The 72,089-nt window shown below is 42.9% G+C and overlaps 1 protein-coding gene across 3 annotated transcripts; it reads right to left on the reverse strand.

The window, feature by feature from the left end:
- Positions 1–4,831: 4,831 nt before the first annotated feature.
- On the reverse strand, positions 4,832–42,926 carry LOC138834720 (zinc finger protein 724-like). Of its 3 annotated transcripts, XM_070033370.1 has the most exons (7): positions 42,824–42,926; positions 41,115–41,261; positions 34,548–34,674; positions 34,039–34,134; positions 30,081–31,094; positions 29,882–29,924; positions 28,997–29,808 (listed from the first exon to the last, which is right to left on the reverse strand). In XM_070033370.1, the coding sequence occupies exons 2-7, from the start codon at positions 41,133–41,135 to the stop codon at positions 29,655–29,657; spliced, it is 1,455 nt and encodes a 484-aa protein (XP_069889471.1). In that variant the 5' UTR covers positions 41,136–41,261; positions 42,824–42,926; the 3' UTR covers positions 28,997–29,654. The 3 variants fall into 3 exon arrangements, 2 of the variants coding, with proteins under 2 accessions (XP_069889471.1, XP_069889470.1); XR_011374243.1 differs by lacking the exons at positions 28,997–29,808; positions 29,882–29,924; positions 30,081–31,094; positions 34,039–34,134; positions 34,548–34,674 and adding exons at positions 4,832–7,264; positions 8,422–8,542; XM_070033369.1 differs by lacking the exon at positions 34,039–34,134 and having other exon boundaries at positions 29,695–31,577.
- Positions 42,927–72,089: the final 29,163 nt, after the last annotated feature.

A 72,089-nucleotide genomic window follows, 5' to 3' on the forward strand; every position in this document is an offset into this window, starting at 1 on the left:
TGTCTGAGGTACTGGCTCGCATGACCCCATCTGAGCGCCTGTGTGCCATGAGGGTGCATGTGGGCATGCATTCCCTCTGGGGGACGAGGGGGACGTCCCCTCCTCCAAGTCAGGGCAAAGCCCAACGCCTGGCACATTGCAGGAAGTGCCATTCATGCTCCTCCCAGTAACTATGTAGAACAATGCCTCAAGATTCCTCTTGAGCTTTTTAATGGAGCCTCACCTGCACCTTGCTTCCTCTTTTATTATCTTGAACAACTCTTCCCGCTCACTGATTAAAAGTTGCTAATTGTCCACATTCCCTCCAAATTATTTAAGGTCAACTTTCTGTCCCATGACTGTCCCGTGACTACAGACTTACCTTTGATGCCCCTATGCTGTATACAAGTATATAATGTTTTAATAAACTTTGTTTATACCTGCATGGTATGGTCCCTTTCTGCCTACCAGACATTGCATTCCTGGGTCTTACTGTGTGAACAGCAACAGTCATCTATCCAAAATAAATGAAATCAGCAAGTTGAAAATACAACAATGTAACTATGTTTACTATAGTGCCTTCACAATAGCTACATAAATTATCAAAGTGACTAAACAAAAAATGGTGAAAGCATAGAGAAAAATACTCATGCTATAACTACTAACTGTTCTTTAGCCAGGAGATAATATCTCACTCTTGCAATCCTAGGTACTCAGGAGTAGGACATGTGAGGATAAAGGTTCAAAGAAAGCCCAAGTAGAAAAGCCCATGCGACACTTCTCTATAAAAAGCCAGAAGTGTTCTCTGTCTCGAGTAGTTGAGCAATGGCTCAGGGACAGTGCCCAGGCCTTGAGTTCAAGCCCTAGAACTGGGAAAAGAAATAATTCCAAAATCTCAATAAGCAACTCAATTAAAATTATAAAAATATTTGGTCAAATAATTCAGACTACCTGGTAAATAATGATCTATCACCTAAAAATGTCAAGCAAATGTAGGATGTAGGAATTAGAGAACTGGCTTGAATAGTCAGCATTAAGATTGAGAAATTCAGTAAAGAATTTGAGATGAGAGTTGAAAAAGAAAAATCATATTCCCACATGAATTGTAGACAGTGTTTTACAACTTTTCCTAAACCTATCACTACAAAATGGAAGACAGGAAAACAGACTTCCATTAGGAGTTCATATGGTTCACAAATTCAAGAGAGGAATAAGAAAGTCGTTTCTTGCAAGAAGAAATATTTTTTCTAAGAAAACGTGAAGATATTTTACACTGAAAAATGAAGTATTGGATGTAATTAGTAAGTCCCTAAAATTTCAGAAATAAATGTATATTGTAAACACACAGCTTATTTTTAAACCTTTTACTACCTATCGTATTAGTACAATTTTCAATTCACAATACCTAGTTATGAGTACAATGCATACTGACCAATGTCACCACTTTTGTAATTTTTTATTTCTCTCCACTCAAAGTAGTCCTTCCAAATTCTACATTTTCATATAAAAAAGGGTCACAAAAGTATGCCTCATTTCACCCTCCCTTGCTTTATCTTTTCATCTACCCCCTCCCAGTGACTTCACCCATTATGAAGACACCACGTTCCATCTCCTTGGCATTAATTTTGTTAAACTGTACGTTCACTACACCATTGGAAACCTACTCTGCACATATCATACTTTAGTTAACATGCATGCATATATACAAAATGACCCTGTATAGGTTTACATATATATATATATATATATATATATATATATATATATATATTTACAATTAGTTCTAGCTTCCACAAATGAGGGAAAACATGCATCTTTTGCTCTCTGAGCATTACTTCACTTAATATAATTTTCTCACATACATACATTTCTCTACAATGATATATTATCATGTTTAGTAGTGGATGAGTACCTCTGGGTTACTTGCATAATTTTGCCATGGTGAATAGTACAGCAATGAGCTATGAAAGCAGCTTTAGTGTAATCTGATTTCTAGTCTTTGAGGAAAATTTCCAAGAGTTTTATTGCTAAACAATAGGAGAATTCTATGTTTGATTACTTGAGGACACTGCAACTGCCTTCTACAGTGGTTGGTACACATTACATGCCCATCAATTGTGTAACAGCATTTCTTTTCCCCACTTACGTTAATAAGAGGTGATTAAACAATTGAACATAGAAAGACATAAAATATTATCTTGTGTATTTGACAACTTGCCACAGAAACTTGAGTGTTCTTGTAGCGTACATCCATCTAATTCTTAATGATTTATGAGAGAGAATATGTGCATAAATAGACTGGGAAGGTTTGTAAGAGCTAATGTAGGGATAGAAAAGCACACCAAATAACATATATTGTATAAATATATAATGATCTATAATAGTAATTATGATTATAATTAACAAAGCACAGACTTTAAAAAATTTTTATTGTATAGGTGATGCACAGAGGGGTTATTGTTACATAGTCAGGTAATGAGTACATTTCTTTTTTTTTTTTTTTTTTTTGGGTCCGGTCGTGGGGCCTGAACTCTGTGCCTGGGCGCTGTCCCTCAGTTCTTCAGCTCAAGGCTAGCGCTCTACCACTTGAGCCACAGCGCTACTTCCAGCTTTTTTCTTTTTGCTTATGTGGTGCTGAGGAATCGAACCCAGGGTCTTGAGCATGCAAGGCAAGCGCTCTACCACTGAGCCACCTTCCCAGCCCCAGTACATTTCTTTTAACAGTGTCTTCCCACCCCTCATTTACTCTCAGATTTATGACACCTAGCTCCTGCCACAAGTTGTATAGTTAATTTTCAAAATAGTGTTTAGTGAATATCACTGCTGAATTTGTTCACTCTTTGTCCCACCATTTCTAACAGATATTTTAAAGAGGAAAAAAATACATAAGGATTATGTAGTTAAAGATTTGTGGTATATAAAATTCTGAATAAGGAGGTCAAATGTGTAGGACACGTAAAAGAAAGGTAAATGATAGACTCAAAAGTAAACAGGAAAAGATGATGTACAGACTAAGGTGGAAGGTCCAAATAAAACTCAGAATAAAATTTAATTTTGAATATGCAGTAAATATCCTAAAACTAGGAAAATGAGTAATAGACTATAAGAGTCAACTATTCTGTGAAGTATTTCCCCAAATATAAACTACTAAGTTCTGATGAGGAAAGTGATATCAATTTTCACTGGAGAGCCCATGAATTTCAAAAACACTTAAATTTAATATCAAGATGAGTTATTTCTCATAGGATGTGTTTTGACCCAGACTTAAGACAAAGACAATTTTTATGACCTTAGTACCATAATATAACATTCTAGAACAAAGATACTGCCTACAGGACCTAAACTGGAGGCCAAAATGGAGACGACTTCCCTGCCTAAAATCAAGTACCCACTAGTGGTTTGATAGACAGACACTACAGAACACCAGCAGGCTGAAAGAAGTTCAGAAACATGGCCTCATTGAATTTGTCAGGCAGTTCCCTGGCCAGGAAAGTCATAGTGAAGCTCTCTAGGACCAAGGAGACCAGTATCCCAAGACACAGTAGAAGGCAATGACTAAGCCTTTGTTGCACAGGATGATAATGTGGCCCTGTTCAAAGTGTGCATTCCTGTCAATGGGGGAGAAGTTACAAATAAATTCCATCGAGAATGAGTTGGAGCAGCAGACAGGAATGATGAAGTTAGGCATTCCTGACACCAGCAACTTCGGCCTTCTATTCCCTGAAGAAGTGTCAGAAAAATCCTGTAACACAGTAATCCTTTTTCCCAACCAGCCACAGTGACAATTCCATGTGGTCTGCTGGAGGATACACATGGATGTTAGGATGTCCAATGAAGAGTAAGAAGCAAAGAAAACATCAGTTGAGGGAGATGAGCAAGTTATAGCTGAGAGCTTAGTTGTTGGCCTAGACAATGGGAGTGTTGTTATGCTTTGTAAAATCCCAAGTGCAGAGAGGCTAAGCAGACTGGAGCAATCCCCAAAGGGTCTTTATACCCCAGAAAGCTCTCAGAGTTCAGCAGGCACTTTTCTCTGTGTTAGCATACTGATGATCTAGCCACCTCATACATACTCCAGATCTGGCCAGGAGTGGGAATTACCATCAGTTATGTAGTAGTTTCCTTTCTCTTCATCCTTGCCCCTAGAAGAGTTCACTTGTTCACTTCAGCCAATTGTTCCATCTTCTTGCTTTATATACCAAAGAAACAAATTCTTTTTTTTTTTTTTTTGGGGGGGGGTCTGGTCGTGGGGCCTGAACTCTGGGCCTGGGCGTTGTCCCTCGGCTCTTCAGTTCAAGGCTAGTGCTCTACCACTTGAGCCACAGTGCCACTTCTGGCTTTTTTTTTTCTTTTTGCTTATGTGGTGCTGAGGAATCGAACCCAGGGCCTCAGGCATGCAAGGCAAGCGCTCTACCACTGAGCCAACTTCCCAGCCCCAAAGAAACAACTTCTATGCTGCATACATTTCAAACAGTACTGCCCATGTTGTCCTTGTCATAATGCCTCCTTGTTTTCCATCATAGTCATGGTTGAATAAAACGCCATTTTGTCTTTATGAGATATTTCTCTTTCCCATGTGTATATTGATGGACATTGGTGCTGTTTCCAAAATTCAGCTTATGAATAATATAATAAGCTTAGGTGTAAAGGGATCTTAAAAATAAACTACATTTAATGCCTTTGGGAAAAATTTTGGTATCTGGAGTTGCTTTAATCAAGAGTTAGGGCATGCCTTTACTTTAGACTAACCCCACATTCATAAACAATATCAAGTTGGAATTATGTTTACTATTTATTTCATCTCATCATATAATGAAAATAAATGACAATAATAAAGCACTATAGCTGCATCAATTACAGAGAAGTGAACAATTATTTCTTCATTTTAAATATGCAACTGTTGTATTATACATTATGTTAAATTTTGTTGCATCTGTTATCTTTCTAAATATAAATGTCAGTCACCAAAGATCACATGAACCATTAAGTGCCTGACAATTTTCCTAGTATTAATATATTGGATTTATGTGGCAGAATTGTTACAATTATTACTACCATATATATTGTGTACATCACTGTGGGATAAAATGAATCAAGAGCTGAAAGACTTCACAAGAAAAACTACAAAGCCTTGAATAAAAATATAGGCTACATCAGAAGATGGACAATTTCCTGTGTTTGTGTTTGGACAGAAGGAAGGCATTAAAGGTCAACAATGAATTGATTTGAAGCTTTTATGAAATCACAACTTTGACACCTGTTTATCACAATGGAATTAAATCTATTAATAAAAGTCTCACAAAAATTTGTGAAAATGCAAACTCTGGGTTGGTGTAAATGCCATAGGTGTAAAGGCAAATTAGAGTTCCCCTATGGATAACCACAGGAAATGGTATACATTAAAAAGATTTTTTCCCTTCTATTTACATTGACACATAACTCAATTGAATAACATCAACACACTGAAAAGACAATGCAACCATGTTTATTAGAGCACATTAACGCTAGCTAAATTTATATATTTTGATAGCAAAAACAGGTGAAGCATAAAGCAAACTTTAGACTCTGTCTAAAGTTCATGTATCTCAACTGGGAGCTGTGGTTCACTTCTGTAATCCTAGCGACTCAAGAGGCTGAGATATGAGACACCAAGTTACAGCTCCTTAGCACTAATTTTGTTAAACTTTAAGTAGTTTTCATGGGAATTATACCACTAAAATTATCTCCTGTATATACCATGTTTTAATTAACATTTTTATATGTATATGCAAATTGGCTTGTGGAGATTTACATATGTATTTATAATTAGTATCTAATTTCCACATATCAGAGAAAACATGATCTTTGTAACCTCTGACAATGACTTACTTCTCTTAATGTAATTTTTCAACAGCCATTCATCTCTCTACAAATGACATAACATCTTTTTGCATGGATGTGTAAAACTCCAATATGTCCTTGTGGTCTATTTCCCATGATGTGTCTATGGGGACATAGTGCATTAATAAATATGGTTGTGCCTTACTGTATCTTACTGTGTACATTTTATAACAGTTCCCCAAATAATAAATAACAAGGGTGTTCTGGATTAATTTTGTTGTGGAATCTCCAAACAAGCTTCTATAGTGGTGCAACTATATATGGGGCTTGCACTCTGGGCCTGAGCGCTGTCCCTCAGCTCTTCAGTTCAAGGCTAGCACTCTACCACTTGAGCCACAACACCATTTCCAGGTTTCTGGTGGTTTATTGGAGATAAGAGTTTCTAGGCTTGTCCTGCTCAGGCTGGCTTTGAGATCTGATCCTCAGATCTCAGCCTCCTGAGTAGCTAAGATTACAGGCGTGAGCCACCAGCGCCTGGCAAGTCATTTAATATTAAGATGGTGTTTTTCTCCTAGAATGTCTTTTACCCTGTATATCATACAAAGAATTTCTATCTGGCCTCAACAAGATGATGTAGCTTAGGGACAAAGATGCAGCCTAGTAGGCCAGCACTGGAAGCCAAGATGGAGAAGACCTGCATGGCCACCATGGTCTTCCCCTTGGTGCTGTGGTAGACAGGCAGGAAGGTGACCCAAATACTACAGAACACCAACATACTGAAGGTCAGAAACTCGGCCTCATTGAAGGTGTCAGGCAAGTTCCTGGCCAAGATAGCCACAGCAAAGCTTGCCAGGGCCAGGGAGCCCAGGTATCCTAGGACACAATAGAAGATGGTGTCTGAGCCTTTCTTGCATAGGATGATAATATGGCCATGTTCTGAGTGTACATTGGTATCAACAAATGGAGGAGCAGTTCCCAACCAGATTCCAGAGAAAATGAGCTAGATCAATGTACAGATAGGAATGATGAAGTTAGGCATTCCTGACACCAGCAACTGCTGCATCCTATTCCCTACAGAAGTGACAGAGAAGGCCAGAACCACAGTAAGTTTTGGCCAAGACAGTGGAAACAGCCACAGTGAACACAACTCCAAACTTGGTCTACTGAAGGACATATGTGGTTGTGTTGGGATGTCCAATGAAGAGCAAGGAGCAAAGAAAGCAGCAGTTGAGGGAGATGAGCAAGATGTAGCTGAGAGCTCTGTTGCTGGCCTTGACAATGGGAGTGTTGTTGTGCTTTGTAAAAATCCTAATAACAGCAGTGGTAAGTGCAGAGAGGCAGAGAACTAAGCAGAAGAGTCATACCCAAAGGATCCCTAGAGTCCAGGAAGCTCTCAGATTTCAGCAGGCAGAGGCTTTCCTCTGTGTTGGCATACTGATGATCTGGGCACCCACACATTGCTCCATGTCTGCAAGGAGTGGGAGTTACCATCAGTTGTGCACTAGCTAGCTTGCTTCCCAGCCCTTCCCCCAAAGAGGTTAATTTGTCGAGCATAACCAATTGCTCTTTGTTGTTTCTGTTTAAACCAAAGGTACAAATTCTATGAAGTGTTCAGTATTTTCTTTTCTCATGTTTTCAGTATTTTCAGGAAAGCATTATCCATTTTCAAATTGCCTAAAGATAAATCTTCCCCTAATTAGCACACCCCATGTAATAATCTGTGCAATTCCTTCAGAAACCACATAGTTCATAAGAAATGCACACATTTTATTTTGGACATGAATGTGTAAATTCCAGAGAAATCAGGAACAATCAATAACCCTTATTATCTTCTCTGGATTTCCCCAGCTCAATCACACATTGACCTTTTCAAAGCAAACATGGTGGAGTTTGATGGATATTTCATTGACTCACTTCCCCAATTTTGGTAACAGTGACCTTTTAAACTGTGAGCCTTCTCATTCAATACAGGCTTCATATTTACCCTTATTTCCAGCCTCTTAATTTTTTTACCTCATTTTCTAAAATATCTAAAGTCTATCACTACAATAATTTTTCTCTTAATATTTCATAGTTTTTCAGGTATTAAATGACATTTCTCAAAAATATACTTAATGACTTAGGATTTTGAAGTACAAATAAATAATTTCTGACCCTTACACTCTTCAGTTTCTAGAAATTGAAGTATATATTCAAATATGTCTAGAATGTTCTAATAACAATAAAAATTATTGGCATACACCTTCCTTTCAAATTAATGTGCCCTTTCAATATGCTTTGTCCAAAATACTGCATTTTCCAGGATTGTAGCATAAAGTTGAGTTAAAGTGGTGCTCCTGAGTTTATTATTTTTGCTATGCAATATATTGTACCATATTACAGATAAAGTTTCAACATGTTATTTTTTGGAATGGATATCGTGTATATGGAAACTGGTCCACAAAACTTCACCAAAGCTTTTATCCCTCCTCATGTATTATGACCTTCCTGCCAGCATTATTATCATTTGACATGTAAACTCCTACCTAATAAAAATTAGGCATGCTATCTATTGTGGTTTGTTCCTATTATATACCATTGACTGAGAAATACAAAGAAGGTATGCAGAGAGTCTTCAATACTTACACACTTCCTGTCCTGTTAGAAATCTCATTCTCAGGGCAAGGATACAATCAAAGCTGCAAGCAGACTTTCCCTCCTGTGGGGATTTTCTGAATCCAGGACCACAACTCTCACTGCAGACAGACTGAGAAGTATAAGGAAAACAGATTAGTGTTAATGACAGATAGGTTAGTTATAATTTATACATTCAAATTCTAGTGTTGTAGGCATTTTGATCATTCAAAATCAAAATTTCTGTATAGATACATATATAAATATATATATATATTATTATTTCAGGTGATGTTATTTCAGGTATATCATACTCAAAGAAGTGTCTTAAATCCTTCCTCTGCACTTCTTAATGGAAAAAGTAGTCATTCTTCTTTTTTGGTTTTTTTTATGGGGGGGGGGCCCGGTCGTGGGGCCTGAATTCTGGGCCTGGGCGCTGTCCCTCAGCTCTTCAGCTCAAGGCTAGCGCTCTACCACTTGAGTCACAGCGCCACTTCCGGCTTTTTTCTTTTTGCTTATGTGGTGCTGAGGAATCGAACCCAGGACCTCAGGCATGCAAGGCAAGTGCTCTACCATTGAGCCACCTTCCCAGCCCCAAGTAGTCATTCTTGAGGTGGGAAATCAGCAAAAAAAAAAAAACAAAAAAAAAAAAACCATGCTGGGCGCTGGTGGCTCACGCCTGTAATCCTAGCTACTCAGGAGGCTGAGATCTGAGGATCGCGGTTCAAAGTCAGCCCGGGCAGGAGAGACCGTGAGACTCCTATCTCCAATAAACCACCAGAAAACCGGAAGTGGCGCTGTAGCTCAAGTGGTAGAGCGCTCGCCTTGAGCTGAAGACCTGAGGGACAGCACCCAGGCCCAGAGTTCAAGCCCCACTACCAACAACAACAAAAAAAAAACACAACTGGCCAATTGACTATTGATTGAAACATAAAACAATGAATAAATTAAATGTTCTACCTTATAAATTGACTTTGAAAGGTACTGTGTTACATGGATACAGAGCTTTGTAGCACAAATGATCTTTATATTTGGAATACTTTTTTTTGGTCAGTCGTGGGGCTTGAACTCTGGGCCTGGGTGCTGTCCCTCAGCTCTTCAGCTCAAGGCGAGCGCTCTACCATTTGAGCTACAGCGCCACTTCCGGTTTTCTGGTGGTTTATTGGAGATAGGAGTCTCACGGTCTCTCCTGCCCGGGTTGGCTTTGAACCGCGATCCTCAGATCTCAGCCTCCTGAGTAACTAGGATTACAGGCGTGAGCCACCAGCGCCCGGCTTATATCTGGAATACTTAATCAACAAATATTTGGAAACAACAACAAATAAATTACTTAATAAAAATGTTCTAAATTGGAAGTTGGTAACTTACTGCACAATTAATGAATACAATAGCAATAAATTCTAGCAAGACATTTCATTCATTTATTCATACTTCAGATCATCATTGTTTGATTCAATGAACCTCTGTGAATGATATGGGCCATTCTATCATATCTTCAGATAGAGATATTGATGACCATGTGGTTCACATGAAGTAAATTTTCCCACTTTCACCACTTGCCTAAGACCTTGTGGAAAATTCCAAAGGTTTACAATGTCATATTCTGCCACCAATTTCTTTGTCTTATCTAAAATTGGTCACCAGTAGGATTGTTGAAATGGATGTTTTTCAGAAAGGGAGCTAAAAGATATGCATCAACTCATGGCGAAGTTAGTCAAGAGTTCACACAGAAAACTGGAAGAAAGCATACATACCTCATTGACATTCATTTCTGCTTCAGAATTCATCAATAATAGTAACACAGCAGAACAACTGAAAGTCTGTGGAGAGCTAATATAAAATAATGCTGATAACTCCCAAAACTCAAGTCTATCTAAGGTAACATTTCAAGATTAAAAATCTAGTAGGTTCACCCAAATAATCACAAATCATACACATTCCATTGACTGATACTCAGGCAGAGAAAATTATGAGTAACTCCTCTGAGTAATTCAGTGAAAAAGATAGGAAAACTACCTGAATTAGAATTAAATTATTTCATTTATTAAAAGTATGAACTATTGTACACAAAATATTTTTAATTATCTTTGCCTATTACAATTTCAAATAGAAAATCAGTACATACAAAATTGAAAGCTTTAGCCCTGAGGGTGTTGCAGATAGCTGTAATGAAAAGAATCAGTAGAGAACTAATTAAAAATTCATTCTTGTCAGGCACCAGGCTGAGATCTGAGGATCATGGTTCAAAGCCAGCCCAGGCAGGAAAGTCGGTGAGACTCTTATCTCCAAATAAACCACCAGAAAACTGGAAGTGGCGCTGTGGCTCAAGTGGTAGAGCACTAGCCTTGAGCTGAAGAGCTGAGGGACAGCGCCCAGGCCCAGAGTTCAAGACCCACAACTGACAAAAAAAAAAAAAAAATCATTCGTGCCACTGGGCTTTTCAAGTAAAATTCTACTGGGTTTTAACACTATCTCACAAATTGGGTGGTGGTGGCTCACAACTGTAATCCAAACTACTTAAGAGGCAGAGATCTGAGGATCACAGAATGAAGCCAGCCCAGACAAGAAAACCATGAGACACTTATCTCCAATTACTTACCAGAACAATTCAGAAGTAGAGTTTGTGATTAAGTGGTAGACTACTCACATGGAGCAAAAGAAGCCTAGGAACTGAGTTCAAGCCTAAGGTCTGGCACTAAAAAATAAAAAATCATTGCAGATAACTAAGCTTAGTACACTTTCTCACTTTATCTTTTAAAAAAAAGTTTATTTACTACCTAGTTTGATTTGAATGAATCCCATTTACAATGTCAGTTTGCTCATAGTATTTGCTTGCCAGTGCAAATCCTTTACCTGAAAAGGGGAAAACACATGTTTTCTTCCATTTCCCACTGGCTGTGCTTCTGCTTGATCAATAACCATCTCATGAAGGGCCTGAGCCATAGCATACACAGCATTATATATATTGTAACTCTCTTCCATGTCAAAAAGGTACCTAGGCAACCATTCCAAGGAGGCATTGGCTAAACAGTTCTTCTAAGTTACATAGCTAGACTCAGAAAATGTGCAATTAAAAGATTAAATCCACACCAAAGCAAGGTAATAGTCTTCTGGGTATTTGGATGGGTTAGCTGTTCTGATAAAATTGTTGAAACCAGAAATTTCTACATGGTAGTGTGAGAAAATGAGAGATGGATGGAGTGAATGTAACAAAAAATATTTCATCACATAGATAAATGTATCATGGCAGTTTATGACCCAGATGTTCCTAGAGTTAAATAGTCTGTTAAAAAAATGTTTAACAAATTGAACAAGAATTCATAGTTACTGTAAATAAGAACCACATTTGTGAATGAATTTCTAATTTTCTCATGAAAGGATACAAGTTCAAATATTTTGTCAAAGAAAGAATATAGTAATATGTGTTCAAAAGCTACACAGACTTTGTGTCTGTTCATCTCTTCTCTCAATTTTGGCAGCATCCCCAAACCATTCTCATCTTCTGAGATCAACAGACCCACCCAGTTCCAGCTGAAATGAACCATCAAGGAAACCATGACAAAAGCTAGAGATGTGTCCTTGGGAGCCATCTGGTAGACAGAAGGAAATGGGCAATGGTCACTCAGGACAGGAACAAGATGCCCAAAGTTACACTAGAAGGAAAAGAAAATGAGAAAATGGGTTGACTTAAACCACATCCTCATTCCTGACGTGTATTAAAGAACACCTGAAATGGTAGAAAAGGCTTGTTTATGCCCCTTTTAGTGGCATCTATGGTTCTTCGGGTCCGTGTAGAAAATGAATGAACCAGGTCAGGGAAAAGGTATTCTTGCAGTCTGCTATAGCCTGTCCTTCTTCCATATATGAAACTAAGCTCGTATGGACATTTCACCAAAGGTAGTTCATTTTGAGTTTTTCTAATTCCACATTCTTATTTCATATTCACTAAAAACCTGAGACTTGCCAGGCACCAGTGGTTCTCACCTGTAATTGTAGCTACTTAGAAGGCTGAGATCTGAAGATCATGGTTCAAAGTCAGCCCAGGTAGGAAAGGTGTGAGACCCTTATCTCCAATTAACCTCCTGAAAAACAAAAGTGATGCTATAGCTCAAGTAGTAGAGCTCTTACCTTGAGCTGAGGAGCACAGGGACAGTGCCAAGGCCCAGAGTTCAAGCTCCACGACAGAAAAAAATCAATCAAACAAAAAACACCTGAGAATGGTATCAAATAGTCATGATTTCATATTTCAGCCACACTCCTGATCCTATCTGTAAAGGTCCAACAATGTTGTATACTGGGAAGAGATCTTGCCTGATGGTCCAGACAGTGCTACTGCAGTCAGACTTTCTCTCTCACATGCATAATTAAGGATAAAGTCTTTCCCAGAGAGGTTAGAGACAAGATTCCTATATAGCAGATTGCCCTTTTTTTCAATTGAATAGATAGAAAATCCCAGCATCCTGTTGGGCAAAAGATGAGGATTTTTGTTGAGAAGAAGGCGGTGGCGGCACAAGTAATAACTTCCAGGCTAAGATTCCAACAACATGGGAACAATATAGAACTGACACTTTTAGAAAGAGGGATGCAGACTCTTGAGGAATGTTACATATTCATTTGCAATGCCCTGGATTAATACAAATAAAAATACACTTTATTCAGTAATAACAAACAACAAGAACATATATACATTTCTAGAAAATGGTTTTGTATGCTCATTGCAAACATTTGACAGTTTGTGGAAACATGCCAATTTTAGGAAAATAATTCAGAATGATAAGGGAAAAATATAACTTGTGCAAACTACTTGGATGGGATAAAATGACAGCAGAATTGATAAATACAAAAAAAGCATAATAAAAAAACAACCTTGGTTTGTACCTGAAACTTTTATCCATGAGATGGTTACTTTTGAAAATGGCATAAAAATAATGAATTATTCAATTTTCAAATTACAATGAAGAATATAATCTATTTTACAATATACAGTCCTATTTTCTTTATTTGGAATAGAAAATGCAAACCAAATCATTTCTGAAAAGAAATAAAGTTAAGGTTAGTACATCTATTTCTGATACTGTAGAAAGCCTGAAAAAAATCAAGCTGTTGTTAAAGCTAAGCAATACACTAAAAGATAAAGCCAGTTAGAGTAAATATTTTATGTTTGCAAACAAAATATATTTAGAAAAATAGGATCAAATAATTTATCTTAAAAGGCATTTCTACTTTTAATTGACAAAGTAGCATCCGGGATAGGAACACTGACATAAATATGTGGCCTGAGGTGTCTATGAAGTCACGCTCAATAGAACATTAAAATGGGAAAAGTTTTAAAAGGTTTTCGAGAGAAAGAAATATCCTAAGTATGCAGGGGGCACATTTCTAAGTCCTGAAGTTGTGTGTTGCAGCTGCTGATTTGATTAGTGAACTGAAACATTTGGATGAGATTCTAACATTGTTTGTCTAATGGATGAATCAGCAAAGAGGAGAAAATCTCAGGTAACAATGACTGTATTCTGTCAGGTAAAAGTAGGATTTCCAGAGTCGGGATATGTACAGAACCACTTCGAGCCAATGTTCTCCCTAAATAGAGCAGTTCACAAAGTCAGTGCCAGCAGCCTCACCTTGCTTTTTCAGAGCCCTCAGAATACAAGATTTCATAGGCTACCAGCACATGAGTGGAAGCTACGTCCTTGTCTAGGAAAGAATGCTGTCACTGCTAGCCTGATTCCCCTGGAAGATCACTGTCAATTCTGCATCTCTCAGCTGGTCTATTCCAAGACCATTTCTGGGTCATGATAAATTTAATAAATGTTAATGTTTGATATCCTGCACTCTTCATTCTGTACTGATGTAGAGTGAAATTAGATGACAGTATTTGCTTTGAATATGAACTCTATTAAATATTTCAGCCAATATCTGAGAGGCATCATCTTCTTCCAGTAATTGTCCATCCATTGATTTGTATCCTGAACTCTTAATACAAGTTCCTTTTGGCCAGTCTGTGCTAAAGATTTAACACCATGTCTTTCATTCAATGCTAAGTGCCTCATCACACTGGTCCTAGTAATTAAGGGAACGCCTTCATGGAAAAAAGGTAATCGATAATTTTTAGCTACTATCAGACAAAAGTTTTTCTTGCAGGATGCCTGAATGTCAGAACAGACTCCAGTGACATCTGCACACAGAGCTTACATATCTGAAAGTAGCTATGAAATATCTATCCACAGAAAACACAACATCAATGACATTACACAAATATATGTGAAACATGCAAATAAATATTTACTATTCATACATGGGAACATGTATTAATGTTGGCCCAAAGAATTATAAGCAAAAAGTTACATATAACACATGAGAAAAATTCAGACTTGCTCTACAGTAGATAAGAAGCCATCTCTGGGCCGGGCGCCGGTCATCCTAGTAATCCTAGCTACTCAGGAGCCTGAGATCTGAGGAACATGGTGCAAAGCCAGACCAGGCAGGAAAGTCCGTGAGACTCTTATCTCCAATAAACCACTAGAAAACTAGAAGTGGTGCTGTGGCTCAAGCAGTAGAGTGCTTGCCTTGAGCTGGAGCAGGGACAGTGTCCAAGCTCAGAGTTCAAGCCCCATGACCGACAAAAAAGAAGAAGAAACCATCTCTGTTCCTGAGTATGATCAGATACCACAGGGAAAGTTGATTTACCACACTTGCAAGAGAATGCAAGTGATCAATGTTCCAAATAACATTTTACATTCTAATAAGACTGAAATTAGACTGCTAATTTCTGCTAAATTCTGCCTTGTGGACTTGTAAATGTAATCTCCAGCGGTAGAACTCGTGTGGATATATAAGTACTGAGGATGTGTGTGTATAACTGAACCAGAATCAGAGGCGGGCATAAAATCTCTGTAATGCCTCTCGTCTTCAGGGTTAACAGAACATTCTCTGATACATGAAGCAACAGTGACATGAAGTTCTGACCCCATCCGTACTTGAAAGAGTACCTGTATCATGCCAATAACAATTATTTCTCATACAGATGGGCATCAGTATGCTGACTGACAGATATTAGAAATCATATTTATTTAAGCAAGTATCTGCCTCTTGATTATGGGGAAATATATGTTCCTCCAACTTGCTAGTTCAAAACTAATGCCAGTAGATTTTTCAAATAGCAATGCTTGATTCCTGCATAACACAATGATGGGTAATGTAGAGGTGTTACAGTAAGAGTTTTCAACCCTGGCAAGGAAAGTTAAATAAAAAGTAGAGGTAACACTGTTCAAAAATAAATGTACTGGGGGGAGGCTGGGAAGGGATGTGAAGGGTAAACACAGGAGGAGGCTGCAATGCTTGGTAAGAAATGTACGCATTATCCTGCCCATGTAATAGTAACTCCTCTGTACAGTATGTTCACAAATAAAATAAAATAAAATTAAAAAAAAAAATAAATGTACTCATTACCTAACTTAGGAAATGGTAACCCCTCTGTACATCACCTTTACAATAACACTTTTAGAAAAAGAAACTAGAATTGTATCCTCCCCTTTGAAAACAGAAAGTACTCGCCTGAGAGACACAAACAAATATAGGGCTACTTCTGGTGAAAAGTTGCATAGCAAATGGTACAGAATAGAGCACTGATTAACAAAAGATCTGTTCAGAATGAAAATCAAATGGAGAATAACATGAAATTCTGAAGTCACTTACTTCATCTGCACAGCATCCCTTTTCAGAGACTACGTGGGGGTATTACTTTGTATTTCTATGTAGTGGAGTGGGAAAAAACCAGCAATTGACACATCTCCACTGATATGTGGAGTTGTCTTTCTTGTTGAGCAAACATTCCTTTTCCCAGAGGGAACTGACAAGAAATGGAAGTAGTAGTACAACTGGTATAAAAATCAAAGAAAACATCATAGGATGGTATGTAAGCCCTATTTGTGAGCATATGTAGAGCTTGTGGTATCCCACAAATAAGTAAATATGAATATAAGAATTAGAGGATGATATTATTGCCTAGGATTTCCTCTCTGCCCCTTACTTCTTTCACCATAACCTGCTCCATTTCCCTAGACAAATGCTGGGTTCTTTCATCCCTGGGACTCTGCATCTGAGGTCCTATCTCCAAGTCAAAAATGTGAGATGCAAACATTTTGATGGTTCCCTTCTCCACTCCCAGTTGCGATGATTTTATCAAAGACCAAAGGGTGTAAAGCTCCAGAGATGAACCCAACCCAGTTAGAACTGGCCTAAGGTAGTATCCAGAATAGTTGCAAATAAAGCCTCGTAGAATCATATAAAAGTTCTGAATCAAAGTTGGAATGTGAGGTGCAAGGGAAAATTCCAGGCTCATGCCTATAATCCTAACTACTCAGAAGGCTGAGATCTGAGGATTGTGGTTCAAAGTCAGCCCAGGCAGGAAAGTCTGTGAGACTCTTATCTCCAATAAACCACCAGAAAACCATAAGTAGCACTGTAGCTCAAGTGGTAGAGTGTTCGCCTTGAGCTAAAGAGCTCAGGGGCAGCACCCAGGACCAGGATCAGAGTTCAAGCCCCACCACCACCACCAAAAAAAAAAAAAAAAAAAAAAAAAAGCCCTATCAAAATCATTGACAATCACTCTCCACGAAGATGGGGGAGAACCTCTCACACCCATGGCTAAAGCCAGTGAGAGAACATTGCTGGAATGAGGCATACAGGTATCCATTTGAACTGAGAATATGGGGCTGTGTAATTCTCTATGACCCAAAACAAAGCTAATAATATAAAAGAAACTCTAGCTCCTACCAATCTAAATAGTTTGCACACATCAGAAGACTTCATGCACATGGAACATAGATACTTTTCAAAGCAGTGAAGCAATTTTGTGTAATGTTCTTTTGGGAACTCGCGGTTGTATGGTTGCCCATCTTCGTACCATATGCAAGTGAAAATGGGAATCATAATGTAAGTAAGGCACTTTCTTGCACAATGAGGTACTGAGGCTGGCTTCTGTATTATGTCATATACCCAAAACTCCAAGGTTTTACCAATACAAGAAACTGGTCGGGTTTTAAGTGTGTGTTTTCCAAGTGAATTGTGCATTTTTGCTCATGTTTTCTCTAATATTAACTGCACTTTAGGAAGAGAAATTCCTCGTATTGTGATAAACATTAATTCTGTCTGGCAATCTCTGCCCTTATAACATTGTTGAGTATTTCAAAGGTAGAGAGGGAGAGGAAAGAGAGAATTGAGAGGTAAAGATTAAGTGAGAGGAGAGAGACAGAGAAAAGTCATAAAGTAGACACAGACTCCATATGAATTTCTTGGTACAAAGCACAGGGGCTTTAGAACTGTCCTCTTCAGATTGAGAAATCCTACGTTGTGACTTTATTCACCTTGCTCTACTGGCCTGCTCTGAAACTTTTCATGCTCATGCACATGCCAGTGTATTACTGGGCTCATCCCCTATCTGATTAACTTTTAAGCTTAGTTCAGTATTATTTCCTGTATATCTAACACAACAAATCAAAGAAAGGTTGGATAAACAGGGTTGCATTAAACTGCAGAGCTTCTGCATGGCAAAAGACATAGCTAGCAAAATAAATAGAAAGCCCACAGACTGGGAGAAGATCTTCACTAGCCATGCAACAGATAAGGGCCCTATATCTAAAATATACTTACAGCACAAAACATTACATTCCCTTCCCCAAAAAATCCTCACAGAAATAAACACCTCAGTAACAAGTGAGCTAAATAGTTAGAGAGACTTCTCTGAAGAGGAAATACGAATGGGCAATAGAAACTTGAAAGAATTCTTTTTTGGGGGGGGGGCCCTCCGGTCGTGGGGCCTGAACTCTGGGCCTGGGCACTGTCCCTCAGCTCTTTAGCTCAAGGCTAGCACTCTACCACCTGAGCCACAGCGCCACTTCTGGCTTTTTTCTTTTATGGCCATAAAAGAAATGCAAATCAAAACACCATTGAGATTCTACCTACCCCACTTAGAATGGCCATTATGAAGAAAACTACTAACAACAGATGCTAGCAGGGATGTGGCCAAAAGGGAATGCAACTACACTATTGGTGGAAGTGTAAAATTGTTCAACCACTGTACAAAATAGTATGGAGGCTCCTCAAAAGACTAAACATAGAGCTCAGCTATGACCAAGCAATCCCACTCCTGGGCATTTACCCAAATGACCACAAACAAGGCCACACTAAAGCTACCAGCACAACCAACTTCACTGCAGCATTATTTACATATCTAAGATATGGAACCAACCTAGATGCCCCTCAGTAAATAAATGGATCAAGAGGATGTGGAATAAATACACAATACAGTTCTATGTTTCCATTAGATATGTTTTGTGTCTGATCCTATGCAGAGAATTTCTATCTGGCCTTTAGGGACAAAGATGCACCCTAGGAGCCACGCACAGGTCAAGATGACAAACACTTCCACGGCTACCATAAGCTTCCCCCTTGGTACTGTGAGATACAGGCAGGACGGTTACCAAGACATTACAAAATACCAACAACCAAGAACTCAGCTTCACTCTGTCCAGACAAACCACAGTGAAGCTTACCAGGACCAGGGAGCCCATGTATCCTATGACCCAAAAGAAAGAAGTGACTGACGGCTGAGATATAGCTCAGTGGCAAAGCGCTTGCCTAGCAAGTGCAACATCCTGGGTTCGATCCCCAGTACCAAAAAAGACAAAAAAAAAAAAAAAAAAAAAAAAAAAGAAGAAGTGACTTGAGTCTGTGATGCACTGGATGATGATGTGGCTATCTTCAGAGTGTGCATGTGTGTCAATAATTGGGGGGTGAAATTCCCAGACAGATTCAACCGAGGGACAGTTGGATCTGGGTACAAATGGGAATGATGAAGTTAGGTGGCCCTGATACCAGCACTGCCACATTCTTCTCACTGCTCATTGTGAAGGCCAGAAACACAGTAATACCTTTGGCCAAGACAGTGGGAGCAGTGGCAGTTAACACAACTCCAAATGTGATCTGCTGGAGGATACACATGGCTCTGTTGGGATGTCCAATGAACAGCAAGGAGCAGAGAAAACAACAGGTAAACAAGATGAGCAACATGTAATTGACCAAGGTAACAGCTGTTAGTGCAGAGAAGCAGAGAGCCATGCCAGCTAGAGCCATCCCCAAGGCTCCTTATGAAGAACCAGAAAGCTCTCAGCTTTTTGCAGGCAGTGGTTGCTCCCTCCGTTGGCATACTGATGATCTGGACACCTCACACAGTGTTCTGTATCTGGTGAGGAGTGGAATTGCCCTTAGTTCTATTTCGAATTTTCCTTTCTCCTCAGCCTCCCCTGCCACTAACTCATTTTGCTTGATTTGCCAGATTACTCTGCTTTACAAAATACACAAAAGAAATCTATGCAGCCTTCAAGCCCAAGTGAACTCTGCCCATGTTGTCCTGGTCACTTAGCGCCTCATTCATCTGATCTAGTCAAAGAGCATTTCCATTATAAATATCTGAAAGATAAACTAACCTTAGTAATTTAAAACTCCACATGTGATAGTCTGTGTTATTCATTGAATAAAACAAAGTTTCTGAGAATTACAAACATTTTACCTGGGAAATAACTTGATAAGATCAGGGAAATTAAAATGAATAACAAGATTTCTCATTTCCTCCGTTCCTCCTGCTCTCTCTCACATTTTACTTTTCACCACAAATGTATCTAAGTTTTCCAACTTGAATCTTTCCAGTCAGAAGTGAACTTAGATCATTCTTATAAACATAGCCAAGTTTATCTGTTCTTATGAAATGAATTAGACTGTTATATTATTCAGTTCTTTCAAGGGGTTGGTAAAAATGAGTACTGACTGTATTCTGGAAACACTAATAAACTTAAAAAGCATGAGAAAACACCCACTGGAGAAAAACCAGATATGTGTCATCTTTGTGGGAAACACAATCCTAACCATCATCTCTAAAAAAATCATGAGAGAATACACATTGGAGAGAAACCATTTAAGTACTACCTATGTGGAAGAGCATTCAGTGAATCAAGTAACCTTAAGAAGCACGAAAGAATGCACACACTGAAGAGAATCCATTTAAGTGTCATTTTTGTGAGAAAGCCTTCACCCATTCATTTTGACTTGGCAATCATCAGAAAATACACATTAGAGAGAAACCATTTGAGCATCACCTATTTGGGAAAGCCTTCAGCAAAATCCTATAGCCTTAGGAGATGATAGTATACATACTGGAGAGAACCCATATGAGTGCCATCTGTGTGGAAAAGTCTTCAGCCAATACTTCCCAAGGCTATTTACAAATTCAATGCGATACCTATCAAAATTCCAACCTCATTCTTCAAGGAAATAAAAGAGGCAATCCAAAAATTCATATGGAACAATAAAAGACCCTGAATAGCAAAAACGATCCTTAACAGAAAGAACACTGCTGGCGGAATATCAATACCAAATTTCAAACTCTACTATAAAGCCATAGTAATCAAAACAGCTTGGTACTGGCACAAGAACAGACCTCAGGACCAATGGAATAGAATTGAAAACCCAGAAATGAACCTACAGACCTATAGCCATCTAATCTTCGATAAGGGAGCTAAAAAAATAGAATGGAAGAAAGACAGTCTCTTCAGTAAATGGTGCTGGCAAAATTGGTTAACTACTTGTAGAAAACTAAAGCTAGATTCTTATATATCATCCTGCACCAGAATCAACTCCAAATGGATCAAAGACCTCGGAGTCAAAGCAGACACTCTGAAAACATTACAAGATGGAATAGGAGAAACCCTAGGTCTTGTTGGCACAGGCCAAAATTTTCTTAATAGAGACCCAGAAACACAACAAATCAAAGAAAGGTTGGACAAATGGGATTGTATGAAATTGCAGAGCTTCTGCATGGCAAAGGACATAGCTAGCAAGATGAATAGAAAGCCCACGGATTGAGAGAAGATCTTTACTAGCCATACAACGGACAAGGGTCTCATATCTAAAATATACCTGGAACTCAAAAAATTAAATCCCCCAACAACAAATCTGCAAAGAAACAACTGCCCAATAAATAAGTGGGCTAAAGACTTAGAGAAACTTCTCTGAAGACGAAAGGATGGCCAATAGACACATGAAGAAATGCTCAACCTCCCTAGCCATAAAAGAAATGCAAATCAAAACAAAACTGAGAAACCACCTCACTCCAGTTAGAATGGCTAAAATCAAGAACTCTAATAACAACAGATGCTGGAGGGAATGTGGACAGAAGAGAACCTTACTGCATTCTTGGTGGGAGTGTAAACTTGTTCAACCACTTTGGAAAGCAGTATGGAGGTTCCTCAAAAGACTTCACATAGAACTCCCCTATGACCCAGCAATCCCACTGTTGGGCATTTACCCAAATATTCACAAACAAGACCACACTAAAGCTACCAGCACGACTATGTTTATTGCAGCATTATTTACTATAGCTAAGATACGGAACCAACCTAGATGCCCCTCAGTAGATGAATGGATCAAAATGTGGTATATATACACAATGGAAGTCTATACCTCCATCAGAAAGAATGACATTGCCCCATTTGTTAGGAAATGGAAAGGCGTGGAAAAAATTATATTAAGTGAAGTAAGCCAGGCCCAAAGAAACATAGGTCCCATGGTTTCCCTTATTTGCAATATCTAGTATATGTCTGAGTCAAGCAGAAAAGATCAGGTAAGTTGATGTTAGGGAAATGAACCCTAAGATATGTATACAAATTTTTTTTTCTTTCATGCGATTGTTTCTAACACATTTATAAGATTATTTCTTTGTTGCTTTGTATGTCCCTCCCCCACAGTATAACCCCTGCTTTCACTGTATTTGATGTCGGTATAATTTGTGGAGGGGAAGGGGAAAAACAAATCGTTTAAATAGGGATACAGGTGGACCCATTGCAACAATGAGATGTACAAGTCGTTATGTCGAAAACAAACTTTACAACTTTGGTGGGGGGGAGGACTAGGTAGGGGGGTAGAGGGAGGATGGGATGGGAAGGGGAAACTAAGGAGGAGGCTACAATGCTTGATAAGAAATGTACTCATTATCTTGCCCATGTAATTGTAACCCCTCTGTACAGTATTTTCACAATAAAAAAAAAAAAATAAAGTCTTCAGCCAAACATCAAACTTTAGGAGCCATGAACAGCACACAGAAAAGAAACTATATAAATGTCATCTCTGAGAAAATGCTTTCAGTAGATCTAATATTCTTAGAAAGCATGTGAGAAGCCATCTGTTAAAGACATCATAGGATCATTATTTATACGATAAACCTCTCCACCCATATTGTGCCTTTTAGTGTCAGTAGGGAATACACAAGAGAACATAAGTTCACACAGCTGAATTTGTGACTAGATTATACAAAATATGTACATAACTATGACAGTTTGAACATCTATGTAAATGTTAAGGCTGATAAACTGCACACTTAACAAATGGCTCTGACAACCAGTGTTGTCCTCCTCAGTCCATAAGCTCAAATTCCTTTAAGCCAAGTCATATGCATTGAAACTGTGGCAATCGCCCAGCCCCACAGTATGTCACTGCATGTCCTAAAAATGTCTACTTTGAACAAAATAAAGTAGAAAGCATCCAAACTGTTCAAGTCTTAATCAGAACAGACTTGAGATTACCTACATAAAACAGCTAGAGGCACACAGCCAAAATCAAAAGCACATTGCTGAAGACTTTCATTTTAATGCAAGTAATCATTGACAAATTTTCAATACTACATTAAAGTCACATGAACTCTCCAATAGAACACCTTCATAAAACTTGAACATATTTTTAATTTCACTGCTTACATCAAATCAGTTATTTGCTTTGAAATGTTTAAAAATAACATATTAAAAAAAACTGCCAAATCTGTAAAGAAATGAAAACAAAGGTATTGAAAAAACATGAGTGATCTCTAGCTTAACTGAATGGGGGGGGGGGGGGGCGGTGGTTGTGGGCGTGAATTCTGTCGCTGGGCACTGTCCCTGAACTCTTTAGCTCAAGGTGAGCGCTGTACCACGTAAGCCACAGCACCACTTCCGTTTTTCAGGTGGTTTATTGGAGGTAAGAGTCTCACGGACTTTCCTGCCTGGGCTGGCTTTGAACTGTGATCCTCAGATCTCAGCCTGAGTAGCTAGGATTACAGACCTGAGCCACCAGCACCCAGCTAACTGAATTTTTTATGAAGTAATTTTGGCAACAGCTTTGTCAAAAACTTCAAAGGTCTTCATCTGTTTTCCAGTTTTACTTGTAATATTCTTGTACTTGTTATTTGAAAATGAAATAATCCTTATAAACCATGCTTTAATTGCCTAGTCTCATTTGGTGGCATTATTTTGTGAGCATGTGGATCTTTGGTAAAGTACCTAGTTGGCAAAGGTAGCTAGGAATATGCCTTTAAACGTTGCACCTGTATCCTGAGCTACTTTTCTTGCCCACTAATTTCTCTCCCCTTCTCACAAATTCCTTACCTCCTTTCCTATTTTCTCTTTCCCTTTCTATATCACCTAGTTACATATCTCTAACACATGTAAAAATATTTTTCTTCCCCCTCCCTTCCCACTTCTTCCTAAGGGCATGGGAGGGGAACAGGTGGACATGGACTAAGCCTGTCATTATCAGTGAAACTAAGTACTTCCTCCCACATAAATTGTCTGTTAGACATTTCAATCAAAGGAATACAAAAATAATACCCAAATCAAAAGAAAACTTTTAGTGACTTGGAGAACAGAAATCAAATTCATGACCATACACACTCAATTGGTTATCAGAATCTTTTGATACACCAGAGCTTTTAAGACTATTTAGGGCAGCGTAATGCAGACTTAAGTCTATTTTCCTATCACAGTTATGAGCCTGGATTGTGATTTCCAGCAATAAATCATGTTTAGTTATTAGTCTGTAGGTGGTACTTGGTAGAGAATGACAAAATAAGAAAAACTATTGCAGAGTACTAAATATTGCTGTAGTGAGTTAAGTAGAGATCTTAATGTTATGTATTGATTAGCGTGTTTATTATCTAAAAAAAAAAGAGAACTAGAGACCAATCTTGGATGAACACAGATGCAAAACTCTTAATAACATACTTGCCAAATTTCAACTAATCAACAACAAAATCATACACTGCAATGAAGTGAGATTCATCCCAGCAATGCAAGACTGGTTTTATATTCATAAATCAATAAATGATTTACAACGCATGAACAGATCCAAAGGTAGGCGACACATGGTCATTTCAGAAGATATAGAAACAGCCTCTAACAAGATCTTACAACCTGGGTGCTGTCCCTGAGCTTCACTGTGCAAGGCTAGTGCCCAACCACGTGAGTCACAGTTCCACTTCTGGCCTTTAACTGGATTAATTACAGATAAAAGTCTCACAGACTTTCGTGCCCTGCCTGGCTTCAAAGCACAATCCTCAGATCTCAGCCTCTTGAGTAGCTAGGGTGGCAGGCATTAGCCACCAGCAACCAATCCAACATCCCTTTATGATTAAAGCTTTGGAGGAGCTATATACAGACAGAACATTCCTCGATATAAAAAAGAGCTGTTTGTTACAAATCTACAGCCAACATCACAGTAAATGATACAAAAACTAAAACCATTTTCCCATAAGTCAGGAACAAGACAAAGATGTTTTGTTCACTGTCTCCACTCCTTTTCAGTAGAGTACTAGAATTTTAGCCAGAGCAACAAGGCAAGAGAAAACAAAGAGGATCCAAGCAGGGAAGAAAGAAGTAAAATTATCTCTATTTGCAGATGACCATACTATAAAGGACCCTGGAGACTCTGCTCCCAAGCTTCTAAAGCTGATAAACATCTTTGGCAAAGTAGAAAGGTATAAAATCAATTCATAAAAATTAGTTAACTTTTCTGTGAAATCAGAAAAGCAATACCATTGTCAAGTCTCAGAAAAGAAAACAAAGAACTAGTTAGTAATGAACATAACTAAGGAAGTGAAGAACCTCTACAACAAAACCATAAAACTTTGAAATTAAAGAAGGCACTGTACTGACAGGATTATCATAAAAATGTCAATATAGCCTAAAGTTCAATACTTCAGGGCTGGGAAGGTGGCTCAGTGGTAGATCGCTTGCCTTGCATGCATGAGGCCCTGGGTTCGACTCCTCAGCACCACATAAGCAAAAAGAAAAAAACTGGAAGTGGTGCTGTGGCTCAAGTGGTAGAGCGCTAGCCTTGAGCCAAAGACCAAGGCCCAGCGTTCAGGCCCCACGACCGGACCCCCCCAAAAAAAGTTCAATACTTCAATGCAATACCATTGAAAATTTACCTTGGATCATGAAAAGCCCAAATCACAAACACATTCATGGCACCAAAAAAAAAAAAAAAAAGTGACAGATTTAACAATTCCAGACTTCAAACTCTACAAAGCTCTAGTAACAAAAACAGTTTGGTACTGGCACAAAACAGGCTCAAATACCAAAGGAACAAAAGATAAGGCCCAGAAATAAACACAGACATACAACCATCTAAAATTGACAGGGAAGCCAAAAACAGGATGGGGGGGAAAGGCAGCCTCTAAATAACTGCTGTTGAGAAAACTGGACATTTGTGGCAGGAAACAAAAGCTGGATCCCTGTCAGCCAGTACTAATATCAACTCAAGATGAATCAAAGACTTCTAGCAACAGATACATTTAAATTAATAGCTTATAGATGGTACCAGATAGTGAATTTTTATAAAATGGTGTATTAAATGAGAAATTTTACATTATTTTTAAGGAAAATACCAAAAAAAGTCATATATGTTACTTTTGGAAATCTAACCACAGAAACACCAATCCTTTGAGCAACGTTTATAGGAAGGGAAAGGGAGGGAAGGAGCTATTTGTGATCATTTACAAAACTACAATGGAGTTTGCTGGCAGTGTTACCATTCTTATAACACTCAGAATCACAAGATATCAATCACCTTACTTCATTGAGAATGGCCACTATCCAAAAGGAAAAACAGTGAGTGTTGAGGATTAGGAAAAGTGTCTTACACAGTGTTGGGATAAGGTAAATTAGAACTATTACAGAAAGCACTGTGGTGGTATCTTGACAAATACAAAATATAATATTATTCAACCACGCAAATAAGCATGATGAATATAGATGTGTGCAATTCTGTATGTGTAGAATAGACAGTTTATGAAATCAAACTAAGCATCCACTAACAGATGAATGGGCAAAGAAGATATGATATTGAATACACTGGGATACTTTCCACTGATGAAAATGAAATTCTGACATTTGCTGCAACATGGCTAACGTTGTAGAAATGTACATTAAGTGAAATAAACTGGACTTAGAAAATCAAGGCCTGTTTATTCTCATTTGTTAAATGTTAACAGTGGATCTCCTGAGTGTGGAGAGAAGAGAGATGGGGAGGCTGACAGACATATGCAGATAGGAAAAATGAGTTTTATGGTTGATGTATCACATAGTAGGGTGATCTGTGGCTAATTATCTATGATGTATTACAAAATAGCTACAAGATTGCTGAATATTCTTGGCAGGAGAAATGATAACTGTTTAAGGTAATAGGCTTAATACATTGAATTATATAACACATGTATGCACTGAAATTCAACACTGTACCCATATATCAATTACTGTGACTCAATTAGACAAATTTCAGTTGCAGAGCCACAACTCTGCTGCATCACCATTTACCACTGCATTAGAGAAACTAAAGTACTCATCACTGTGTAGCTGAAATGAAGAAAAACCAGAAGGCAACAAAAGAGAAAGATGTCTCTGCTCCAAGACGTTTCTTCCTTCAGAAGTCACGAAGTACACTAACTTACCTACACACCAAATACCATTTCTTCACTCTGGGTACTTCTTTCTCTTACATGAAAGAAACAACACATTGTAATGATAACTTTCTCCTCTAAATAAATGTTAGATATTACAATTGTTCTTTCTCAGTGCGCCTTTCCCAAAAATGTCTAAACACACTCATGGCTCATGAATCTCCAGGATTCACCTCAACTAATTTGACTCAGGAAATTCATTACATTGTATGCTATCTCTCATCAAACTGAAAGGAAGAACAAGAAAAGGGTGACTTACAAGTGTTCTATTGAGAAGGAAAGATAGATTATATTAATTGAAGAAATATGTTCTAATATGGTCAGTGTAATATAGATTCAAATGATTTCCTCAACACCATGAAATATCTTTTTTTTTTTGTCAGTTGTGGGGCTTGAAACCATGCAATATCATTAAGACATGTTTTATATGCATGAAGTTTATATAAATAACATTTTATTTGTTTGTTTGTTTGTTTGTTTGTTTGGGTCCGGTCGTGGGACCTGAACTCTGGGCCTCAGCTCTTCAGCTCAAGGCTAGCGCTCTACCACTTGAGCCACAGCGCCACTTCTGGCTTTTTTCTTTTTGCTTATGTGGTGCTGAGGAATCGAACCCAGGGCCTCATGCATGCAAGACAAGCGCTCTACCACTGAGCCATCTTCCCAGCCCCAATAACATTTTATAAAGTACAATGAAGTCCTGCAGTAGTCAAACGTATAGGATTAGCATGAGGAAATACTAACCAAAACTGTGATTCTGAAAATGAATTCAGAAATATATGGGTTTTCTAGTTTGCTGGTACATTACCAAGTTTTCAAAATTATCCCTTGTTTCATTATTTCCCTGTCTTCTCAATAAATATAAGTAAAACAAACACATATAATTAACATTTGTTCAATTCCCTTACTCTTGATGATTATATTTTGCTTATTACAGTTAATGTAAATGAATTCAAAGGCTTCTTGACAGGAGAAAAAAATAGTTAAATTTTACCAACAGTACTTCAAGATTTAATAGGCTTGCTTATAATAGCTTCCAACTATACATTAAATATATTTAAAATTGGTAAACAGAAGAACCATCCTGCAAATTATTGAAGTTTACTAATAACAGGAAAAGGATTGCCAGTCATTCCACTAATCCCCAATAGCATACTGTTATCTAAATCCTTAAGCAAGGGGAATGGTATGTTTATGACAAGGTAACGTGGCATTCAATACACAACAAAATTACACATTATCATCATTTTTATTTGCTAAAACAATAACCCAAATACAGTATATCAAAATCCACTGCAGACTAAAAAAATACAAACCCTCAAGAAGCAATCATATTCCTCCCTTACTATGATCTATGTCAGAGCTCTGCTTCATGCAGTTCATAAGAAACTGTTCAGAAACCTGGATTTATATCAAAGTTCCTTCTTTTCAGAGATGAGTTATCTGCACCATCCTGATACCTGTGATCCAAGTTTATGCCTTTCAACCGTATCAACTAATGAAATTATGACAAGGTTTTGTCAATTTCAACTGTAGTAGGATTTCCACTATAATAATTCCCTTATATACATTAAGATTTGAGTTTAACACCAGTAATATCAGCTACTCAGGAGGAAGGGATAAAGAGAGTAACCTGGTTTGAGGCTAGTGTGGGCAACAGTTTGCAAGCACTCCATCTTAACAGACCAATTTTTTAAAAAGGCTTGACATGAGTTAGGTAAATTAAATAGGTAGATTTAATTAGGTAGCCGATGAAGAGAACACCACGCAGTATTTAGGCAGGAAGAGAAATTTATTCTTTACTCAACTGCTGGCCCCCCGCTGTGCATGGTGGAGAAGCACATGGTCAAAGGAACAGGCCAATGTTCCACCTGAGTTTAAGTAAGGAAGGGGCAGGGAGAAGGGGGTGACCTGGTGAGGGAAGGTGTGGTCACACTGGATGCAGATGTGACCTCAAGGCCTGGGACCTCCCCAGTCCAACAGGAGGTGTGATGGGGGTGGCCCAGGATGTGACCTTGGGGGAGGGGGTGACTGCCTCCAGGTGTGCCAGTTACCTAGGTGACACAAGTACTAGGTGGAGACTTAGCCAAGAGGAGGGTGGAGTCTGCCCTGCCTCCCCAGGGCAGAACTTACAACATGGTAACACTCATCTGCATCCCAGCTATGTAGGAAGTGGAAATAGGCAGACTGAGATCCCAACTGGCAACATGTAAATGTGAGACCTTATATGAAAAATGACAAAAGCAAAAGGAACATGGAGCACTGCTAGTAGTGCACCCACCTAGCAGGAGCAAGGCCCAAAGTTCAAACCCCAGTTCCATACACAAAGATATGATCAAAAGCTTCGCCGTACTCTACACTTGGAATGTGTTTCCCAGTATGTATGACTATTTTCTTCTTCGGAGGTGCATATATATTGGACAAAGTTCCTTTAAGCCATCGCATGGATGACGTTTCCATCCAGTGTGAATTTTATGATGTTATTCTGAATAGGAATGAGATTTATTGAAGGGGAAAATGATTTGCTACATTCTTGGCATTTGAAGGTCTCTCCAATACAAATTCTTTGGTGTTGAACAAGAAAGGTCTAAGCAAATGTGAGAAGTTATGTCACATTCTACGTATCTATAACAGTGTTTCTCCAGTTTGAACCAGGATAAACACTTATTAAGGCTTTTGCCACAATCATTGTATTTGTAGGAAATCTTCCTAGTATGGATTATCTGATGTTGATTATGGTATGAAGAACAGTTAAAAGGTTTTGCAAATTATTTGTCCTTATTTCTCACCAGTATGAATCCTGTGAAGTTAAGGATTAAACTTTGAGTAAATGTTCTATTACCTTATTTACTTTTAGGTTTCTCTCCAGTGTGAATTCTCTGGTGCTGATTGAGATACGAAGAGCATTTAAAGGCTTTGCCACATTCTTTGCATTTGTAGGGCTTCTCTCTAGTGTGAATTCGTCGGTGTTGGTTAAGGTGGGAGGAACAATTAAAGGCTTTGCCACATTCTTTGCATTTGTACGGCTTCTCTCCAGTGTGAATTCTCTGATGTTGATTAAGGTGTGAGGAACAGATGAAAGCTTTGCCACATTCATTACATTTGTATGGCTTCTCTCCAGTATGGATTCGTTGATGTTGACTAAGGTGTGAAGAACAGTTAAAGGCTTTGCCACATTCTTTACATCGATAGGGTTTCTCTCCAGTGTGAATTCGCTGGTGTTGATTTCGGTATGAAGAATGGTTGAAGGATTTGCCACATTCCTTGCATTTGTAGGGTTTCTCACCAGTATGAATTTTCTGATGTTGAGTAAGGATTGAACTTTGATTGAATGCTTTGCCACATTCGTTACATATATAGGGCTTCTCTCCAGTGTGAATTCTCTGATGCTTATTAAGGTGAGAAGAACAGCTGAAGGCTTTGCCACATTCTCTACATATATAGGGCTTCTCTCCAGTGTGAATTCTGTGGTGTTGAGTGAGGTATGAAGAACAGTTAAAGGCCTTGCCACATTCTTTGCATTTGTAGGGTTTTTCAACACTATGAATTCTCTGATGTTGACTAAGGAAGGCCTTTTTACTAAATGTTTTGCCACACTCTTTACAATTATAGGGTTTTTCTCCAGTAGAACTATTCTGATGTTGATTAAAGTAGGAAGAACAGTTAAAAACTTTGCCACATACTTTGCATTTGCAGGGCTTCTCACCAGTATGAATTCTCTGATGTTGACAGAGGTATGAATAGTTACAAGTGTTACCACATTCTTTACACCTGCCAGGTTTCTCTCCAGTATGAATTCTCTGGTGTTGAATAAGGGCTGAGCAGCTGTTAAAGTCTTTGCCACATTCTTTGCATTTGTGGGGTCTATCTCCTGGAGGAGCTCTCTGAAGTTGATAAAAGGTTGAGTTGTCAATAAAAGCTTGTCCACATACATTACATGTATAAGGTTTGTCTTGACTGTGGATGCTTTGATAGATAGTAAGTTTTGAACATTGATGAAAGCCTTTTCCACATTTGATGCATTTGTAAAAGTTCTTTGGAAAAAGAGTATAATGATGTTTACTAGGATTTAAGGCATGTTTAAAATTTTTGTGAATTTCATTACAATGATTAGTTATTTTCTGAGAGGACAGATGTTCTTGGTCTCTGACAGCAATGGACGTTTTCTTGCTGTGGGCAGCTATCACACACTGGTTATGTCTATTGTGACAGACTTTCTGACTAGTACATTCAACCACATTGTCCAAAGCTTTCCTTAAATTTAAATTGCTAAGTCCGTGCTTTCCATGTCTTCCTTTTATTACTTTTTGGAATGAATGCTTTTTGCTTGGCTCTGTGCACTGAGAAGACACAGCTGAAAGAAACCAAAGTAAGAAATGGTCTCACTACACTCAAGTAAATACAACTTATAAATTTAATATTTAAAAGGCTATGACATTTACGAGATAGAGAAGTAGCTAGCGCAGTAAACAGAAGTCCCATATTTCCACATGGATATATACATTTAATGAAAGTATGGTGACCACATTGCCTCTGTGAGAACTTTCAAAGCTAGTTATGACTTCACAGCAGCCCAGGTAAGCACAAAAGTAAGGAGAACATAGACTAAAGTAGAGTTTAGTGAACCACACAGCTCTTCTTTCTAGCACTGTGCAGTTAGAGAAAAAATATGACAACAAAAGAAAAACCCTGTCAACTCCATTCCTCTCCCTCAGAAGACAAAAGATTAGAACAAATCAAGTATTTTTCACATTCTTGGGAACTATCTGAAGACTGGTTTTTGCATCCTCTGAAACAGTGTGGAAGGTAACAATTATAGTTACATCTAGGATGAGAGCTCAGGTCAGAGGAGACAGAAGTGTGTAATTACTACAGTACCAAGAAGATGGCAGAACCACCAAGTGTCTCCTACAAGGAGTCCATCCTTGTAGGATGTCTGGTAAGCATTAATAACTTTTAGACTTTTGGTTTTAAGGAAGAAAATTGAGGGGAAGATGCACATTGGTGGTATGGACGAGATAATTTTTATTACATTTCCTTTTGTGTCCTTTTTGAGGATATGTGCACTCTTATTTCTAAATGAGCTGGCCTGATGTATTGTGGCTTACATCCTAAAGTCCAGTGTCTCATCTCCAGTTTCCACCCAGCAGCAGCTGCAGACTGCATGTTTGTCTGTATTGAAAATTCTTCTCTACAGATATGGTACCATAACAATTTGAATATACTTAACTCTACTGAATAGTATACTAAAGATATTTTAAAAAGCAATTTTATGTTTCGTGGTTTTGATCACAATTAAAATGAAATGACAAAAACTCAAGATAACTCAATTATACATATATACATATATATATGTATTGTATACATATGTGTGTGTGTGTGTGTGTGTGTGTGTGTGTGTGTGTGTGTGTGTGTGTGTGTGTTTTGTTTTCTTTTTTTTTTCTGTCAGTCATGGAGCCTGAACTCTGGGCCTGGGCACTGTCCCTTAGCTCTTCGGCTCAAGGCCAGTGCTCTACCACTCTACCACTTGAGTCACAGCACCACTTCCGGCTTTTTCTGTTTATGTGGTGCTAAGGAATCAAACCCAGGGCCTCATGTATGCAAGGCAAGCACTCTACCACTAAGCCACCTTCCCAGCCCAATTATAAATATTTTAAGTTACATTTAAATCATGAAAGAATTTCAATGAAGCAACACATATATCAATAAATAGGGGAAATGAGGATAATTTCATTTAGAATGAATATTCTCTAAATATTCAGTCATTCATAAAACAATCACCCAGAGCCAACCAAGAGAGAAAGTACGGTCATTGCTGGGCACAAACAGTTTACACTTCTAATCCATTACTCAGGAGGCTGAGATCTGAGATTGTAGTTCAGAGCTAGCCCAGGCAGAAAAGTCTGTAAGACACTTTTCTCCAATTAATCAGCAAAAATGGCAGACTGGAGGCAAGGTTCAAGTGGTAGAGAACCAGCAGTGAAAGAGCCAAATGAGAGCAAGGAAGACACTAAGTTTAAGTCCCAGGGCTAGAAAGAAAAGAGAAAAAGATGAATGAAGAAAATACGGTCCAAAAAATTAGGGGAAATATTTATACAAGAAAACAATATGTTTAACTGTATTAGAAACAGGCATATGGCTCATAACTACTTTAGTTACACTATACACTGTCCTAAAGTGTACAATATTAAATGCCATTAAACTATAACACATAGGTAAAACTAAAACTATTGTCAACTGATAATTGAAGGAATCTACATTAAAAAGTGTGGAATTGCCAAACAATGACTACACACTTATGTGCTGTAAGAACCTTGTAGTTAAGTATTATGTTTAGCTGTAACTATAAACACATGAAAAAGCATGCATTTGAAACTACTGCCATTCAGTGTTGGCAGGAAACAATGACAATAATCTGTAAGTATTGATAAAGAATTCTGATGAAACCATTTTGAGATACTGCCTGGATTAACTAGGGAAAGGTCTCTATCACATTTTGATAGTGATTCCAGAGAGGTCATTAAGTGTGTATGCAGGTGTTTTGAAGTCCACTAAGCATTGAGCAATCTTCACATTCTGCAGCTCCTCACAGGCTGTTCCTGCTGCTGTGCTGGGAGACGGCTGTGGGGTGTCAGGAAGCTACAGGACTTAAAGCACTAACAGTACAGGGCAGGAGATGTCTTCCTCCCAAAGCATGAGACATAAGAGCAGCTTCTATCCAAGCTGAGCTCCTCCATTTACACTGTAAAGTCTGGCTTCCTCAGTGATCTTAAACCCTCTCACCCGTGTCCTCTGATTCATTTCCTCCTACCCACCTGGATATACTGCTCCTGCCTCTTGTCTCTTCAGATTCCAAGGCTCTTCCCACTCCTCCAGAAATGTGATAAGGTATGGCTGCGAGATAGCAAGACCTGCTTGTTGCAAAAGAGATGATGCTTGCCTGGCATTCTCCCAGTGGCATTCTGCCCCTTCTGCATCAGTTCTGTACTTTAGTGAGAGAAGCACTGCACAGGCTGGCAAATGAATTCACAAGCAGTCCCTGACAAGCGTGCAACCTGCAACTGCTGCCGGGTGGAAGCTGGAGATGAGACACTGGACTTCAGGATGCAGGCCAGCTCATTTAGAAGTAAGGGTGCACACATCCTCCAAAAGGACAGAAAAGCAAATGCAATAAAAATTACCTTGTCCATACCACCAATGTGCATCCTCCCCTCAATTTTCTTCCTTAAAACCAAAAATCTAGAAGTCACTGATGCTCACCAGACATCCTACAAAGGAGGAAGGTTGACAGGAATTAAGGACTTTGTAGAGAAGTTACACTCACCCAGGGAGACCAGGTTTCTGTAGTTCTCCAACATCACATCCCTATACAAAGTACACTGAGCAGGACTCAGGTATTCCCTCTCCTCTGGAGAGAAGTTAATGGACACATCCTTGAATGACAACAGTTTCTGAAATAAAAATAAAAATGAATCACTGTTTATTGTGGTCCAGGGGATTAGGCTCATGGCCTCTACCACCTGAGCTATGCCTGTGCTTTTACTTGGTCTGAAACAGTTTCACTTTTGCCAATGCCAGTGATGGACCATTGATTTCTCCTACCTCTTCCTCCAGAGTAGTTAGGATTACAGTCATGTACCACTACACCAAGCAGAGTTCTTCATTTGACTCAAGATGAAATAAGAACTTGTTCTGACCTTAACTATTCAGTAAAATACTTATTGACACTAAACCTTCTCTAACACTTTTTTTGACAAGCAGCAGCAGCATAGGGCAGGGGTTTGAATTTAGGGCCTGGGTGGTATCCCTGAGCTTTTTTGCTCAAGACAGTGCTCTACCACTTTGAGCCCACAGCTCCATTTCCAGTTTTTAGGTGATTAATTGGAGATAAGCCTGCCCGAGCTGGCTTCAAACCACAATCCTCAGATCTCAACCTCTTGAGCAGATAGAATTACAGGCATGAGCCACCAGTGTCCAGCTCTGTCATGCTTTTGATGAAATAGCATGACCTAAGATCCACTCACCAGTACCAGACACAGACTTACATGAAATAGGAAAAGTAAAAAGTGGCACCAACACAGGAATGCTCACTGTGCTGACAAGTCAACACAGCACTACATAAGTGCCAAATACAGTAAACCATAAACTCTCATGCCAATCTACTCCCCAGATGTTTTATATAAAGCTCAAGTTGTCTATATAGTCCAATGTTTATTATTTCATATCATGGATATAATCATTTTTAACATTCTGGAAATGCTTCTGTAGCTACTCTTCTCTAACATTTTGTTTGATTCTAGAAAATCAATGTACTCTTCTTCTGTAAATGCATATTTTATAAAGTCTTATTAACATAAAGCTAATGGAGCATGTATGCAGGAAATACCACAGTGTGTTCTAAGCAGCTTCCTGACAAGACACTTTGCACTAAAGTTGTGATGATCTGTCTTGTTTGTTACACTGACTGCATATTCTATTTAGAGCTATAAACAATTTCCAAACAATTCTCTTTAGTAATAAGAACAAAATCCCTGATAACCACACTTGGCTTCATTCGGTTTCTCTCTTTTCTCTAAGCCCTTCCTCCGAATGAGACTACAGCCATCATTTATGACTATCCCCAAGAGCAGGCTGGCTTTCCCGTGTTCTGGGATCTGGATTTTCTTTCATTTTGTTGGGGTTTTATTAGGTCTGAGACCAGGAATCAATATTGGTACCTGATGCTTGCTTTTACTCACTGGCTGGTGCTCTACCAACTGAGCCACACCTCCGACCTCTGGGATCCAGATTTTCTACCTTCCTCCACTCTTCCCTGTGCCCATCTCCTCTCTACTTTTCTTTGCTCCTCCCTACAAAAGCCAGTTTATTTTTTGTCTAAACTTTGACATGTTTATAGATCTATTATATGGTACTTTTTACCTACTGAAATACTTCCTTTGAAGATGTTCATGTCTCTTTGCATTGCTGTCTAACTCAAAATCATCCAAGACAACACCCAACATTAATGCAGGGAAAAAGAAATCCATTCCTAGAACATGCTGCTGCTGCTTGAAAGTCCTTTGAAATCAACATGTCATCAAATCCAGCACCCTTTTGAACCAGATGTATTTAATATTACATATTAATCCATAACTGAACTTACTGTTTTAGGGATGAGCCCCCATTAGGCTGGGCCTACTGCTAATTCTCTCTGCAGGACCTTGGAAGGGTCCTGTCTCTGACTGGGCAACTCTGCTTCTGGGGGAGACCTGGATGTTCACTGGAGCACTTTGGTTCTCTTCCCCATGGAATCATCCTCCAGCAAGGAGCAAGGGCTAATTCTTATGGAAAAGACAGACTTAGACTAGTCAGATGCATTCAAGGCCCACAACTGACACACTGGCATAGTCACACTTTCAATTGGACACACTAAACAAGGTCAGCCAGATCCAAGCCAGCCTCTGGTTTTTCCAAGGTGGCTGTTAGCCCATTTACAAGAGTAGACATACAAGGAATGCCTAGGAACTAATTTGTAATCAGTATTACCCTGTCTTTTCTTACAGACAAGTTGTCTCTGACTGTTCTAAACCAAGGAGATTATCTAAGGCCCTTAACCACTGAAAGGCCAGCCTCACACACCAAAGCTCAGAAACCTCTGGACAAGCCTGCACATCAGTTTCTGTAGAACTTCCAGACACTTAAGAATGACATTTGTGCCACAGAAGTTAGGTTCCCTTTAGGTTTGCCTCCCACTGCTACTCTTCACTGCATGGCTATTCTAACAAGAATGTTCCTCAAGTGCCTTCAAAACCTAGGGATAATATGGGAAAGCAACAGGGCTCAGGAATTGTGATACATGACACATTTGTGAACATGTACAATGCAAAGTTTAAATCCTTTTTGGTACTTATATGCTATTCATGATCGTTAGCCTAAAACAACCCCTTGCTTGGAAAGCAAGTGACCAGGGTAGATGAGCTGAGAAGACGTCTTTCCTGCTGCAACTTATCTAAATGGTTCCCTAAAAGCCCCACTTGGAACAAACCAAGGAATCAGAGCCCTGAGGGACCTGGGCTCTCATGGTTATTAAGAGCTCTCTGGAATTAGAGTCTAATTCCAGAACTAAAATTGCTGCTTTAACCCATTAAGCTATTAACTCACCGTTAACAGTTCCTAAAATGAATGTAAAGTATTTGCTCCTAACTGTGGCCTGCCAGATTTATCCACTGTGTTATCCAGATTTCCCTTCTCATCACAAAAAGCTGTACTTTGGGCCCACAATTTGGGAGGCTCCCATGCAACTGGATCTCTTACTCTGTAGTGAGGGAGCACATCATGCTAGGAAGGGATACTCCAAAAAAGGTGATTGCCTCATAGCAAGGAGGTCAAGAGACCAGGGATGAACAAACCCCTTCCAGAACATGCTTCCAGGTGACGGAACATCTCACTAGGTCTCAGCAGCATGGCTCTGGAGACATGGGCCACTGGGAACCGTCCATCCAATCACAACAAATATGTTATCTAATAACTAACCCACTCCAAAAACTCACCTGCAGTACTCATTTCACTTCTTAGTCAACTCAGTTCAACTACCGAGGGCACACTAAGCACAGGGAACACTGTACAGGGGAAGGATTAGGAGAGGAGGGCTGCACTACTGGAAATAGAAACCAGATATGACTTACAAATGAAGGCTAAAATGGAAAGACCTAAGGGGCGACCCAAAGGCTAGGATATAAAGCAATCCCTCTGAATACTAAAATCTCTCTGATGAGAAAACATATCTCACTTTAAAACAAAACCAAAATGTAGCTGTGATTGTGAGATGCTGAATTAGGATTTTTGCATAAATAGGTATTTTAAACTTTAAGGCATCAAAAACTATTAGAAAGTGTAACAAAAAATAAAACCAAACCTTCCTTAGGACCACCCTAACCATTCTTGCACCCTCATACCCAAAGGTAATCAAGAGCCTAAGAACTCTATCAACCAACTTGTCCTTTTATGCAAGTGCTGCACTACTTGAAATTTTAAACAAATAAAATGAATAGTAAACACATCTATAACTCAGATTCATCATTAAATAATCATGTAGGATATTTGAGGGGGGAAGGGGATAAAGTTTTGCTATGTTACCGAACCCTGGCCTTGAACTCCCAATCATCCTAAGTACTGGAATTACAGACATGAGCTACTATGCTTGACGTACTTTTATTTCCTCTCTGCTTCTACTGTAGAACTCCCCATCTCATTTTATTCATTTATACAATTACTTAGTTACTGAAGATGAACTTTATATTGTATATTATATGTTAAATAAAACATAATGAATGATAAATATATGCATATAAAATAGTAACTGTACAGTACTGACAAATAAGCCCATAAAAACATTCACTGCAATTTTGAATACTTTTATCATTCCAATAAAATTATGTTGTGTTTCTCCCTAAGCAACTCTCCTCCAGATGGAACTTCCTGTTGACATTTTTTTTTTTCTTTTGTGCCAGTACTAGAGCCTGAATATTACCCCTTAAGTTTTTTCACTCAAGGCTGATACTCTACCACTGGAGCCACAACACCACCTCCTATTTTTTGCTGGTTAATTGGGGGTAAGAGTCTCACATACATTTTTGCCCAGGCTGGCTTAAAACCACTATCCTGAGTTCTCAGCCTTCTAAGCAGCTAGGATTATAGGCATCAATCACCAGCACTTGGCTTAACCAACTCTTAAGAGTTTTAGAACATGGTATTAGATATGATACAGAAATCCGTTTTTCTATAGTTATTAGTGACTACCTGAAAGAAAAAAAAAAAATCAAAGCTGAGTGCCACCTGTAATCCTAGCTACTCAGGAGGCCAAGATGCAAAAATTGAGGTTTGAAACCAGCTTGGGCAGGAAAGCCCATGAGACTCCAATAAACTACTCAGAAAATGCTGGAAGTGATGCTGTGGCTCAAGTGGTAGATTACTAGCCTTGAGCAAAAAGAAGCTCAGGGACAGAGCCAGGCCCTGAGGTCAAGCCCCAGGACTGGTGGGGGGGGGGGGGGGGAAGGAATTACATATAAGAGTTTAAAAGTACACGTAGTCTTTATTGAGCTAGAATACAATTTTACCTTAGTACACATAGCAGAATCATTGACAAATGTGTGTATACACAAAAGATATACATTATAGAAATCAATGCTCTCAGTTTTCATTATTTCTGTCTGTTTCTCTTGACTTCTTAAGATTTATTCCAATAACTGGTGAATATTTCCTCCCACTGACTCCTAAGGCTGGTACAACACACCTGCTGGCAAGAAGCAAGGCTCAGATGGGATAAAACCTCACTACCTAAAGTTGTCCAAGGTGTAAAAGGGAAGTATTTGCTTTTGAGCAACAACAGGTTCTCCCATAACCACTTCACTTTTATAAAAACAAAGACACAAAGGCTAGGAATGATGTCACATGACATTAGACCTGAGAAAAGAGTCCAGGGGAAAAAAGCTCCTTTTGGCGGTTTCAGTCAGCGTTACATGAAAGAAATGAATGGAGGAGTTGGTTTTCATTTTGGCATTGTGGAGGCTGAGGTGTACTGGGGTACCTGAAAAGGAACCTCTCATCCAAAGGGTGAGGAATAAAGCTTAACTGCAGGGTAGGACAAATGTAGAATAAGATGCAAAATTTAGTAGAGAGAAAGGAGTAGCAAAGTTCATGAAAATATGAAGAACCCCTCAGCAAGGTAATGTTAGAAACATCAAGAATAATTTTGCAAATGTAGCAGAAAACTGAAAACCTAGAAAACAGTCCTTAGATTTTTATTACAGTTTAACTTTCTGATTCAATAAAATAAAAAAAAGTCTATCTAATTTTCAAAAAACGGACCCAAGGCCAATCACTGGATCACACCTATACTGCTAGCTACTCAGGAGGCTGAGATCTGGAAATCATAGTTCAAAGGCAGAAAAGTACATGAGACTCCATCCCCAAAATAACCAGGAAAAGATACGCCAGGAATAGTTGTGAGCAAGCTAAAGCAAGCATGAGACTCTGAATTCAAATCTCAGTACACACACACACACACACACACACACACACACACACAATCTGATCCAAGGTAACCATAAAAATAGGTTAAAAGTACAAATGAACAATAGAAATAGAACTTTAACCATCTATGTTACAAGCTACATACTGAAACAAGGTAAAAGAAACATGGAGTTAAGGATCCATAGCAGATGCTACCCAGGTTTCACCCATGCATCAGTGGAGACTTCCAAAAGTTGTGTTGAGACCGCACTATTTTAGCAACTCCAAGAAATCTTTTTAACTGACTGTGTTAACAGCACTAGGTGTGTGACACCACTGCAGTATGCTGTGCTTATTTCCAAGATGGCAGAGAAGCACTCTCCAATGCATCACTTATCTTCCCAGAGAAGACTGTTTTAGACTTTGCATCTGTGTGAATTTGGCAGGGTCAGCTCAAGTCATATATAACAAAAAAGATCAGAACAAAAGACACTCAACTTAGATGCTTACAAGGTACCATAACAATGTCAATGTATAGTCCCCTGATATCCAACTCCTTTTGGTTTTGGTTTTTGTCAGTCATAGAGCTTGAGCTCAGGGCCTGGGTACTGCCTCTGAGCTCTTCAGCTCAAGGCTGGAACTCTACCACTTTAAGCCACAGCAACCCTTCCAGTTTTCTAGTGGTTATCTGAAGAGTCTCACCGACTTTCCTGCATAGGCTGGCTTCAAACCATAATCCTCAGATCTCAAGTCTCCTGAGTCACTAGGATTACAAGTGTGAGCCACAGGCACCCAGCTGATATCAAACTTTTTTACTCTGATTTTTGTACCTTCTCATTTTGATTAATGAAAGCTTGTAAAACAGAATAAAAACAAGCTGAAGAAAAGTAAGCAAACTTACCACTGATGTTTTCATTTTCATTGTGCATAGAGACCTATGTGGAGGGCTGTGGAGTCACATATGGATGGATGATAAGGAGAATGAGGGCGTGATGGGAAGGGAAGCCTCACAGCCAGATTCCACTGTACAAAGACCTCTACATGGAAGCTACAGAGAAACAAAAACAAAAACATACAAAACTCGTCTCTCACCTGAGAAAAACTACAGGGTAGACCACGGTAAAAGGAGCATACACAATTCTATTAATTGGAAGAGATTAAACACAAAATTTACACTTTAGTTAAGCATGTATTTGCTACTAAGTAACAATGTTATGGTAAAGAAATCATTTAAAATTTTAAGGTTGGATGGTGGTTCACTCTAGACAGTAGGATCAATCATTGCCTATACTATTCAAAGCAAGAATCTTCCTCTTACTGGAATCTTCTGCTTCTGTTCCGAGATGCTATTGGGAGGTTTCAAGCCAGAAGGGTATTCAGGAGGGCTTTTTGTTCCAAGCAAGCTTCTTCTAAACACTGTAGCACTTATTTTATCCAAAAAAAAAAAAAAAAAGGGAGGGGACTATCAAAGAACTCACTGTTCCTGGTGTTAGCATTTTCCCTACCTCTCGTCCCCAGCTTCACCCAGCCCTGAGCTCTCCCTGCCCTAGAGTCCCACCATATAGCTCCCTCTCTGTGCCCAGATCTACTTACGCACCTGCTTTGCCGCTAGTCCCAGAGCTCTGGGACTGGATAAGGACAGAAGCCATATGGTCCCTCTCCCTGGGGAGATATGGCCCCTCTAATAAATCTTATCATAATCTTTCTCCTGTGTCTGCTTGCCTCCGTGTGGTACCCTGGGATGGTTGTGATGGATCCTAACACCTGGAAACTAAGTAATTTATAAACTTCTGTATTACACAAACTACTTTATAAACTTCTCAAACCAATAGTGCTCAGCAGGCTATCAAGTAGAGAGGTCCAGACTACCCAACTGCTTCAGAGACATTAAAAAAAAAAAAATCCTACAGGTACAACTACTATGTAAGAAGACAGTCTAAGCAGGACGCCAGTGTCTCATGCCTGTAATCTCATCTACTCAGGAAGCTAAGATCTTAGATTCCTGGTTTGAAGCCAGCCCGTACAGGAATGTAAGATTCTTATCTCCAATTAACCAGCAAAAAAAAGGTGGAACTGGAGCTGGGGCCCGCGAAGGAGCGCATTAGCCTTAGGCAGGGAAAAAAATAAAATAAAAGGCTGAGTGGCAGTTCCCAGGCCCGGAGTGCAAGCCCCAGGGCTCATGCACACGGACGCACACACGCATGCACAAAACCTCCAGTCTAGGCTAGTAACCAGATCCTTCTTTGACAGAGCTAGAACTCACCCCACAGACCTCCCAGGCTCCCGTGGTCAGCAGGCCCACCCTTGCCCTCGGGCCATCTTGGACTCGTCCATCCCATCTACCGAACCAGCTTTGGCACACACAGGCCTTCCGGAAGCACGCCATATTCTGATAAGACAATCAATGAAAGCCAGGCCCTCCGCCCCTCTTGGCCTGGCCCTGGCCCTGTGGGGCCTGGCACCACCGCGGCCCACCCCGGCCCGCCCAGCCCGGTGCCACCCAAGCCCATGAACCCACCCACACCTCTGCTCCCGTCAAGTCTGGGACACCCTTCCCAGAGACGCGCCCCACCCCTGCAGGGCTCGCTCTTTTCCCCGCCCAGCACCAACCTTCCGGCACAAAGAACCTCGCTCTCTCAGCAGGCACCACAGCTTCCAAACACCACCACCGCTTCCAGGCAACACAACTACCACACGGGTTTCCTGGCAAAGATGGCGAGGGTGGGCGGGGAGACGCAAGCGCAGAAGCAGCCTGAAAGAGACGAGGGGAGTGGGGGGGGGGGCAGTGTGTGACGCCATGGGGCTCTGGAGACTACATTTCCCATAAATCTGTGCGCTAACTTCCGGAAGCCAGGCAGGGTGCATTTTCTGGGTTTCAGCAAAACTGACTGTAGTTTCTGTAAACTCTCGATCCCAGTTCATCCCTACTGGCCTGGCCGCCACAGGTGATTCGACGTCTGTTTTTATTCCTGGATTGCCAAAAATGAAAGAAGTAAAATGTAGAGATAGGTAAATGTTAGTTGAGCCTTTGGCAATAATTGTTAGCTTTATTTCTTCGTTCTGATCATTTTTCTGTAGTTTAAAAACTCCTGTCTACTTACTATAAATGCTAAATAAAGCCTAGGAAATCCCCCCACACTGCCTGTTTTCTGATGGTTAATTAGAGATAAGAGTCTCACAAATTTTCTTGCCCAGGTTGGCTTTGAACACTGACCCTCTGATATCAACCCCCTGAATAGTTAGGATTATAGGCACCAGCCACCAGCAGCCTGGCCATTTCTGGCTTTTTGCTGATTATATGAAGGTAAGCCTCTCATGGACTTTCTTGCACAGGCTGGCTTCTAACGTCAATCCATAGACAGGTCCATATTTTAAAATAATTTTAGAATTATAAGGAATACCTATTCTGGCTACACTTGCCTAAGGGTTGGGGGTTGCTAGTTATAAGTTGCCCAGCTCAGAAAGAAAAGAGGGAGCAGGTAACAGCTGCCATTTTGAGTCTTTAACTCTCATTTCTTGCTTAGGGAGCCAGAAAAATATTTCTTTCTCTTTCTCACTCTCTTATGCTGTTGCTCCTTCTCCCCTCCTTTTCCTCTCCCCCTCCTCCTTCTCTCTCCCTCTCTCTCCTTCCTCTCTCCCTCTCCCTTCCCCTTCCTCTCTCCCTCTCTTCCCCCTTTCCTCTCTCCCTCCCCCTCCCTCTCTCCCTCTCCCTTTCTTTTTCCCTCCTCCATTTCCTTTCTCCTCCCTCCCTTTCCTACTCCCCCACTTCTTCCATCTCTCCTTCCTCCCTCCCTCCCTACTCTGATTCTCCCTCTCCCTCCTATTCTCTCCATCTCTCCCTTCCCCTTCTCTCTCTTTCCCTCTCTCCCTCCCTCCTTTTCTCTCCCTCTCCATCTCTTTCCTTCTGTCTGTCTCTGTGTCTGTCTGTCTGTCTGTCTGTCTGTCTCTCTCTCTCTCTCTCTCTCTCTCTCTCTTCCCCCCCCCCTATTCTCTCTCTTCCTCTGTCTCCTTTGAGCTCCCAGTAGCTCAGTAATGTGTAAGAATGCACTTTCCTGCTAAGAGCAAAGTCCTGCAATAGGACCCAGGACATATAAAATTCCCAATATTCTAATTACGTAGGTTTAGGAAGCAAGAAAATGGGCAGTAATTGTCTGTCATCAGATGCAGACCTGAAGTATTCATGGAAAGCCCAGAAGAGGGGTGGGGCCTCTGTGGACATGGCCCTAGCCATTGCAGGGGGGAAACTTGGAGATGCAGCTGCACTTGTCCTTTAGGAAGAAAAATTATTTCAGTTCTCCTTTGAGTGAGGTTCCCAGCCACCAGATTTTGTGGGTCAGCAAAGCCTGGTCCTTCCTTGGCCTCCAAGCAGGAGCTATTTCATCAAAGAGAAAGATGAGACTAAAATTCAAGAAAGAGAAAAAACTGGGTAGTGGGGGTTTCCTGTTCCTTTGGACCCTGGAACTCCTTGCCTTCTTAGGACTTGGATTTCCTAGTACAGATCAACCAGAAGACATACACATACTTCCAGGCTTCCTATACCCACCTGGTCCCCCACTTCACCTCCTTTTCATGGGATATGCTCTCCATGTATAGACCAGGATGATGTTGAATCCATAATCCTCCTGCTTTGGCTCTCTCAGTGCTGGATTATAGGCATGCACCACCATGCCTGGCTGTTTGAATCTTCCTTTCAAGATAGCTCTTTTCCCTCCATGTGCTTTCCGGGACCATGTGCTCCCTATGAATCTGTCCTGGGCCCTACCTGGTGATAGGACAAAGCTAGCTCACAGCTACCAGAGAGAGCTGATTACAAGCATCTCTTGCTAGGTAGGTGGAAATCATGGTGGAAACATTCACATCATGGACATTGGCAGGCACCACTAACCAGAGTTCTCTCCCTATGGAGCCTGTTGTTAAACATTTATCAACACACCCTGAGAGCCACCATACCTGTCTGCAAAGCCAGGGTATTTGCTAATCACAGACATTAGTATCCTTGAACTTAGATGTGTGTGTGTGTGTGTGTGTGTGCGCGCACGCACGCACACGTGTATGTGCGAACACACACACGCACACGCACACGCACACACATATGCTGGTCCTGAGGCTTGAACTCAGGGCCTGGGCACTGTTCCTGAGCTTTTGAGTTCAAGGCTAGTGCTCTACCACTGGAGCCACAGCTCTACTTCTGGCTTTTGTGGTGGTTAATTAGAGATAGTCTCATACACTTTTCCAGCCTGAGCTGGCTTCAGACAGTGATCCATAGATCTCAGCCTCCTAAATAACTAGTGTAACAGACAAGAGCCACCAGTACTGGCTTAAACTTGGAAAAGATTTAAGGAATGATACGCTATTTGCATTTGGAGCAAGAAACTGATAATCAGTAGATAGTCTTTCTCCTTGCTTGCTATCTTCCCTCCTCCAACATCTAGAAGTCCAGTATCCTCCCCTGGTCACCAGATCTTTCTTCCATGTCCATGTTTTTTTTCCTTGGTCTGAAATTCCATGACCTCTTTCTCACATGGGGTCCCCTCTTTGTCCCTCTCTGATCTGACGAGCCCTGTGTACCTGGACATTCTTGGTAGGAGTGTCAGATGTTAACATTTACTACACTCAGGCACTGGACCAGGAGCATGACATGCAATGGGCCAATCTTTCCTCAACACCTCCAAGAAAGAAAGAGTTTTATCTTCACTTCCCAGAGCCAGGATCTGAGCCTGAGATTGACTGCCTCTGCTCCACCTCCCCTCCCCCCCCACCTTGCCAGACTTTATCATGCTATGATGTCATTCTTTGTATGTGTTCGTTTTTGCTAATAGACTCTTCAGCTTTTAGAGCATTGATTTTTTTTTTAATGAGTCCATACTGAAGCCCAGAAGCCCAAGGGCAGCCAGGTTCCTTCATCTAAGATTTGAATTGCTTACCAAGAAGAGCTTGCTTGTCTCCTTTGGCTGGACTCCTGTTATCATCCAAAGTGGTCAGATCTGCTGGATAGCAATGGCTTTGCCCACCATTGATGTCTTCATTCTGTCACCTTGAGCTTGACCTTCTTTCTTTATTTTTTAATGTTGTTTGTCTTTGGAAGCACTGGGATTCAAACTCAAGGCCTCATTCTTGCTGGCCAGATGGTCTACAAAGCCACACTCCAGTCCTTTGTGCTTTAGTTACTTATTGAATAAAGTCTTGTACTTTTTTTTTGTTGGTCATGGGGCTTGAACGTAGGGTCTGGGCGCTGTCCCTGAGCAATTCAGCTCAAGGCTAGTGCTCTACCACTTGAGCCACAGCTCCACTTCTGGTTTTCTGGTAGTTAATTGAAGATAAGAGTGTCATAGACTTCCCTGCCCGGGCTGGCTTTGAGCATGATCCTCAGATCTCAGCCTCCTGAAGAGCTAGGACTACAGGCATCAGTCACTGGCACCTGGCAAGTCTTGTACTTTTCATCCTGATCTTATCCTTGATCTTCCTACCTTCACCTCCTAAGTAGCTGGGATTATGGACTTGTACGACAGCACTTGTCGAGAGCTTGACCTCTTGATATCCACTTCTGTGGCACTTGGGCTTCCAACATCTAGAAGTGCTAGGAAATGATACTGAAACATAGGACAGGATCACCAGAACCCCTTTGGGCTGCAGCTGTTACTGCTGAACATCCTGGCTGAGCAGCCTGAGGGCAGTGGCACTGTGCTGTTCACTAATACTTCTGCCAACTATTCCTCTACCAATTGAGCTCTGAGAAGTGCTCTTATCTAGAAATCAAAGGGCAAGACAGTCCACAGTTGCCACCGGTCACCTTCTGCCACTACCGAAAGCCACACCCCTTGTTTGGAATATGTGAACAGAAGTCCATCCCACAATGGCTCACTGTGCTCCCCCTCCAGGAGCCAATCCTGTCCCCTGTATCGGTCCCTCTCCACATGGCTAGGAGGCCAGCTTCCTGAAAGTCCTCCCTTCTAAGACAAGCAAGGTGAAATACACAACAGACTCCCTTCTGAGCTTGGCGGCCCCTCCATTCTTCCCATGTGTCTGAGCACCACAGATCTGATCAATCAAAGGATAGTATTTCTGCACTTGGTGTTGGATCCCGGGTCTAACCCTGTGCTTACCTATCTGGGACTATATGTATGTGGCAGGGGGTAATGTGTGAGAGGTGTATGTGTGAGAAAGTAAGAGAGAGAGACAGATAGACAGACAGAAGACACCAACAGAGACAAAGACATAAAGACAGTTTAATAACAAGGAGAAAGGCTGTCACAGGTAGCCATAACTCCCCTCATCCACCTTCTTGAATACCCTGTGCTCCCCGCCGAAGCCCTATCCACTCTCATAGCACCTTCCTGCAATCTCCCCTCTACTTTGAACCCCATATATTCTCTCCACCTCCAAGTAGGAGGGCAGGGCAGGAACCAAGAAGGCCCCCCCAGGCAGGGTGGGTGATCACAGAGGCACTGAGGGTAGAAAGAGATGAATTGGAGGGCAACCTAGGAAATGGAACAGATACCACCCAACAGAATTAGGGCACTGGCTTTTTCCATGAAGGGATGGGCAGTCTGATCCGTCATGGCTTAAGGGTCTCAGGCAAGCCATTTACCTCTCAGAGATTCAGTTTTCTCTCTCAGTAAATGGGAGGATAGCAAAAGGATCAGAATGCAAAGAAGCCAGATGGAGGCTTGGGAAAATGGCTGAGGAGATGCCGTTTTGATGGCATGGATGGATAAGTGAACTATTCGTGTCATTATATTTTGTGGTGCTGAACATCAAACCCAGGGTCTCATGCATGCTAGGCCAGTGCAAAACCAGTAAGCTATAGCCTCAGCTCCTGGATTAGAGTATTATCAGTGGATTTGTATGTGGGTCTTTTTAATTCCTATCAAGAAACTCATTCGAATTTTAACAAAGGGGCCATTATTGAAGCAGTGTTTGTCAACTGTCTGTAGGATGAGAGGGGAGAAAAATTCAACCATCTCAAACATAACTACTTGATGTGTCCAAAGTGGGAATATAAAATGGCTCTGCCACCCAGTCACTGGCGCCAAGAGAAAGAGAACCCCAAGATTTTTGGTGCTGTATTCCCAGTCATTTTCCATTTTATTTGATTTGATTTTTAAAATCTAATCTTATTGTGTTCTTTTCCTTTTTGTGTACTGAGGATTGAACTCAGGAATTCATTCTGGCTAAGCAAGCACTCCAATTCATGTCTCAAGGTCTTGAAGGCTAGAAGACTGAGAATAAAGCCTGGGCTATAATACTGAGTCAGCCCGGCATGGTGGTACTTAGCTGGAATCCTAGCACTCAAAAGGCTGAGGCAGGAGGATTGCCAATTCCAGGCTAATTTGGGATAATAATAAGTGGGATCCTGTTTCAAAGATTACAAGTTTGGAAGTAAAACTGTGGCTCAAGTGACAGTGTGGCTAGTGCTTTGAGCAAAAAAAGCTAAAAGACAGCCCTCAGGCCCTAAGTTCAAACACCAGTACTGGCACACACAAAAAGTAAAAATAAAAGTTTGGTGGATGGATTGATGAATGGATGAGTGGAAAGATAAAAAGATAGATGGATGGGAAGATAGGAAGGTGGATGGATGAATGGATGGATGGATGGGGAAACAGGAGTATGGATGTGAAGATAGGAAAGATGGATGGATGATGGATGGGTGAGAAGATAGGATGGTGGATGGATTATGGATGGATGGATAAGAAGATAGGAGGGTGGGTGGATAGATGAGAAAATAGGAGGGTGGATAGATAGATGGATGGAAGATAGGAGGGTGGATGGATGAATGATGGATGAATAGGAGAATGAATGGGAAGATAGAAGAGTAGATGGATTGATGGATGGATGGATGGATGAGAAGATAGGAGGGTGGATGGATGAATGATGGATGGACAGAAGAATGAATGGGAAGATAGGAGAGTGGATGGATGGATGGATGGATGGGGAAATAGGAGTATAGATGTGAAGATAGGAAAGATGGATGGATGATGGATGGGTGAGAAGATAGGACTGTGGATGGATTATGGATGGATGGAAGGATGAGAAAATAGGAGGGTGGATAGATGGATGGATGGATGGGAAGATAGGAGGGTGGATGGATGAATGATGGATGGATAGAAGAATGAATGGGAAGATAGGAGAGTAGATGGATGGATGGATGGGTGGATGGGAAGATAGGAGGGTAGATAGATGAATGGTGGATGGATGGATGGAGATAAGGATGATTCTATTTACTTCAGTGACAACTTGAAAAACTGAGGCTCAGTGAAGTGAGTTATACACATGACCGCACAAAGATCAGTCTAGGCTCCCTGCCAGCCTCTGTCTACTCATCCGTGCATTTGCCCTTGGTCTGAGCAGTGTGCTGGTCTCACCACTTGCTCTTTCTTGTACGGCCCTAAGTCACAGTCACCCTTGACAGCACTGCACAGCTGGCAAGTCCTTCCCCTTTCTTGACTACAGAGGCCTCAGAGGGATTTGCAAGGAAGCCTGGACAGGGATGGAGGGGCTGATCAGCATGTTTCTCCCCAGCAGAGAGTGGGAGGCTGGGGTGCTCTGCAAAAAGCAGGCCTGAACCCTTTCACTCCTTCACCTTAGCAGTACCCACTCTCCAGGACATGGTGGGGGCATGAGGATGTAGCTGGCCTCCTTTTTCTGACCCTCTGTGCACACTGCATCACACTTGCAGGTGTGGCCGCCACCCCCCACCAGACACCTGGGCTCTTGGGAAGCCAGCCTGCACATGATCAGAGCTTATCTTCCTCTGATGGACGTTGCGCTCAGGGGCTGTATCTGGGGAAAACCAGAGAGAACTGGCTGGCCAACTCCCAGAGGGGCTGAGCCGCAGCTCCAGGCATCTCGAAGCATCCTGGTCCTCCGTCCTTCCTGGGCCAGGGGAGAAGGTTGGGGTCCCGCGCTGCTTCTCCTCCCGCCCCACGGCTGCCCTGTGTGAGACTGGCAGGTTTCATCAGAACCTGGCTGCACCTCGCTTGCCTCTGGCTTCCATGGGCCTGGCAGTCCTGAGGGCTGTCTGCGGTGGGGGGGGGGGTGTCAGCACTAGCATATCCCCCACATGCTGGGGGGGGGTGCCAGGCTCATCCCACCTCCTTGGCTTTTAAATAAATCAAAATCCTAGGAAAGAAAGCAGGAGACTCCTTTGCAGCCTCCGTGGTCAGATCACAGTCGCCCATGCTCACTTGTGAGATTTAGGGGGAAATAAATGGCTTTGGGAAGTAATTAGTAACAACAACAACGAAAAAGAGATGATGTTGGCCTTTCAGTGGATAAACTGAGTTGGGAGGAATGTGGGTTCCAAGCCAGCCTGAACTGTGTGAGACTCTGTCTGGAGGGAAGGGAAGGAGGGAAGAAGAGAAGGCAGGATGGTACAAGGAAGGAGAGTGAAGGAGAGGGAGGGAAAAATGAAGGAAGGAAGGAGGGAAGAAGGGAGGGAGGGAGGGAGGACCAGGTTGAGGAGACAGCCTGGGGAGTTTAATTCCTTTGGGAGGGTATGTCCTGCTTGGTGATAGCTAACGCCTTCTGTTCTGGGGACAAACACCTGCCCTGCCCTTAATACCAGGCTGTCTAAACATTTAGATGAAGGACAGACTGTGTGAGCTGAGGAGGAGGAGGAGGATACCAGGGGTTTTCTTATGCATGGGATTTAGTGTCAGGAGAGCAGCCAAATAAAATGTGGCTTCTCTGAAGGTACTTATGTCTTGTCTGCTCATCTCTCTGGGAGCAGGGAGATGGGAACCATGGAGATGGGCTTCTAGACTCTCCTCAGCTTCCTACCCAGATCTGAAAGCAGAGGAAGGTAGCAGGGCCCAGAGCACTCCGCCATGACCTTGGCCTGCTCTTGAAGTACAAGGGTACCTGTACTGGTACAAGGGTTAAAAGGAAAATCCCAGGGCTCAGGGGAACAGCACTTCCCCATCATGTACTAGGCCCTGGGTTTAATCCCCAGTAATATTGCAAAACTAGGTAAGAGGAAAATCCTTTATACCAATTAACCCTAATGCTTGCATGAGCAAAGCACTAGAATTTATCAATGAAGTTCCAGCAAGAACCAGAGGAGGTTCTGAGACTCAAGCTAATTGGCTCGGGTTTAGTCAATCAGGCAGCTGACTACAGCTTGGCAAGCTCAAGGTTCACTTCCTCCCACTCTAGCCTGGCTCTGCCCAGTTCAAGGTCAAAGGCCCAGGGGGGTTAACTGGCCACTCACCCCAATAATAATGAAAAAATACTGGTGAAAGGCAAGGAAGGGATATTTATTAGCAGCGCTGACTAGCCAGGCCACAGGAAGAAGCAAACACTTCAGACATGAGCTTTGGGTTTAAGTAGAGAAAGAGCCAGTGGGGGCAAAAAGAGGGTCATAGTTGAACAGCCTGGAATTCTAGGTCCTCGGGAGGCTGAGATCTGAGGATCAAAGTTTGAAACCACAACAGGCAAGAAAGATAATGAGATTCTTATCTCCAATTAACCACGAAAAAGCCAGAAGTAGAGTTGTAGCTAAAATGGTAGAGCTCTAGCCTTGAGGGGAAAAGCTCAGGGACAGTACCCAGGCCCTGGTACTGGCACCAAAACAGAAAGAAAAAGGAAGAAAAAGGCTATTCTTGTTCCCTTCCACCCATCACCAACATTTGTCTACTTTCTATTTTACAAGTTTGACTAATAACAATAGCTTGTAATACAACTATACAGTGTCTGGCTTTTCACTTAATATCACCAAGATTTGTCATTATTGGAGGTATCACAAGATTTTTTTTTTTTTTTTGGTGCTGGTCCTCAGGTTTGAACTCAAGACCTGGGTGCTGTCCCTAAGCTTTTGTGCTCAAGGCTAGTGCTCTACCACTTGAGCCACTGTCCACTTCTGGCTTTTCTATGTTTAATTGGAAATAGCAGCCTCAAGGAGTTTCCTGCCCAGGCTAGATTCAAATTACAATCCTCAGATCTCAGCCTCCAGAGTAGCTAGAATTACAGGCGTGAGCCACCAGCACCCATCAAAATTTCTCTTTTTTAAGGATGGTGAATGTGCCATTGCTTGTACGCTTCTAGTTGTCCTCATTCATTCATGCCAAGATAATTTAGGTTGCCCACATCTATTCGCTTCTGTGAATAATCCTGCAACTATCAAAGAGGTGCAAATACGTCTTGAGTTGCCCATACACATGAATGGCTGAGCTCAATTCTCTTCTACTTACTTAACTTTATTCTAGTTCTAAACTACTTTAATTACTGTAGCTTTTAATAGGTTTTGAATACAGGAAGCACAGCGCTTCCAAATTTGTTCCTCTTTGGAATATTTTTGAGTTCTGTATAGATACTCCAGATTCATGTGGTAATTTTTAGAAATGATTTTTTCAATTTTGGCAAAGAATACTGCTGGGGATTTTGATCAAGTTTGCACGAGCTCTTTAGATTAGCACCTCTTTAGATTAGCACCATCTTCTTTAAATGTATCTTCCAGTTCTTCAACAAGACCACATTCATGAGTGTATCGAAACAGGGCTGTAATCCTAGCTACTCAGGAGGCAGAGATCTGAGGAGTGAGGTTCCAAGGCAGCCTAGGCATAAAAGTGTGTGCGATTCTTATCTCCAATTAACCACCAAAAGCCAAAATTGGAGGTGTGGCTCAAGTAGTAGAGCACCAGCTTTGAGTGAAAATGCTAAAGGACAGCATCTAGGTGAAAGAAAGAAAGGAAAGAAAGAAAGAAAGAAAGAAAGAAAGAAAGGAAGGAAGGAGAAAGAAAGAAAGGAAGGAGAAAGAGAAAGAAAGAAAGGAAGGAAGGAAGGAAGAAAGGAAGAAAGAGAGAAAGAAGGGAGGGAGAAGGAGGGAGGGAGGAAGAGAGAAAGAGAAAGAGAGAACAGAAGGAAGGAGAGAGAGAGGGAAGAAGGGAGGGAGGAAATGAGAATGAGGGAGGGAGGGAGGAAGGAAGGAAAGAGAAAGAGAAAAAGAGAGAGGGTGGGAGGAAGAAGACACAGAAAGAGAAAGAATGAGAGAGAGAAAGAGAAAGGAAAGATAGGATGTTCAAAGCCCCACCCTCTACCTCAGATCTCCGGTTCCAGGGAGCCAGGCCTTGAATACAGTCACGCTGGCCACCCTGAGGTTCAGATCAGCCACACGGGGGCAGCTGCAGGCTCCACACGGGGGCAGCTGCAGGCTCTCCTGCCAGAAAGCTTTCCTCCATGTCCTCTCTCCCTTCTGGGCCAAGGGTCTGTGGTGGGTTTGTCTTGGTCAGAGCTGCTGAGAAAGGCTGTCCTCCAGATGTTGGCAAGAAAATAACAAGCTTCATGACATATATTGTGTTCAGGGAATCCAGTGAGGAAATAATCTCTTCTGCTAAAAACGAATCAGAGCAAGTCTCAGGATCCTCTCCAAGAGGTGAACTACCCTCTCCATTCCACTAGGGGGCAGTGGAGGTCTTCTTTTCACTTTCAGAAGCTAAAGCACCTTGCTGGTTGGTCAGATGCCACCAAGGTACTGGCTTGTGGGGGGTGGTACCAGTCAGCACAAGGCAAACCTTTCCTTAACCCTCATCCCAGTCAACCTCCCTCCCCCTGGGGGAGGAGCAGCATCCTGGCTGGCATCTCTGTCCCCAGGAAAGTAAGATAGGCAGGGATCTGTGGCACTGTCACCTCTGAGATCTGACACATACGCACTTCTGGACTTCCAATTGCTAAGTTTCATGAGCTGCAGGGCTAGGGGACCCCATGTGCATGCATGCATATGTGTATCTGTGTGTGTACATGTGTGTATCTGTGTGCACATGTGCATGCATGCATCTGGAAAAGATATTGCTTCAATTAAATGTATTATCATTATGTTGGTAAGAAAGAAATAATCCAAGCTAAATTAATTCCAGATTTATTATGGCAATATTCACTTTTTCTTTTTTGTTTTAAGAGAAAATATAAGACACATTTCACAAGCCTGGGGTCTGGGACCTGCTGCTTAGTGGACAGGCCTATTCCAAATCAGTGTTGCAACCTCACTGGCTTGAGATGGCAGGAATTTTATATCAAGTTTGAGGCCAAACGGCCAACAAGGTCTGAAAGGGCTGAATCAAGCCCAGGTCAGCTGTTCCCTTCTAGAAGCTTCAAGGGAAGAGTCCACTGCCTTGTTCTTATTCTTCCCACTTGGTCAAGGCGGGCTCCTCTCAGTATTAAAGGTTCACTGAGGATCTATCTACCTTAATCCCAACTTCTCTTTCTTAGATAAAGCGGCACACTCACGGGTATTGAGTTGGAGAAAAGGGGGTTCCTGGAAACTGACATGCAGCACCCCCATCTTTAAAGAGAGAGCTGGTGGGAGCTGCTGGACCAACACGGCAGGTAGGCTAGCTGGCTGACCCTCTGCCTCTCCCAGCCCCAGAGTCCTGCTGAGTTTGGCCTCAGTTCCTAGTGCCTTTTGTGTCCTGACTTGGATCCTCATGTTCTATTGTATGGGTTCCAAGTCCTCTGATATTCCATGAACAGTGTGAAGGGGGAGGGGGATCCTTCTGGAGAAAGTTGCTCAAACCAGGTGGTGAACTCTAATGGTTAAAACTAGACTCAACGCAACAGTAAAGGTATGAAAAAGAACTGTGCTGGAAGATAGATCAGCAGAACCAGAATCAGTTAAGAGTCCGTAGCCAGCACCTGCATCGAGGGGCCAGCCCTGTGTGCTACATGGCTCATGACCAGGGTCTGCGGGGCCCCGAGTCAGCTCCCACTCATCATTCATGGCCTTGTCTGTCTTCTCCCTGTGCTAGGCCTGGGTTCTGCCCAACGGTGACTCCCATGCCCTTGTTCTAAGTTCTTCTTCCTCGAGTGCTGCTTTCTTGGTTCTTGTATTAAATTCTCATGGACCATACACCTAATTGCGGGGATGACGGATGCTTTGGAGAACCTACAATTAATTTCCCAGCCTCGTTTTGTACAAACTGCAATATCTCCTGGCTCTAATTTTCCCTTTCAAATTTTCTGTCACTGAAAATGGTCTTTCTCTCTTGGAGCCAATAGCCACTCAGGGCAATCAATTAAATCTCTTGTCACGAAGATTTATTTGGCTATTTGGTTTTGGCTTTGGTTGGGCAGCTCTTTGATATTACATTTTATTGTTTTGTGGCTGGAAAATGTTGTATGTGTGGTTTCTATTTGGGAAGATATTCCAATTTGGGCAAAGGGGTCATTTTCTAGGCATCTGACTACAGAACACTCTCAGGATGAACAAGAAGGGTGTGACCAAGACCTGCAGATTCTGTGTGTGTGTGTGTGTGTGTGTGTGTGTATGTGTGTGTGTGTGTGTGTGTGTGTATGTGTGTGTGTGTGTGTGTGTGTGTGTGTGTGTGTGTGTGTGTGTGTGTGTGTGTGTACAAAGGCTTGAACTCAGGGCCTGGGTGCTGTCCCTTTGCTTTTTCAGGCAAAGCTGACATTCTACCACCTGAGCTACAGCTCCACTTCCAATATTTGAGTGATTCATTGGGGAAAAAAAGAGTCTTGTCAACTTTCTTGCCATGGCTGGCTTTGAACCATGATCCTCGGATCTCAGCTTCCTGGGTAACTAGGAATACAGGCATAAGCAGCCACACATGGCTGAAGACTATTTTGTTGCTGGACCAGAACAGCCATTGGGAACAGCCTGAACAGTCCATTTCTGGACTCCTTCTCCCCTGCCCTGGTTCCATAGAGGAACTTTTTGCCATGACTCAACATCATACCCAGGAGAGGGAGCGGAGGCTGAGGGCTGTGGCCCTCCCTGTCCAGTCCCAAACTACACCAGATAACAGGAATTACCATTACCCATAGACATGTCTAGAGGCCAAAGTCAGGAGTAAGATTAGAAAACCTAGGAAAAATAGGAACAAGGAATGTGCAATCACTCATCAGACCAACAATTAGCTCCTAATCTTGGAAGGCCACTGGTAACTCACCACCACGGGTCAGCCAGTGGATTGCATCAGGGCCACAAATAAAACAAGGGTCAATGGGTGTCCAGACTCAACAGCAGAAATGTCCCCAGAGATGGGCCCACAGCTCGTCCAGTCATCAGACCACACAGTGACTTTGCTGTCACAAATGAGGCTTCTATTGCTACCTACCCCCACACTGGCCAAGAATGTGGAGCATCCAAGTGGTCTCTCCTGCCCACATGGAGTTTTCTGGCTGTCTGGTTAAAGCAGTCAAGCTGGGGGTGGGGAAGGGAGGGGGAGGTGAGAGGGACATCCCCAGGGAGATGCACAGCAGCCAATCAGCAAATACTGCCAGGCATAGGGCGTGGCCAAGGGGGCTGCAGGAACAGATGGCCTTAATGGCCACAGAGACGGAAATCCCATTTTGATGGTGGGAACGGTGGCCGGGGAGGCTGGGGGGAAAGGCCAACCTCTTTTCTGGATCACAGAGATGTTTCCCCCAGGCCCTGGGTCCATCTGGGAAGGGAGTTGCCCTGACTTTGCTTGGCTGACTCTTGCTTCCGCAGATCCAGAGCTTGGATCTACTGCCAACAAACTCCCCAAGAGTCCTGTGAAGTCTTGTAGGAGGCTGGCAAATGTCTTTGCCTCCCTCCCACAGCTCCCCTTCCTGCTGGGCCTCTGCCAGCTTCTAGCTGCTAGAATAGTGGGGTGTGTTCCCTGGGCTCTGTATCAATTCCTCCCAGGCTCTGCCTAGTCCACCTCAGCTGCTCAGCAAAGCCCTCTTCCTGCCCACACTGTCTCCCGTCATTCCGCTTTACATTTCCTTCAGAATCCCGTCTCATGACCCTTATGTACCACATGGGGTAAACATTTCACAACTTATGGTCTGTCTCTCCACAAAAGTCTAGTGTGCATTCCGTACGACCTTTGTCACCCACACATCTTATAAATAAACAATCGTCAGAATTGTTCCTTCCCTCGACCGCTATCCTTGTACCTGTTTAGAACTTACTTAATGTAGCTCAGTGCTGGTAGCTCACACCTGTAATTCCTAGCTATGCAGGAGGCTGAGATTGGAGAATCATAGTTCAAAGCTAGCCGAGGCAGAAAAGTCCATGAGACTTTTATCACCAATTAACTGACAAAAAGCCATAAGTGGAGCTGTGGCTCAAATGTGAGAGCCTTGAGCAAAAACAAAAACAAAAACAAAAGCCGAGTGAGAGCCCAAGGCCTTGAGTTCAAGCCCCAGTCATGGCATAAAAAAGGGGGGGAGGTAGTTAATTGACCCTATGATCCTACTTTGGAGAAACAGGAATGGTGATCAGGAAGGACAGGGTGACATATAGTAACATGGACAGAGCCACCTTTCTCCCAGTAAGACATCCAAAGCCTGAGGTGGGTGCTAGAGGTCCATGCCTATAATCCTAGCACAATGGCATGATCCCGTCCACCCAAGCAACGTGGGAGGCTGAGAGTGGGGGAAGTTTAGGTATGAGGCCAGCCCCAGACAGAAAAGTCCACAAGACTCAGTCTTCAGGTGGAGGAAGATGGGTGCTTTTCATTTCAGTGCTGAAATACCCAAAATAGGCAGATCACAGCTCAGGTACACATCCAGGGAGGAAGTGAGATCATATTCTTTTTTTTAAAAAAGGCAAAAAATAGGACTGGAAGCACGGCTCAGTGGTCTCACACCAGCTTAGCAGGTGTGAGACCCTAAGTTTGAATCCCAGTACTAGGCCAATAAAACACGTCTAAGGATTTGCTATTCAGATCCACCATCTTGTCCTGGTTCTTTCCCCTGAGGTACTAGTTCCCACCTGAATCCCAGCACCCATGCCCAGCGGTTCTGGGTCTGCCCTAGGGTCTGCCAGAGGAAGTGTGGTGCCCAGGGAACCTGAAGGTTGAGTGTGGGTCTCAGTGTGGGTCTCAGTGTGGGTCTCGGAGCTGTTCCAAGCCTTGGAACAGCCCCTCTTCTTAACATGGTTTCCCTCCTCTATGTAATGAGCTTCTGACACAGCCTATTACCAAAGTCCTACTCTGGGGTCACCAGTTGAGACTTCCTGAAGCAGTGAGATTCTTTGAACAGAGAGTTAACACACTCTGGGTCACACCGAAGCCCCCTGTGACTTAGAGAAAGTCACGCTGGAGGGTGTGAGCAGTTCAGGGTGTTTCTGAGAGGGCTGTGAGCTCTGGGCTGCCCACAGGAGCCGCCCCCCATTACTTCTTCCCCAAGCAAACACCCCCAAACTCTCCCGTCTTACCCTCATCCCTCCCCATCTCCTGGATGAGGTTCTAGAAGGTTCCTTGGGTTGTAGTGTCTGTTCTCGTGCAGGAAAGAATCCATTTTTCAGTGTGCATTTTTCACGATTCCCTGAAGACACTCCAAGTTCCATTTCCACGATGACCTCATTTCCTTGATTCTCAGCCCCAATTTCTTTGCTTGCTGGGAGCTAAGTGGCCACATGGGTCGGGGGGGGGGGTGGATGGTTGAGAATCGTCATCCATAATTCCGCAGCTCGTTTCTTGCTTAATTTGGATTTGCTTTATGGCTTCGGATCACTTTGTACTGAGCAGAGCCCTTTCTCCTGCCATCAAGCCGATGTCATCTGCTTTATGTCTGTCTGCTTGAAGGGACAGCAAACCTTGGGGCCTGAAGAAGTCCTGTCTGCCTTAGCTCCATGTCCCCAGACCCTGGCATATGCCTGGTGTCATAGCTAATGTTATGTGTCAACGTGACTGGGCTAAGGGTGCCCAGAGAGCTGGCAGAAAATCCTCAGGGACTGGGCATTTCTGAAAGAGCTTAGCATTTGAATAAGTAGACGGAATGGAAGGGAACTGCCCTACACAACCAAGGGAGAATGTTATGACAGAGCCAAAGACAGACTCTCCTCCAGCTCTGTAAAACACCCCACCCAAGTCCCCCGAGTTCTGTGTCTGAGTGAGTGTAATTACCCCAGCCACAGGTCAAGGGAAGATGGCTAAGGTCCTCCATGTCTGTGTCCACCATTCTCTAGGGTCAGCCTGGAAGGGTGTTTCTGTGTTTCAAGGACCTGCTTACATCTTCCAGACTACTTCTCCATGACCTCTCTCCATCCTTCTTCACATCTACTCACACAGACCCTGCACCACATGATTGGGGACCTACCACATTTCCCACCTTTTCACCTTACTTGCACCCATTCAAGCTATACAACCGCCCTATGATTGAGGGTCTGAGCTGGTCCTGGCTCTAATAGAGGGTTAATCCTAATCTGATTTCTAAGACATGCTAACTCAGCTGACTCCTTCATCCCCTGTTCTCTGCTTCTGTCACGGGAGGGCCATCAAGGGGACACCCCAGCCACCAGCACCCACCACCAAAGCAGCTCTTCAGCTTCCAGAATATGCCCAGATTGTACATTTTGCTCCTGCGCATCTGACGGAAGTTTGTAGCTTCAAACTGCCTTCACTTCCTGAGCCTCCTAAACAACTCCGACTCCTAAACTGGCAGAAAATCAGCAAATGTAAAAAAGATTCCATGTTTGGCTTAAGAATGGAAATGACCTAGAAACTTCTGGAATCCCCCAGAGCTGCCCCAGGCCAGCCTTACACAAACCACACACCTGGGTGGTAATAGTAATAATAGTAAGACCCGCAGGTCGTACTATTGTGCCAAAGAATTGGAACAGTTCTGTGTGTCTCTTTTTAGCCCCCATGCTAATGAGAGGTAGACCCAAGGAATCTGGGAGGCAGAGCAAGGTATACAGAAAAATAAAAATCTCACCTGGCCTCTGTGTATATAAACAAATCATATGGGGGGCTGGGAAGGTGGCTCAGTGGTAGAGCGCTTGCCTTGCATGCCTGAGGCCCTGGGTTCGAGTCCTCAGCACCACATAAGAAAAAAGCCAGAAGTGGCGCTGTGGCTCAAGTGGTAGAACACTAGCCTTGAGCTGAAGAGCCGAGGGACATGCCCAGGCCCAGAGTTCAGGCCCCACGACAGGACCAAAAAATAAAATAAAATAAAATAAATAAACAAACCATATGCCTGGTAAATGTTTCTCCACCCTAGGGCTCATCCAGCCACGACCCTACCACATGCCAACTTGTACCCTAGCAGAGAAGAGCAATGAGGCCATGTGTGAGATGAATCAGCGCTCAGGACTTCCCCGTATCATCCAGTATACAGCCCACGTTTGCCTTGTGGCCATTTCCCCTGTGAGTGATCATCACACTGATAAGTCGGGGAATCGCCTGGTCTGGGTAGCTCATAAACCAGGAAAGAAATGGGACAGGAGAGTTAGAACCACCATTTGGTGCTCCAGGGACTCCCAGCAGAGTTGAGAGAGGCTGGACACTGGCTTAGACTCGGACCAGGATGCAAATTCTCAGCTTTGACTGCAGGGGGTGTGACCGAGGCACTGTGAGCCTCCTTCCTTTCTCCTGTCTCTCCTCTCTTCCTCTCCTCCCTCCTCTTTTCTACCCTCAGTCCTAACATATTCAAATCCTAGCTTTCCAACAACAGGGATTGACAGAGAGGAGTTAAGAGGCAGAACTTCTACAAGCTCAGCTAAACCCTAGAGACTCTTACTTGATAGAGTCAGTTTAATACTACTTTCTGCCGTGGTGCTGGTGCTCATGCCTGTAATCCTGGTTACTCAGAAGGCTGAGGTCTGAAGATCAAGGTTCAAAGCCAGTCCATGCAGGAAAGTCCGTGGAACTCTTATCTAGAAGTGGAGCTGTGGCTCAAGTTGTAGAGGAAAAAAAAAAGAGAGAGAGAGAAAAAAAAAAAGCTCAAGGACAGCATTCAGGCCCTGAATTCAGGTCTCAGTACCAGCACTTAATTAATTAATTAATCAATTCACATATGTATCAAGTACCTACCCTGTAGCAAGTGTTTCGAATTCCAGGTAACCAGAAATGGCCATCCCAACCCTTCTGTTCCAGTGGAATGCAAATCAACTTAATAAAGAGTGACTTCAATTTTAAGCAAACTAATGAATGACTGGAACCCATCATTTCTCTGTAGTTATTCATCACAGGAACCATATTCTTTCTGCCTGAAGGAAACCACCAGAATGGTGATGTTTCAGGACTCTCAGAGGAAGGGGCAGCCATGGGTACACTTAGTATCTCCTAAATGCTGATGCCCCTTCTCAGAGCAGAGATGATGGTTTATCTCAGGTGCCTGCCATGCTGAGGTCAGATGGTACTGAAGAAAGCCATGTTGGGTTAGTTGGTTGGTTTTGTTTTGTTTTGTTTTTGTCAGTCTGAATTCAGGGCCTGGGCGCTGTCCCTGAGCTCTTGCTCAAGGCTAGTGTTCTACCACTTGGAGCCATAACTCCACTTCTGGTTTTTTGTGTGGTTAACTGGAGATAGGAGTCTCACGGGGATTTTTTGGCCCCGGGCTAGCTTCCAATCACAATTCTCAGATCTCAGCCTCCAGAATAGCTAGGATTACAGGCCTAAGCCACCGGCACCCAGCTAAGCAAAGTCTTCTTAGATGTCTGAATCAGGTGAGCCATACATGTGTGCTGGCTGGGCACACCTAGGTGGCAGGCAGGGCCCTGGGGAGGGAGGAGCCAACATTCAGCCATAGCTAGATGCTAGACCTGCACACTAGAGGAAGAGCGAAGGCCGGCTAGGGAGGATGCCACCGCCACATGGGTCCATCTGCTCACTGTGCCGTCTCCAGAGCCAGGCTCTATCATATGTCTTGTCCCCACGTACTGTGCACCATGCATTGTGACCCCCTCAGGCCCCGGCCCTCCCTCTGTCTCTGCCAGGAGGTCTGCCTGTCTACCTCTCACAGGCCCTCAGGGACCACCCCCCTCCCCCAGGGCTTCATGGAAAAGCCCTTATACAGACTGTTCCCATCAGCTCCCACCGAAATGCTTCAAGACCTTGAAGCTGCTCCTCCAGGCTGAGAAGATCGTTTCTACTTTTACTGATATCTGGGCTGGATACCCATCACTTACCAAACAGAGCCATCCGTGACCCCAGAAGCTCAGCAAAGGCAATGTCAAGTTCACAATCACTGCAAGACGCAGGTCTACGAACATAGTGCTCCAACCTGGGCATTGTGTCCATGGAGATTCCCCTGGGGAAGCTAGAACTTATAAAGAGATGGGAGCTCTTCCCATCAGTCCCTCCCTCCTCTCCAGCCCTCCTTCCTACTACTCCTCCCTCACCTGCCAAGTACCTCCGGAGGACGCAGCCACCCCTCCCCCACCGTGAAGACCGCATCTTTTACACTACAGTAATTTCTACTTGTAATTTGGGGCCTTGATCAATAAAAGCAGCCGAGTAGATTTACACTGTCAAAGCTCATAGAATTCACAAACATTATAGGCCATGATCATGACAATTTGCCTTGTGAAGGTTAACACGTGTTTGTGAGTTTAACTAAGTATCGCTATCTCACAATATTGTGAAACTTATGTCATCACAATCGCAAATAAAAATTATTTTAAAAAAGGAAATTAAATAAATTAAATAAATAAGCAGCAGAGTAGATTTATACCTTCAGTCTTGACAGGGATGGCAGGCAGAGACCGCCAAGCATCTGGGCAAGCAGCATCCAGACCCTTTTACAGGGAAGCAAACCCCTCAGAGGAAATGTTTGCACCCTGAAAGAGCCTAGAAATTCCCTCTCTTTGAGGTGAAAGGCATGCTTGTAGCCAGGGAGTCACGTGTGGCTTCAAATGACTATGGGTTGGCAATCCTGTCACCAGTTTCAATCATTTTTTAGGAATAGGATTAGTTGTAATCATTTTAGGTTGTGCGTGTGTGTGTGTGTGTGTGTGTGTGTGTGTGTGTGTGTGTGTGTGTATGTGTGTGTGTGTGTGAATACCAGGGTTTGTATTTAGGCTTTTACACACATTCATTTGCTCACAGCTGGTGCTTTACTACCTGAGCCACACCTCTATCCTGGTATTTTGATGTTTAATCAAAATTGTTAATTTCCTGCCCAGGCTGCCTGGCTTTGAACCTTGGCCCTTCAGATCTCAGCCTCTTAAGTAGCTAGGATTATAAGCCGGCATAATTTTGCGTGGGGATGTTCTCAAATGTGAGAGGAGGAGAAAAGGAAGGCGTGACTGGAAAGAGGCTGGAGCCCCAAGTCTGGGCTCAGAAATATCACCCCAAGGAGAAGAGTGGGTGCAGGGCTCAAGATAGAGCAGTGGGCAAGGACGTGCAATATGCACTCAGCAGCTCCCAAGCTCTGGGCTGTTGCTGCCAGAGAGACAGATCAAGAGAGACGTCTCAGTGGATGCCTGCAAGAGGGAAGCTGTGGGCAAGAGAGGAAGTGTGGGGCTGAAATTACAGCCTTTGAGGCCCAATTTGGAGGAGGAAAAACTGCTGGACAATGTGTCCTGAGGGTGACCTTTGGTCTCAGCCACCAGCCACCCCTCCTAGTGTGTCCTATCTCCGCCTGGCCTGGCTCCAGGAAGCTCTAACTCTGCCCAGACAGCCACTACCCATGCCACCAGCCTGTCCTCTTGTGATCTGGGGACCAAGCAGCATTTGGTGTCCCTGTGACACAGATGGAGTTAGTGGCAGACTGTTGGCTTGGAATTAGAGGCCCAAACCTGACCTTACAGGTCTGTCTGCGCAAACATGCACTACACTCACACACACATGGACACACACCCCAGTCACAGGTGTCCGTGGAGACATATGCCCACCCACTAACCACACATACACAGGTTTGTGCTCACACACAACCTTGCATTCCAGCATACATGCCCACTGTGGTCTAGCCTGGCCCCTGTGTGTCTGGCATACCCTGGATTCCACTCCTTGGCCCCCCTAGGGCCTCTCTATGGGGAAGGTAGTAGCCAGCAATCATGACCACCTGGTGCATCCTTGCTCCATCTGCTCTGGCTCTGCCCAGACAACCATCTCCTCTCTGATATGTGGCAACTTCCCCAGCAGAAACCCATGGGTGTTCTGTGTCTCCAGACACACAGGCCTGACACTAGTCAGTGCCCAAGTTAAACATGCCATGTTGATGAGGCAGACAGGAAGCAATGGGCAGTGCCCATCAGGGAGAACAGTGTGCCCCCTGCTGGTCACCAGATGCTATCGACTCCCCATACCTATTTGGCTCTTCCTTTGGGGTTCACGCATGATATTGGCCAGGCTAGGGTGGTCCTGTCTTGTGCTGAGTTATGAAGGCCAGATGAGCTGGCCATTTCAAGGACCCTCCTCTTCCCACTGAAGTTGCTGTGAAACCCCCTAGTTCATACTGTGCTTTCTGTGTTTGAGTGCTGGTACTGGGGCTTGAATTCAGGGCCTAGCACTCTTCTTTGGCTTATGTACTCAAGGCTGCCACTTTACCACTTGAGCCACTGCTCCACTTCTGACTTTCTACTGGTTTGTTGGAGGTAAGAGTCTCACAAAATTTTCTACCTAGACTGGTGTTGAATCATAATCCTCAGATCTCAGCCTCCTAAGTAGCTGGGATTATAGGCATGAGCTACCAGTGCCTGGTTTGAGCTAACTAATTTTCATGCTTCTGAAAACTTCCATAACATGGAACAAATGATAGCTGAATGTGAGCCATGACTTCTCACAGGGTTGCCCAGGCCTTGGACATGTGTAATGCAGTGTGTCCTGGGACTCCACATAGAGAGTGTCATCAGGATAGTGAGTATCACATCCCTGGGTCTCACACCTGCCGTGTCTCCCAAAAAGCTGGAAATGAAGGAGAGGCACACACCTCCCTCTGATCTGAAGGTTTGGGGGAGGATAGCTCAAGCCATCACCCTGGATGCCTCTGTGAGCTGTTGTTCTTCGACCACAAGCATCCCTGCCCACAGAAGGGAGACCAACACCATGTCAGGATGCTAAACTCCTCAGAGTCAGTTCTCCATAGGGACCAACAGGATTTCAGTCCCCCAAAATCCATTCAAGGACTTCTGTGGACTTAAAGACTCTCCCGGCAATTCCAACTCTACAGCCCAGGCCTCCCCCACCTGTGGGCTGTGCCTCCCTAGGACCCCATCATCTGCCTCTCTGTCAGGTTCCAGCCTCTTCCCACCCCTGGATGTGCAGAAGCCCCTTAGTCATATATCCCATCTACTTCTTTATCCAGTTCTTACATGGAATCTTAAAGGTTTCCCTCTGAGATACATAAGATGACCTCCTTTTTATTTTTTTGCCTACTTTTAAAATCTTTATCAGAGATCAAAGAGGGGGCTGACCTGGTAACTGGAAGAGGAGATAGCAGAAATGGTAGCAGAGGGGGTAGCAATGATAAAGGTGGAGCAGGGCCACCCTGGCAGTGCGGACCACAGGGTCAGCAGCAGTGGCAAGAGAATGGCTGAAGAGCTCCAGAGAACCTCCAGAGACTGACATAATGGGGAGCAAGAGGCTGTAGGACAGAAACAAAAATTTGAGCCCCACTTCCCCAAGGGTAGTTGACTAAGAGTACTGACTATACTGTTAAATACTGTTAAATCACTTCTTCTGTTAAGTGTTTACTGTGAGCATCTCTTTTAATGTTTTACTTTTCCTCTCAATCAGCTACGATGTTGGAGCTTGGGGTGATTTGACTCTTAATTGGTAGCTGTCAGACTTTTCCTGCTGCTCAGCTGTCCTGGGCACAGGATTGTCCCCCAAGCAGCTGGCTGGTTGCCCTCATTTGGCTGCTTTGAACACACCACAGGCACCTTGAGGAAGCTGCCCTGCAACCCCAGCTGCTTGCTGCCCAAGCACAGTTCCGGCTGCAGAAGGCACTGCCCTCTCCACAGCTTTCAAGCAACTTGTGCCAGACTTTCTGCCATCACCAGCTATGGTGAACTCTAGCAGCCCTTTTTACCCAGGCCAGATGGAGAATTCTTCCCCTGGAGTCCAAGCAAGAAAGCCATGGATTCTGCAAAAGCAGAATCTTCCATTTACATAAAGGCTGTGCTGTGATTGGTGTAAACAAGATCCTTCGTTTTCGTCAAAGGCTGTGATTGGTAAAAGCCTAGTCCTTCATTTGCATGAAGGGCTGTGCTGTGATTGGTGTAAACAAGGTCCTTTATTTTCATAGAAGGCTGTTGTACTTGCTGAATACATCTTTGCCACACCCCATCCCTGATTACATAAGCATGCTGTTGATCTCACCTGGGAGTTGGCTGGGAGGCACCCAGCAGGGCTTGTTGCAACATTAGTCCTAATAAGGGGCTTCTGGCCAGTCTTTTGTTGTTGTTGGTCATGGGGCTTGAACTTTGAGCCTGGACACTGTCCCTGAACTCTTCAGCTCAAGGCTAGTGCTCTACCACTTAAGCCATAGCGCCACTTCCAGCCTTTTCTGTTTATGTGGTGCTGAGGAATCGATCCCAGGTCCTCATGCATGCAAGGCAATTGCTCTACCACTGAGCTACCTTCCCAGCCCCTCTTTTTTTATTTTTTTGCCTATTTTTTTATCTTTATCAGAGATCAAAGAGGGGGCTGACCTGGTAACTGGAAGAGGAGATGGAAGAAATGGTAGCAGAGGGGGTAGCAATGATAAAGGTGGAGCAGGGCCACACTGGCAGTGCGGACCACAGGGTCAGCAGCAGTGGCAAGAGAATGGCTGAAGAGCTCCAGAGAACCTCCAGAGACTGACATAATGGGGAGCAAGAGGCTGTAGGACAGAGACAAAGATTTGAGCCCCACTTGCTCTGAAGAGGTTAAGAGCACATACTCCCAGACTCACTCTGGAACAGGACACTGGCAGGTGCTGTCTGCAGTTAGGGAACTGCAGGAAGCTGGGGATTTCAGTATCTGCCACGGGTGGGGCTTACTGGTCCTTAAAGCCCTGAGTAATCAACCTCCAGCCTGATGCTTAGGGCCATCAACCTCAGTCCCTTCCTGCTATCCAGGGTCCCCTGGGCTTGACAAGAGTGCCAGAAAAGGTTCAGTCTTGGCTGAAAGCTTAGGGGTTTGTTCCAAGAACGGGCCTCAGGGTTTGGTTACACAGTGCTTACCTCATAGCCCTTCCGTGTGTGTGCACGCGCCTCTATGTGTCTGGATCTCTGTATGTATCCTCTCTAGGGACAGTCTGAACCCACAGCCAGTCCCACATCCTTCCCCATCTAGTCTTCTTTAGGCAGAGGTATGAGGAGGTCAATGTCCTGGAAAATGAGTCCCACGGGGCTCTGACTCACAGAGCCACTTCCTCATGTTGGACCGTCCCCATGGTGGACAGCACAGGCGCCCACAATTCAGACCTGCAGCATGACTCACCCACCTGCCAGTCTCTAGTTGGATGGTTTCCTAGGAAGAAGCTAGCCCAAGTCTCTCTGGACCTAGGTCCAGCCTGCTGTGGCCCAGAGCAGCCCTTTCCCTGGAGCTTCAGAGCCCTCCAGTAAGGCCAAGAGCAGCTGGCATGAATGTCATTCAGGCCATACACACACACACACACACACACACACACACACACACACACACACACACACACACACACACACACACACACACACACACACACACACACACACACACACACACACACACACACACACACACACACACCCCAGAGGTCCATGCCAACACTGGCTACTGCCAAGTATCAGATGGCATTTCACTATGGTGCTGACCTGTATCTGTAAACATATCTCAGGTGCTATGAAAAGTGTTGCCCTCAACCAATCTTTCCCATCTGAACTTATCTGGAGACATTTTTAAACCTTTTCGATTTCCTAATTAACATACATTAATAATCTGAGGTGATTTCATTGCACTAATTCCATAGATACATACAGTGCACTTAGAACAAGTTCACCTGAACCCAGGGCCTGGTGCTTGCTGGGCAAGAGCTCCGTCAATTGAATCCCAATCATTTTATTCTTTTTAGTTTGTTTCTGAGACAAGATTTGGATCATTTTGTTCAAGGATCATGGTCTAAAGCCATGATCCTCTTGCTCCACCCTCCTGTGTGGCATGGATTTCAGACACGTGTCTCCATACCTGGCTTTCGGATTTGTAGACATTTGTGACACCTTCCAGAGGTCTACACTTTGTTTAGTAATTATATCTCCACTGGTAGCTCCTCATTTTCAGCTTATCTTTCACTCTTTTTAAGGTGGTTAATTTTTCTTTTTGTCATTTGGGGGGTGTGTGCGTGCGCATGCATGCGTGCATGCCAATACTGGACCTCATACTCTTACTTGGCTTTTTTGCTCATGGCTGGCACTCTACCATTTGAGCCACACTTTCATTTTCAGCTTTTGCTGGTTAATTAGAGATAAACCATCACAGGTTTGCCTTTCCAGGATGGCTTTGAACTATGATTTTCAAATCTCAGCCTCCTGAGTAGCTAGAATTATAGACATGAGCCACCGATGTCCCATTTGAGGTAGTTTTTGATTGATTGGGATCTTTTTTTTCACGTACTCAAATTTTACCTGTCTTCTAATAGTTCAGAGTTGCTTTAGACTGGTGATTCTCACCTGTAATCCTAGCTACTGGGAGGGCAGTTCAAAGCCAGCCCAGTCAGAAAAGGCCACCAGACTCTTATCTCCAATTAACCATCAAAAAGCCCGAAGCGGAGCTTTGGCTTAAGGATCTTCTAGCATGTGCGTCCTTGACCTGCCTATGCATGGTCTTTAGGTTTAAAGACAGAGGTTCTGTTCTTTCTTACATGGACATATTTCCCACACTGATGATTGACCCCTCTTGTGGGAAGGAAACACCTGGAGAAAGGGATGGCTACCCAGAGAAGACAGTGGCTAGGAGATCCTTACATCTGCAGCCCTGCCATTTTCAGGATGGATTTGGCACAGGGTTGACTTCATTGACTTTAGTCTGCTGCAATCCAGAGAATAAAGGCTTGGTTGTACGTGCACAGACTGCACAATCAGCGAAATGCCATGGCCCCTGATGTAAGACCTGAGGGGTTTTTGTTATCTCAGCCTCAGAAAGGAACAGGAGGAGCTGGGTGCTGGAGGCTCACACCCGTAATCCTAGCTACTCAGGAGGCTATTAACTGAGGATCAAGATTCAAAGCCAGTCCAGGCAGGAAAGTCTGTGAGACTCTTATCTCCAAAAAATCATGAGAAAACCAGAAGTGGCGCTGTGGCTCAAGTGGTAGAGCACTAGCCTTGAGCTGAAAGAGCTCAGGGACAGGGCCCAGGCCTAGAGTTCAAGCCCCACAACTGACAAAAAAAAGGAACAGGAGACAGCTGAGATGCCCACTGGATAGAAACCTGTGGATGTGAGTCCTTGTGTGTCTTGTCTGTAAGCAACTGTGTGTGTGAGAGAGAGAGAGAGCACATGTACCTGAGTTCTCATATATCTGTGCAGACTTGAGCCTGTATCTCATTGCAAATGTCTGTGTGTGCCTAGGTGTGTGTCTGCATACCTGTTAAATTTTTGTGTGTCTACAAAAGCATGAGTGTTTGACTATATGTGTCCCTGTGTGAATGTGTCTATGTGTGTCTTTGTGCATATCTGTGTATGTGCCTCTGTGTGTGTCTGTTTGTGAGTCTATGTGTGTCTGTGTGGGCCTGTGTATGCCTGTGCCTCTGTATGTTTCTTTTTTTTTGGGGGGAGGGTCCAGTTGTGGGGCCTGAACTCTGGGCCTGAGCACTGTCCCTCAGCTCTTCAGCTCAAGGCTAGCGCTCTACCACTTGAGTCACAGCACCACTTCCGGCTTTTTTCTTTTTGCTTCTGTGGTGCTGAGGAATCAAACCCAGGGCCTCATGCATGCAAGGCAAGCGCTCTACCACTGAGCCATCTTCCCAGCCCAGCCTCTGTATGTTTCTGTGTGTATACTTGTGTATGAATGTGTTTACATGAGTGCATGTGTATGTCTATTTTTTATTATCTTTGTCAGAAATACAGGGGGATATTTATTGTTACATCTCCACATGTTTATACTGTATGCCATCCCCCCACCCCCCCCATCACATTCCTTGCACCCTTCCCTCTAGACATAGCATCCTCAGCAGGGAACATATCTCCAGGGGCATTGCTGAGCTCCCAGGATAGTGTCACTCTGACTGTAATGTCAGGCAGAAAGTTCCCACTCACAGGTACTAGTTCATTCATTCATTCATTCATTCCCAGGATAGACAGATACACCTATCCTGTGATCTAGTTCTTGAGATCCTTCAGGCTAAAGCCTAACTTGCCCACTTGCAGCCAGGAGATCTGAATCCCCCCAGCTTCCCATTCCTCCTCTCCAGTGGGTCAGCAACACTCAGTGGCCACATGAATGTTCAGACAAGAACCCTATGGCCAGGCATTTTTCTTGACTCCACTCAGAAATGAATGAGGCCAAGAGTGGGAATGTCTGCGGCTATTCTCAGCCCACAGTGCACACCAGGTCATTCACTCCTTTCTTAATTAAATCTAACCCTCCAAATTCCCGCTCTACCCTCTGAGGAGGTGCAAGACTAGGCATGCCTCTAATGAAGTGTTTACTGCAAATGCCCCTCACCTTCTAAAGCCACTCTTCCAGAATTAAACCTGGTGGCTGAATGCAATGACAGAGAGGGGAGTTCTCTGTAGCCAGCAGGCCCCAACGGAAATCCAATTAAATTGTGCATCTTAATTTCCTTCCCTGCTGAGCCCATTGCTAGGTGGAGGGAGGAGGCCTTGCTGTTCCCCGTGGTTTATCTGTGGGGCTCAGAGACAGGTGTTTCACTCATTGATGATAAATTCAGCAGAGCTACTCCTGAATGTGCACCATTAAAAAATTAGCATCTCTAATGCTGGGCCTTCAATAATGCTGACAGAAAGGGCTGGAATCAGAGATTAGCTTCTGCAAAAAGACAATTCTTGCCTTTAGGAGACCCTTACTGGCAGATTTCAAGACAGAGGAGATCTCCAGTTACCGTCCAGACCCCACAGTGTACAGAGCTGGCTTGATGTGACTCAAGGAGGGACTCTTGGCAGGTCAGCAAGGCAAATAGCCTGGATTCTTGTAATCTGAACACATCAGACTTCAATTTAGAGTCTGGAGTGTCTGCCTTGAACTCTGGGGCTCTGGCCACAGGTGTCACTCTGACCAGATGTCACTCTCTCTGTGACATCCTGGCTTTGCACCGCTTTGCGTCAGCCTGGGGCGTTCACTTGTCTCTGGAAGCAGTGGTATCCAGAGGTCTCACATCCATTCTCGTGGGGACTCTACTTCCATCTGGATGGAAGCAGGTGCACCAGCCTCCCAGGTCTCCCACCACTCCCCAAAAGAGAGCCAAGGTCCTGAAGCACCCTCCTTGCTCAGCTTTCTCCCAGAGTCCTTTCTCACTGTCTGATTTTGGATTTCTCTGGTCTCCTGGTAACTGCCACCTCTACAGAGGCTGTTCCCCTAGATGAGCTTCTTCTTTTACACGAGTTTCTTCTTTTACATGCATCCATAATTGTGTAGAAATCCTAGAAGCAAATAAACATCTGCACAGTGCTCTACCCTGAGCCATGGAAATTAACCTTGCTTCACACACACACACACACACACACACACACACACACACACACACACACACACACACACACACACACACACACACACACACACACACACACACACACACACACAGCCAGTGTTGGGGATGGGTTCCCTAGTGTCAGGAAGACAAATGACAGAGTACCCTTTGTTACTTTGGGGCAGTGGCTCTGGGGGCAATCTGCTGTGGCTGTTTGTGTCTATATTCCAGGTTTCCTGCACTGAGCAAAGACTGCCTTTGAAAGTAAAGGGTACAAATATAAAAATGGAAGGACATAGAGGGAGGGTCAGGTGAACTGAAGGAAGGGAAGCGAAGAAAGGGAAAGGGAAGAGAGAAGAAAGGGTAGAGAGAGAGAGGAGGGAGGGAAAGGGAGGGGAGGGGTGGGGAGGGAACGGGAAAGGGAAATGAATTCTTGTCTTATAGTTGGCAACCTCAGACTCCAGGGGAGTCTTCTAGTTCTCCTCTCCTGGTTTCTGTCTGTTGAGCTATCCTGAGTGTGCAGCTGTGGAGAATTACATTTCTGGTTTCCTTCCACAATAGGCATTCCTGTTGGGTGGTGCCCAGGACCCAGGCCAACTTCAAATCTAGTACCACCACCGCCCC

Source organism: Dipodomys merriami, unplaced genomic scaffold (assembly GCF_024711535.1).
Source record: "Dipodomys merriami isolate MVZ:Mamm:240054 unplaced genomic scaffold, mDipMer1.0.p SCAF_22, whole genome shotgun sequence".
NCBI classification, from domain to species: domain Eukaryota; kingdom Metazoa; phylum Chordata; class Mammalia; order Rodentia; family Heteromyidae; genus Dipodomys; species Dipodomys merriami.

Coding starts and splice junctions, on each gene's coding strand:
- LOC138834720 (XM_070033369.1), bottom strand. CDS start 41,135: ATGAAAATGAAAACATCAGTG. Junction 34,675..41,114: donor TGAAAATGAAAACATCAGTG/GTAAGTTTGCTT, acceptor TTTTTATTTCAG/AAACTGTTGTCATTCAAGGA. Junction 31,578..34,547: donor CAGAAACCTGGTCTCCCTGG/GTGAGTGTAACT, acceptor GGTTTCTTTCAG/CTGTGTCTTCTCAGTGCACA.